Below are 57,318 nucleotides of genomic sequence, written 5' to 3' on the forward strand. Positions count from 1 at the left end.
ACTTGATGTCATATGTACAAAAGAAAGCTATAATGAGTAGATGAATATAAAGTTTACGACTATAAAATTAAAAACTCTAGTATGGTTCATTCTAATTTATATTACAAAAAACTAATTGTTCTAAAGTTGGTAATGTTTGAACCCAAAAGTAATTTTGGCGAAATCCTTTAGTGGGTCTGAGCCAGTGGGCCGATACCTGCGGCCCAAAAATGAGACTACATGGATTTGGGTTGTGATGTTGCTCATCCCGTGTTTCATAAGGAGATATCATCCTTAATTGCATGAAGATATGAGCGCTCGTGAGGGCGTGAAGATATATTTGCAATTAATACGTGCGTATCCTACTGCTCGCATCCAGCGATCACATCTAGGATTCTAAGAGGCAATTAATCTCTGCCTATATTCTAGCAGCGACATAGGCGGGTAATTATTAATTATCGCCTACGATAATATCAAAACTATTAAGAGTTTTGATTTGATTCAAGGCCAATAACTGTGGCCTAAAATATAGTATTTCATTCCTATTAGGAAAGTGAATCTACAGTAGCCTATATATAGAGGCTAAATACGATACAGAAAGGAACCTTTTGGACCTTTAACCTCTCTCGAATTAATCAATCCCAGCGATTACAAAGCCTCCCCGGAGCAAACCCTCAACCTTGTTGAAACCCGGTGACCGCCCGCCAGTCCTAGTCTCCTCGCGAGCCGACTATCAGCCTCACCAGATCAACCCGGCTACCGTACTTCCAGTCCCAGTCTCCCCAGGAGCCGACTGTGAGCACAACCGCCACTGTTACTTCCAGCGAAGCAAGGGTAACGCCCTCGCAACCCAGCGAAGCTAAAGTCACGCTTTAGCAAACCCGTGCTCCTCTCAACTTCCCAGTGATTGCTCTGCTTAGTCTACAACACTAAGTATCGATTCGGTGAACGCAAAGAGACCACAACCAAAGCCCTTACCCGTGTAAGGCAAAGAAGTCCTTTTCCGAAAGGCAAGAAAAGAACCCTGTGACGAGGTTGGTGCTCTCCTCGTCCACAGCGCTTGAAGAAGAAGTCAGGTCACGGGACTCCCCCAACGACTGCACCCCGCGGTGCTGGCACGCCTGCGCAATAACTCGCTCAAAAGAGACTGTTTGCACACCAGCTGGTTTTGGAGCCAAACAGGTAATATCAAACACTGATATTCTGAATTTAGTAGATATAATTAAAAATGGAAAATTTTGGTTGGTAATTGGTAACTGATCAATTTTGAAACCAAAAGCTTTAGTTTTGAAGTTGGTAATACCTAGAGCTGATTCGAACCGACTGAATGACAGCCCTAGTTTCATATTAATGAACCGCAGAGTGAGATATCTGTTTAGAATATATACATCCCACATGAGAAATATGAGACCTTACCTATGGGTTTATAAGGGTTTGGGTCACTCCATCCATTGTTAATTGCTTTTGGATATGAACCCCAAATTACTTTATCATGGTATCAGAGCGGGTTATCCACATGTGCATGCCAAATAGCCACACGGGCTCCACGTCACCCAAAAGTTGTCCACGTGTATGGCTTGAAATTTCGCCACACGTGCGGGGTCATGTTAAGAATATATACATCCCACATGAGAAATATGAGACTTTGCCTATGAGTTTATAAGGATTTGGGCCACTCAATCAATTGCCAATTGATTTTAGATGTGAACCTTAAATTACTTTATCTATATCTAATTCAAATCATGGTGTTAAGTGTACGGTTTAGGGTAACTACGTACTACTTACGGCTAGCCGTTGATACAAGAAAGAAATTGAGCTTAAGCAAATATAGTTGCCGAATTCCATTGCAATAGTTGATAACGTACTTCTCTTCACTAACTAATAGACTCTTCAAGTAGTCATGCATGAATGCAGATATTGTAACCTAATTACAACTGTAACTGTTGTCATGAACGTACATTGAGATAGAGTTAGGTACGAATAACTTAGTGGTGTTGATTTGTTGCGGGTACGTGGTTTCTCTTTTTTTAACTATATTTATAGGATTGGAGATGCGTGTGTTCATGCCTGCATACGTAGCTAGCTTAGCCAATAGTGGTAGAAGAGCTATCACCTTTGTCAATGGTGGTAACCATCCTTCATCCTTGGGCGTTCGTAGAGTAGTTGTATACAGACTACACGACCTACTAAAGCCAAAATGTATAACCCTTTGATATGTCTATTATCCTGACTGTTTGACTCGTTTCCCTGAACCCTAGAATTCTAGTTTATGTGAAATGATATGATCCTGAACAACTTTGATAAATTTTGTTAACTACCTCATGTAGGATGGAGTAAAAATGTGTTATAGCTTTTTTTTAACGGTCATGTAGGTTTTTTAAGACGATCTTTGGACCAAAGCCTTGCAATTTTCCCTACATCTCATGCTTGTTTCCAGAGCCGGCCCTGAGATTTCCGGGGCTCTAGGCGAAAAAAAAATTGGGGCTCCCTACTAATATAAACCCATTTTCAATTGAAATATTGCCATACAAATGATACAATACCATTATCATAATATTAAACTCAATTTCAATTAACAGTCAGCAAATCAAAACAATTTTATTTTATCTCAACTATAAAATTGGAGTCAGTCAACTAGTCCAGTTGGTTGTTTTCTTAATTCATCGTTTTGCAGTCTCAGACTACTAAGACTAGCACAAACAAATAACTCGAGATTAAAAGGAGAATGAGAGACTTAATTACCTCTCCCACCCAAACACAAACTTAACATAAAATTATCATCACCCAAATACAAAATTGAAGAACGTCTCGTCCCCTTCTACTCAATTGAAAAAGAACTCGTCTCCTGCTACTGATAATCAGATAAAACAAGACTTTAATAATGTATCAAGAACTACTGATAATCAGATAAAACAAGACTTCAATAATGTATCAAGAACTCACAACAGGCTTCCGTTTCAACCCAACTGAAGAAGAACTCATCTCCTTCTACCTCCTTCATAGGAGAAAGAGCCGAAGAGGCATGGTATTGGAGCAAGATAGACTTAATTATCTGGACAAGTTTCATTTGAGAAGTGAAAACGAGAGAGATTCAGCAGTAGAGAAGAACAAAAGTCACATACAGAGCTATAGGCGTGCAAAGATGAAACAATAAAATACATTTCAGATATATATATATATATATATATATATATAGGATTTTTCTCAGGTAAAGATGTCCTTACCTAAGCTTATGGAACGGATTTACTGTTTTCACCCACTTTCCGATCACATTTTCACATCTTAACCGTTCAGTTTTTAGGTACTAATGTATGGATCACCTCTGCAAAATTTCAGCCAATTTGGTGATCGTTAAGGCGTCCAAAACTGCAATTTACACGAACGAACCGAATCTGTCGAACCGGAACCGTTCGTTTACATTGTTGTAATTTGCAGTTTTGGATGCCTTAATGATCACCAATTTAGCTGAAATTTTGCAGAGGTGATCTATACATTAGGACCTAAAAACTGAACGGTTAAGATGTGAAAATTTGACCGGAAAGTGGGTGAAAACCGGAAATCCGTACCTAAGAAAAACTAAGGACGTCCTTAGTGTAGCCGGACTGTATATATATATATATATATATATATATATATATATATATATATTAATAGAAGTTATATTTTTTTGGGGCCCTTAAAACTGGGGCTCCTAGGCCTGTGGCTGTTGGGCCTATGCCCAGGGCCGGCTCTGCTTGTTTCTGTTAATCGTGGTTTTGTGGGAGCAAAGGTAGTTGAGTTCCTCAATCACCAACATATAAATGAGTTGCAACCACCGTTTCCACCACCCCTATATAGAACTAACGCACAAATTCACTAACATTAGTGTGTTGTGTTCTCATTAAGTAGTGTGTTATATCTTCTATTCTCACACGCACAGAAGATAGAAGAAACAGAATCAGGCAGATCAAGCTGTATTAAAAATGCTTGATTGGGATCGTTGGTTGGTGAAATGGCGAGTGGAGTTTTGGGGGAGGGAATGGAACTTTGTGGACATAGCCACTTTCAGTAGCCTCGTCTTTTTACACTTCCTTTCTCTTCTTGCGCCGTTTCACTCTACTTTGTCTCAAGTGTCGGCTTAACCCTTTCATTCCATAGGAATCTCTCCCACAGAAGCTTCACGCTTCCCAGATGGCTCGAGCACTTCTTTGCCTATTGTGGGGTTCTATCACTTCAGGTATGTGTATGAAATTAATCAAATCACTCTAAGAAAGATTAATGAGATGATGAGTTTCATAACTTCTATGTTTTGTTCTTCGGTAACATGTGTTCGGTTTGCAGAGAAGTCCACTTGATTGGGTGAGCATACACAGATCCCACCATCAATTTACAGATACAGTGAAAGACCCTCATAGCCCAGTTAGAGGATTTTGGTTTAGTCATGTTGGTTGGACACTCAATTACCATGGTCGAAATAGATGTGTAAAATTTTGTCTCCCTCTCTCTAGACCTGTAAATGGACCGGATTTAGATCGGATCGACCTAAATCTAAATCCGTTTAGTTAAAAAAAAATTTGATCCAAACCCGCTCCGTTAATCCGGCGGATCATTGATAGTTCGATCCAAATCGGTATCCGCCGGATTAACGGATACCCGATCAGCTAATCAGACCAGTTTATGATTTCAAATATTAAAAAATTTAAATAGTAATATTAAATTTATATCATGATACCTCATAAGATATTAATAAAATATTAAAACAACATGAAGCGTATCACCAAAAGTAGAGTTATATTTCAAAATTCTTAATGCTTCTTGGAATCATGGGTGATGGACTGTCCCTTAGATTTTTGCAAAAAAAGATTTCTGTAAAAAATTTGTATTAGAAATTCTTAATATTATATATATATATATGTATTTAAAATAATAATATATTAATAAAAAATAATATTTTATTATTACTAACACATGCCGGATCATTAACGGATAGGATCAACCTAAATCTGTTAAATAAACGGGTTAACGGATTCAGATCATTAACGGATCAAAATTTTCGATCCAAACTCGTCTAATAGCCACGGATCTGGAGCGGGTTTGGATCCAAATCCGGTCCATTTATAGGTCTACCTCTCTCCCTCTAGTGGAGTCTGGATCCAAGCCCTCTTCTCTACTAATCCATTCGGTGTTAGATAATTTACATACAATTTAGATATTCTAGAGATAATTAAGCTAGCACAGAATAAAAACCAAAACGATTGATTAGTAGAAAATCTGGAACACTTGAATCAAAATATATAGGCCAGTAGTAGACACTAAAGGATATATATATATATATATATGTTGAGCTTACAAATTTTAATTTCTTTTTGCAGTATGACGTACGACTAAAGAATGTTGGAGATTTGAAAAGGGGGTTGTCTATAGTACTTGGATGTTTATCATACACTCATTTACATCTAATTGAACCAAAATTATAATTTAGTTGAACCAAATTTACAACATTGACAACAAAGTTATCACATTTGTTTGACATGTTACATATAATTGAACCAAGTTACTATATCGACAACAATTTATTCATAAACTTGTAAAAATATCGCAGGTGGAGTAATTACCTCTAATAGAACTAAAATTACCTAAAAAATAACTCTATTTACCACAATGACAACAAAATTGTTGTCAGATCTATAAATGAGTGTATCACACACATGCAGGTAGTGTAGAATTTCCCATTTGAAAAATGAAAAGACAACCATACTATATATTTCTCCATTACACATACCATCTTCATTATGCTGCTCTTGGAGGAATGCCCTTTATGGTTTGGGGAATGGTAAAACGTACAATTGCTCTTATATATTGTCCTTCTTGTTAGTACCGAATTTGCTACTGTCACCAAATGATATTTTTTTTTTTATTAATTGGAAACGATATTGAACCTCCAATTTATTTTAATTCATTTTCCCACCCTAGCTAGTAGCTCCCTGGCACTTGCTACCAGCAAAAAACAAAAATTCTCAGTGCTAACTTTCATCATTCGTGATCGGTTAAAGTAAATCACTATGTGTTTTTCTGTTTACTATCAAATTTTCCTTTTACTTATTAATTAACTTGCTGTAGTTTCTTTGTTTTGTAGGGAGTGAGGATGGTACTTTATCTCCATGTTACATTTGGATTAAATTCAATTTGCCATACATGGGACAACAAGTATGGGAAACTGGTGATTTATCAAGAAACAACTGGTAAGATTTTGTTGGAGAATATATAGAATATATCATTGGAAATCTACGCATTGCAAAACATATTAGCTGTAGCTCGGACTTCCATATCTATTGCAAATTAGTGTTCCGATAGATGTATAGTATTTTTAATGGCAGCTTGGCAAACCTTGCAAATTAAGATCGATCTTGTTTCTGTTTGTATTAAATTTAGCTGCTATATATATGCACTCTAGTATGTTTATGTGAATGATACATATACGTGGAAATTAAATGAGGAAAATGTTATTTATCTACAGGTTCCTTGGATTGCTGGCACATGGAGAAGGTTGGCATAACAATCACCATGCTTTTCAGCACTCTGCTCGACACGGCTTGGAATGGTGGCAAATTGATGTTACTTGGTATGTCATAAGATTTCTTGAACTTGTGGCTTTGGTAACAGAAGTGAAGCTTCCAACTGAGACTCAGAAGAAACAAAGAGCCTTAAGAAACATGATGATCCACGAGGAAAAGCACCAGCAGCTTGAAGCAAAAGTCCAAAATGGCAACCTTTGAAAAACTAAGATAATGACGGGATGGATCTATATGTATAAGTACTATATACGTACTGTCCCAAAAAATAAATTTATGTTTGGATTGTTAAGATATATGCCATGGTGATCAGCTGAGATTGGGTCTTTGACCGTTTGTTTGCTTTGTTCTTTGCGGTGCACAAATTATTGTTTGTCTGGTGAGTGAGAGCATTGTCATACTTGTGCATGAGTAAATTATTATGTGGGTCATATAAAACGTGAAGCTACTATAAGAATTATTTTCCATTCAATACATGTCGTATGTGAATAAACCTCGTCTCATATTTTGTGTACATTTTGTATGTGGAGCTAGCTAGCATAGATGTTCATGGAACATGTTACGAAAACACATATGTAGAATATGTAGTAGTATAATCACTACGGTGTAAGTTGGATAAAAAGAAAAAGTAATGCTATTTTGGTACCGTAAACATGGGTGTTTGAGCCCAAAAGTAATTTTGGCAAAACCTCTTTAGGGGATTTAGCATAGCGGGCCGATACCTGCGGCCCAAAATTAAATCTACTTGAGTTTGAGTTATAGCTTCACCCATTCCGAGATCCATAAGGAAAACGAGCCATTATTGGAATTAAGTAGCGGAGATTGAATAAGAAATTTCAATCAATAATCCTTCTATGGCAAGGAACAGTCAAAACCCTAGGGTATAAATATCAGGTTTCAAGGACGAAAAACACACAACTCTTCAATCAATCAATCTCTCAGATTATCAAAGCCTCTCTGGAGCAAACCTACCTGCAACCTAGTTGCAAACCAGCGAAGCAAGGGTAACGCCCTCGCAAACCAGCGAAGCTAAAGATACGCTTTAGCAAACCCGTGCTTTCTCCAAACTTCCCGATGATGGCTCTGCTCAACCTACAACATTGAGTATCGATTCAGTGACGTGAAAAGATCACACCACAAGCCCTTACCCGTAAGGCAAGAAGTCATTTTCCGAAATGAAGAGAAAAGAACCTTATGATGAGGTTGGTGCTCTCCTCGTCCACAATGTTTGAGAAGAAGTCAAGTCAAGGGACTCCCCCGACGACTACACCCCACGGTGCTGGCTCGCCTGCGTAGGCTCAAAAGAGACTGTTTGCAACCAGACTGGTTTTGGAGCCAAACATTTTGGCACGCCCAGTGGGACATGCATAGTGTTTCTTCGCTATCGCCACCATTGGGAAGTCAAGCGCAAACCCTTACCAAAAGGTTTACGTTAACTGCCCGAAACACAAGACCTCCAGTTACAGGCCGCACTCTCGTGCAGATTGTCGGGGTCTTTCTGAAGAACAAGTGATTCAGAGATTTTCTCTCAACCCACAGTCACCTGACATGTCAACTGAACAGGGAGGAAGTCACCAGCCAGCTACTGAGGGAGAGAATGTCACTACCAGTTAGGCAAGTGAGCCTGTCAACACTTCTGTAGCCTTCGACGCTGCAGGAGAAGAGACAAGACAGCCCTTCATTCCGAAACCTATCCCAGAAGGAGCGACTGTCGAAGAACAGCTCGCGATCATCATGAAGAATCACGATAGGCATCGTGAAAAGGTAGCCGCTAACATGGCTAGGGAATTGCGAAGACGGATCAGCACATACTCAAACTGGACCATTGCATTGCCCAGAATGCTAAGGATACTAGGCGAAAAATTACACAATCAGAGAATGCAGTAATGGATCATGCCAGAGATATCCCCAATGAACAGAGTCTGCGACAAAAGCAAGTTATGGAGGCCATCACGAACCAAGCCAAGCATACTGCATCAGAATTGGCAGCTCTTCGCAACGAGGGGTCTAACCTTGCGCCCCAGATTGCCATGCACAAGACTGAATTGGACCAGGCTAAAGAAGTTCTGAATAAAGCGTTGGGAGATCCCAATGCTATCTTTGGTTCGCTTGGCCAACCCTTTGGATCTGGAAAATATATACCACTGAATGCTAGAGAGAAGGCTAGCAGCAGCACCGCAACTCTGCAGCTGCTACTGCCGCGTCAGCGAAGAGTAAAGAAAAAGCCTTGGTAATTGGCGGGAACAAGACCACTCCACCAGTTGCGCAGAAAAGTAGAACTCTGAAATTCAGTGATGGTATTCCCGCTGATCCTGTTGTGTTTACTCAATACAATAGCGATGGGGTAGAAAATATTTACGAAGAGCTCCCAGGAAATTACTATGGTATGCGAAAGATTACATTTGCAAATTATAAAGCCAAAAGTGGCTGAAAATCACAGCATTTCAGATCTTCAAAGAGCTTCTGGATCTTCTGGGTTTCTATCAGGAGGGGGTCAGTGAGATGATTGTTCTTGCTCTTCCTCTCTTCACCCTTCTCGAACCGTGGCTGCAGCTGCTATCATTTGTACTGCAAGAGGGAAGGTAATAATTATCCCAACCTCTCCTGTCGTCCATCCTCCTGGCCAATAGTGGTTATCAGAGGAGAGCGCAGCCCAGTTACTCCATCTCCCTTTGGGACAAAATGGAAGTTTGATCTGCTAACGTAGGGCGCCGAAGAAGAGAGTACTGCCTTGGGTAGCCTCCCACCCTTCTTCGGTTTTCTCCGCATGAGGGAACCTAAGGAGAGGGACTCCTCAGAATGTGGTATACCGAGTTAGGAGCACTGTGTGTTCTTTAGCCTAACTGAAACCGGTGAATTCCATCCAGGATGTCAAAAGACCAAAGAAACACGGCATAATTGAGGTTAAGCCATAAGGCTTACCGAGGAACTGAGATTTCGCCATAAGGCTTAAGATTTGGAGGCTAGAGGTGAAGTCGTGGGGGGAAGATTTCAGGAAGAGAAGTAGGGCTTGCAAGGTTATTTCTGGGTAAGCCATGGTTGCGTGTATCTTCGCTTCCCCAAGTACAGGTATTTATAGGGCCAACCTCAGTGGCCTCAACCCTTTGATGGATAGTTGATTCAACGCCATCAATAAAATTGAATGCTAAAATCTCGGAAATGAAGGAAAATTAAAGACACATGGTTAACGGAACGGTCTTCAAGGAGGTAACCGCTCCATTTCAAGATTATCTTTTTAAAACTGTTTAATGTGTAGTTAAGGCAAAGTTGAACACTTTGTTGCCTATGAAAGTAAAGGGAAATTTGGGCCAGTAAAGTGGGCTAAATAGATAAATAACTAATATTAATATTAATTTTGTTCATATTACAAAAATAATGGGCCTAACACCAGAGGCCTAAAGCCCTCAGCCCGCATAAGTTAAGCTGAGGAAATGTTCATCCAGACAAAAAGCCAGCATCAGCAGCGGCTTGTTGGCTTGTTGGCTTGTTGGACTGCTCCACAAGCCTGGGCTAAGTTTTGAGACAGCGTCTCAGAAGTGGCTAGGTATTGCTCCATCTAGGGTTCCTCATGGGCAAGCTTGACCCTCATATTGGTTAATTGGGCCTAAAGATCCTGGATCTGGGATTGAAGGTGATTCTCCGCGAGCTTCAAGTCCCTAATAAGAATGGCCCGCTCACAGAGGAAATCTTGCACGGCATCCATCTGTTGGGCAAGGGCCTGATATTGTGTTTGGGCCTGCCTGGCCTGCGCTGTCGCGCCAGTTTTCTCATTGACCACCTGGGGAGCTCCTCTAACAACTTATCTATATTGCGGAACTGGGTTTCAGTGATGGCACCCTCGCGGAGAAGTACTCGGAGGTATTCTAAAGCTCTCGTGGGTGCACCGAACTTCAGAATGTCAATGCCCAGGAGACAGCGGAAGCCTTCTCTGGCATCATCTACAACTCCAGGAGGAGTCACTTCGAGCACGCGAGCCAGCTGCTCTAGTCTGGAAGAAGTCACTTGCTGCAGAATGGGAACAACAACAGGAGCCTCAAGAGGTTCCGCAACAGGAACTACCTCTGGGACTGGCTCAAGGTTTACTCATTCCCCTGCTTCAAGTACTTGGGGGGCAGGTTCCTGGTCAACCACATCCTCAACATCTGACTCAGCGGGGTTTTCGCCATCGGGCTCAGCTGGATGTTCGCCAACTATCTCCTCGAAAGTGATGGCCCTCTCCTCGTTCGGAGCAACGTTCTGACCCTAAAAAAAAATGTCAGAATATCAAAAGGATAAAGGCGGGAATCAGAATAAAGGTCGGTATTAGAGAATGTACCTCTTCAATGTTTGGCTTGTGGAGAGTGCCTGAAGCGCTATGAGTTAGAACTAGGGGAACAAGAGTTTTTGTTGCCGTTTTTCCTTGAGCAACCTCAATATGTCTGGAATCGAATCAGGTGCTACTTGTTCCAGGGTGTGTGTTGCAGTTGGTTGCTCGTGAGGGGTGTCAGGAGGTGACATTCTGTCTTCAGCCTCAGGCTGTCGTCTAGAATCTGCACTAGCACTAGGGCCAAGTTTAAGTCACTCGCAGCATTGACCGGGGTGGAGAGCCAGTAGAGGCCAGTAGCATTTGGGCTTGCTAGGAGGAGGCTTCACCACCAGTAGAGGATGGTCCTTCCCCACTCTGCCTTGGAGGACCTATATACCTATGACGAACCTGCAAAAGAGGAACGTTATAGGATGGGAGCCGAAAAGGGAACAATAAATTTGGTGCTTTACATAATCATAATCACATAATACCAGTCGATCAACGATTGGTTCATCTTCTGCCCAGGGGTCGGTCAGGGGGTCGGAACTACTGCAGTTGCGGGCCAAAGCAGTGGCTATTAGGGGTGTAAATGTGCCGAGTCAGAGCGAATACCAAAGTGATCATGTTCGGCTCATTTATTTTTTATCAAGCTCGAGCCGGGCTAAAGCTTGAATATTTTTTTCCATGCTCAAGCTCGGCTTGGCTTGAATATTTTTCTTAAGCTTGAGCTGGGCTCGGCTCTGCTCGATTCATTGGACGAGCTCGAGCTTGAATAGGCTCGGCTTGGCTCATTTGACTTTAAATTTAAAAAATAAAAAAGAAAGAAAGAAAATTTAAAAATAATAATCCAAATTTAATTGTTGCACAAGTATTGTTCTTTATTGTTATATGTTTTACTTAATTTCTTTGATTCTCCTGCAATTAAAAAGAAGGTAATAAAAAGAGTTAAAGATTTGAGATTAGAAAAATTATATTTTTATCTATACTCTATATTTTCATGTGTCAAGTTTTAACAAACGAGCTAAGCTTTAGCAGGTTCAAGCTACTCACGAACTAGACGAGCCAAATATATACTTTTTCAAGCTTGGCTCGTTTTTTTGTTGAGCTTAATATGAAGCTTAATCTCGGCTCATTTATCTTACGAACATGAGCCGAACGAGCTAAAATCGAGCTAAATACGAGTTGAACACAAGCTGTATCGAGCCTATTTACAGCCCTAGCGGCGATCTATTAAGGTGGTGGGAGTCAGATTAAATTTTGAAAGAGAACATTAAGATAATAAGATCTGTAAAAGATTCCTTACCGTCTGTGGGTCTTCATCATCAGAAGAGTCTTCAACTTCAGGCTCCGTCGCTATATCTTTTTGTTACACGGCCTGACTGGTGGCCCGAGGGCATCAACTGCTTGACTGCCGGAAGGCGGCAAACTTCTTCGCTGAAATAAGATATGAGTTAAGGGGGTAAAAACAAAAGAAATGAAGTGGAAAACATGAGAAGGACAGTACCTCTTGAGATAGCTCGAGGATTATGATTCCGGCTTGAGCAAGACGCGGGGCTCACGAGGGTGGCGGAGCTTGCGCAAGTCGTGAAGGTTGTGCTTCATCCTCAGGGAAGCGAGCAAGCAGTTCAACATTAGTCTCATAAGGATACCTCAAGTCTTGGAAGAGGGTAGCAAAAAGCTCATCATCCCGTTGCTTCCAGCAAATAACCGAAACTTCTGACCACAAGTGCTAGTAATCCTCAGCGGCCTCATCGACGGGGATGATTTCGCTGGCCTAATTGGGGAGGTCGACCAGTGCGAGCATGCTTTGGACTGGTGGAGGTCCAGTTATGGGGCCAATATTGCGCTAGGAGGTGTTGTAGTTCCAAGCGTCATAGAGAGGGAATGACACTAACTGGGTCAGCCCGAGTTAGCGAGAGAAGTGATTAGGGGCATAAAGCTCGTAGTTGAGGTCATCAGCGGCGAGCCTAATATCTGAGCAGGAGATCGCGCTGTGAAAGGCCAAGCATGTGCGATCGCTGTAGTTAGGGTCCCCAAGAAGGAACCCATGTTCAAGCGGGGGCGGAAATCTTCTACTAAGTACCAAATCTAAATATGGCATCTCGTCTAGGAGGTACAAGTATGAGAAACATTCAGAATAAGATGGGGATGTGTACCTTGCCTCGCAGCAGAGCCATTGACGCAAAAGCTCGTTAGCTGGAGGAAGCGGTGGAATGTCCTGTCAGCAAAAGTGTGGGAAATAAATTTGAATCCAGAAGTCGAGGATCTAGAATGGACCATAAATGCCAGTCTCGAAGGTTGTCCGAGAAGAGTGCGGTAGAGCGCGCCTAGTACAGGTTGTCCGAGGCCTATGTGGTGGCCGTTGTAGAGGGCCGTGGCTAGGAAAGTCCAGGGACTAGTGGGCTTGTTGGAAGAAGTGTAGAAGATGAATTTGCAGAGCCAGTATTCCAAGAAAGTAATACCACATGTCACATTGTTCTCCTTGCGATAATGGGCCAGCCACCATGGGTAGGAGCCGCGGCCAGTTTGAGCCATCGTCGAAGGGAATTTGACGGAGTCAAATTGGCCATACACGTAGGGCTCACCGTCGATGGGTAAACCAGTGATGGTGAGAATGTCTAGCAATGTGATGCTCATCTTGCCGAATCGGAAGTCAAAAGTATTGTTAGCGGTGTTCCGGAAGCAAAGAATGGCGGCCAGCGGTGAGCGATTACCACCGCCTAGAAGTTGGAAACACATATTTATGGTGTTAGTCATACCCGCTGTGTTCCAACGAGCCAGATCTCTTGCTCGCACTTCGCGATACGTGGAGAGCTCTGCCACACTGATGGTGGGCCAAAACCTTATTTTGGTTCTTTGCAGATACGCACCCCAACTACTGAAATCTCCAGGGGTCCTTCGGAGGACTGGAATGGGTCGACGGATGGGTAGATCATAGAGAGTGAGGGCGTCCTTTGGAATGGAGCCTCGCGGGGAAGGACCTAGTCCGGCATGGAAATTGGGGAGTCGGAGTAGCAGAGGTCTCTGAACGGTGGTGTGGATAAAGCAGCGGGCACTGATGCCGTTTCCCCAGGTGTAAGCAGCCTCCTCGTTGATTTCCTCCTCTTGATCGAAGATGATCTTCTTGGGTGGAGCCATTTATGGGTTTTTTCGAAGAAGATGATATAGAACTAAATTTCTGGGGTTAAGAGACTGAAGGAGTTTTGATGTGACGGGTTTGAACTAGCGGCGACAGAGTTTAAATAAGAGATTTTGTGAGGGAAACGATGTGACAAAAGACGTTTAGCAAGTGAATGGACGCGAACCTTCATTAATGGCCTCGTTTCTGTCATAAGGCGTGTCGTTTAAGTCCCCTTCGATCAGTTACATTTTCGCGGGCCTGATCTCAGGGCTTGGGGGGTAATGTTTGAGCCCAAAAGTAATTTTGGCAAGATCTGTTTAGGGGATTTAGCATAGTGGGCCGATACCTGCGGCCCAAAATTAAGTTTACTTGGGTTTGGGTTACAGCTTCACCCATTCCGAGATCCATAAGGAAAACAAGCCCTTATTGGAATCAAATAGCGGAGATTGAATAGGAAACTTCAATCAATAATCCTTCTATGGCAAGGAATAGTCGAAACCATAGGGTATAAATACCAGGTTTCAAGGACGAAAAACACACAACTCTTCAATCAATCAATCTCTCAGATTATCAAAACCTCTCCGGAGCAAACCTACATGCAACCTTCTCAAACCAGCGAAGCTAAAGATACACTTTAGCAAACCCGTGCTTTCTCCAAACTTCCTGATGATTGCTCTGCTCAACCTACAACGTTGAGTATCGATTCGATGACGCGAAGATATCACACCACAAGCCCTTACCCATAAGGCAAGAAGTCATTTTCCGAAATGCAGAGAAAAGAACCTTATGATGAGGTTGATGCTCTCCTCGTCCACAGTGTTTGAGAAGAAGTCAAGTTAAGGGACTCCTCGACGACTGCACCCCACGGTGCTGGCACGCCTACATATGCTCAAAAGTGACTGTTTGAAACCAGACTGGTTTTGGAGCCAAACAACGGGAATCTGAAGACAAACAGAATACAGATACGTGTACAAAAAATAATAATTTTATTAAGAATTTGAGTGCGGGTTACAATATTTGGTAATCCTCTGATTCTATCTCCGACGATGTATTTCACTCAAGGGCTTGACACTTGATCTTGAGTCGTACGATGGTCACAAGAGTTGACATGTGATGAACGTTTTGGCTTGAGGTTGGTGAGGAACCTGCTATTTCGCAGCTTGATGGTTCTTTACGAGCTTGGGAGGCTTCTGAAATTTTGAGAGTGTTTTCTTCTCTCTTTTTTTTTGGCCGAAGTCCTTCTCTTGATTTGAGAGGGGGTATTTATAGTGTCGGCGTCTCTCTCAATTTGGAATGCCTTGATGACACGTAATTAATTGCATTTTCCTTAATAGCATAATTGAATCAATCAGCCTCAATTAATTGATTTAATCACGACTATTAAGGAATTTAGCCAATTAATTTGGGAAAATTCTACAGTACTGGGGGTATCCCATGCTGTGAGTTTTGTGAATATTTGTGACTGTTGGATCGGTAATATATCCAAGGGTCATGGATATTCGAAACAAGCTGACCTATTCAGAAGGTATCCCGTTTCGCCGTCACTCTCACTTCGTCACCGTGCCTCCGTGCGCGGCGCTCCTCCGCTTCGCTGTGCCACCACGATTCTCTCTCTCTCTCTGAGCGACTCTGCCTTGGTCTCCCTCTCTCTCTCTCCGGCACGGACCCTTTCCATCTCAGCCTCTCTTCTTGACCGTCGAGGCGTCGACGGTCCTTTCTATACTCGACGGTGACGGACTAACGGTGGTAAGTCAAATAGTTTATCGAAATTTCTGGGTTTTTACTTTTCAATCGATCTGTATCTCATGAACATCTCCACTACTTTCTGGGTTTTCAGTCGAATAGCCTTGAAGTCTCGAACTTGGTTGCTCTCTTCCTCAAGCAGCAAAGCAGAAAGCCAGAACTGTTGGTTACACTCTGGGTTCGATTTCTGGGTTTTCACTTACATTCTGGGTTTCACTTTTCGAGCTTGGTTAGTTACTGAAATCAAGCTTGGTAAGTTGCTGGGTATTATATATTTGTATGAATGTATAATCATTGTATGATTAAAATCATTAAATTGATTGAGCTTCAAGTTGCTGCATTTCTGAATATCTCCATTAGTTGATCGAGCTGTTGCCTGTTGCCTTGTTGATAAGTTGTTTTATTGGCTGTTTTGATTGAGCTATTTTGCCGTTATTTGTATATCTGTATTGGTCCTGTATCTGTTTTGAAATTTGGCATCTGTTTTGCCAGTTTTGGATGGTAACTGAATTGCAAACAGTTTGGTAATTTGGATGGGAATTGCAATCAGAGTGTTCGAATGATTGTGGAAACTATTTGTAGAATTGTTTTTACTTCCATTACTGAGAATTATTTGTACTTCAAGTTTTCTGATCCTATTTTCAAATGGTTTTAGATAGATTACAAGTTGCATTTCTTTTCATTTGTACATGAACTGTGTTCAGGTTTCATGCACTCTGTGCATTATCAGTAATCTAATTTATAGTATGTCCAACTGAAAGAAATTGATCAAACATCTTTCATCTTTGCGAACTTGTCCAGCATGCCATTATGTTTGGGTGTTGATCTTCAAATCTTTGAGTTACTTTGTGGATGGAATCATGAGGGTGTGCAAAATTTGTTTCAATGGATATTTATATTGAAGAGGAATAGTTTTTAGTGACCCAGAACTTGACTTAAGATTTTCTGAAGCTGAAAATCTTGTAATGCTGTGTAATGATGAATTTGATTGTGATGAATTGAAAAGAATGAGAAGATATGTGCAGAGTTCTTACCTTTGCTTTATAATAGTTTGTTTGATAACCATGAAAGCTTTCCTTAGTATGGTTCTTGGCTCCCAATTAGTTTTGTATCTATTATAGGTTGATTGTGGAAACTATTTGTAAAATACTGGATTTAAAATGATTGTCACAGTGTTGTAATGGTAGATGAAGCTCATGAAAGGTCTATCTCCACGGACATTTTATTGGGTCTCCTGAAAAAGGTATCAGCTTTATATCATACCTTTGATGGTTTACAAAACAAAGAGTTCATCTGTTTCTCTTTTCAGTTAGGCCGTATTATATACTTTTTGAATCTGAAAATTTCTAGATCCAAAAACGCCGGCCTGAGCTGCGCCTGATTATCTCATCTGCTACAATTCAAGCAAAGTCAATGGCTGCTTTCTTTCAGTCCAGGTATAATTCTATTACTTGATCACAGTTTGATTTTTTTCTTGTCTTTGTCTAATTATTTGGGTTACTAGTTTACTTTTCGCAAGTGAGTATCAGAGTATGTTAATCACTGCCCTGCAATATTTGCACTGTTCTTTTTGGTAGTATATGACTGATTGATTTATTGTAGCCATAAAACAGCTATTGGTGTATACATGTATTTAGAGCACACTACAAGATCTTTTATTTGACTTTGGTCCACATCCTTGGCATTTTGACATCAATTAAATTATGTGTCTCTTGAGGAATCCGCTTTCATATATGTCTGAAAATAAGATAAACAACTTCTACCGCTTCCACCAATACATTTACGTGTGTATGTCAATGAGCATTTGTGTGCATTTTTGGCTACAGATACCTTTAAGGTTCTAATGATATGAACCTGCAGTAGTGGGTGTTAGGAGAGTCACATAGAAAATTTAAAGTTCACCTTTCACTTTGCAGATGCCATGGCTGTTATTGTTAAATATTTGACTTGTCAGATATCTGCCACTATTCTTGATAATTTGTTGCTCATATAGAAAAAAAAATAATAAGTTTTTGTCAAAGTGTCAAGTTCGGTTGACTACGATTTTACTTTTATCTATGACTGTATGATGTTGAGTGTCAATGTTAATATCCTGTTTTAATTGTCAGCAGCAAAAGGAATCCGCTTTCATATATGTTTGCATGCAGGGTGACCATGTGAGTTTCCTAAATGTCTACAAAGCATTTCTTCAGTCTAGTAAATCTTCACAGTGGAGTCATAAGAACTTTGTAAACTACCAAGCCATGGTGAGTGTCAGAAATTAGCTTCTCACCAGTTTAACAGATGGTCTCCTTCACATTCTTTGTAACTGTGCTGTAATTATTTTGCAGAAAAAGGTTCTTGAAATAAGGGAACAACTCAGAAGAACAGCTCGAAGATTAGGCATTGACTTGAAATCTTGTGAAAGAGATACAGTGGTAAGTTTATGTCATGCCATATGAAGCTTCTCATCTCTGAGATAATAATCCATCTTGCACTTTTCTCCTTCTCTTCCCAAAAATTAGGAATTTAAAAAAGGAAGTAAAAAATTAGAAGGATAAGGGTGGGAGGAGTTGCATAGAGAGCAAGAGTTGATCCAATAGACAATAGGTCTTGTGGGGATCAATTCTCGAAGTCTTAATTTCTTAACCAAAGCTTCTTACATGTATAATAAAACCAATAATTTTGTTTCTTTATTTATTGATTTTTACATAAAATTCAATAGGCACATTTTGTTTTGGGTGAATGAAGCCATCTTATCTTTTAGCAATATTCTAAATGCTGCTCTTTACATCTTTCAGGTAGTGAGAAAGGCCATTACTTATGGATTTTTCGCTAATGCGTGTGTTTCAGAAGTGAGGAAACTCCCTGCTTAATGTATCAGTGCTTTGTTTCTTTTAGTTCTTTCCCTGTTGAAGCTTTTTGACAGGTTTCCTTCTGGTTTTTAGAAAATTTAGTAATATATTTCTTTTGATTAGTATTTCTCTGTCTGAACTCTGTAGGCATCAAGTCACGATGGAAAGTACAAAACTATCAGAGGTTCTCAAGAAGTTTATATTCACCCCTCATCTGTGTTATTCAGGTTAGTAAAGAGAGAGAATCTGACATAAATTAAGATTCAATTTTGCACCACTTTTTTATATTCTGCTGTCTGGACTAAGCAGCAACATTTTCATTTTGCCCACTCTCTTGGATTTGAATGGTTAACCGAGTTCCATCCTAATTTGTTCACTTTTGTGTTGCAGAGTTAATCCCAAGTGGGTGGTTTACCATTCTCTTGTCTCAACTGAAAAGCAATACATGCGGAATGTCATTTCGATAGATCCTTCTTGGCTCACAGAGGCAGCTCCACATTTTTACCAAAAGCAGCGACCCAATCCTATGCTTCACTAGCTCGCTCTGCCTCCACCGTCCCTCATAATAAATTCATATAAGAACAATGAGGAAACTACCATCGTCATTCAGTATGGCCTTGATCACTTGGATTTTTCTTGTAAATATACCAACTATTATCTTGAATAGCATCCATTAACCATTAACCACTGACTAAAATACTGAATCATTAACCATGCTTTTTTTCATTGGCTATTAATTTTATTTGTTCGTGCTACTGGAACAATTGAATAAAACCCACTGACTAATGGATTAAGTTGAATTGGAGTGGGTCAGATTTTGTTACCCTACTTGCATGGTTAGGCTCTTTTGTTTGCTTAAGGTGATAGAGAAAGTTATAAACATCAATTTATTTATTAGTATTGTTGAGGAAGAAATACTAGTATCTTGGACTGCAAATCAATCTCGAATACAACAAGAATTGCAACAGTTTTTCAAATTGGAGCTGCTTGATTCGCTTTCCTGTTTATCGAACTGACCTTGTTGATTAGCGATTTCATTCACTAAATAATGACACCGAGGTTCTCCGTCCTAATCCTACCCATTCAATCATTACACGAACGTATAATTATTTCGTATTATTCAAGTTCAAAGGCCTTCAAGTTGCAAACCCTAATATGAAAGATGGCGTATATGAGCATTTTTCCTTCATTCATTTTAGTTACATCACAATGTAGAAAGCTGAATTTCTTTGAACTATTGTCTTAATATTTGGTTTAGAATTGGAATATTGTACGTAGAGAATCGTTGTTAGTTAAAAAGTATTGTAATAAATGTCAAAAGTACAAGGACGATTATCAAAAGTATTGTAATAAATGTCCTCTTTGTGGTAATTATAAGGTCTAGGACAACATCTACCAAGTTAAGAACCATTTTACAAAATTGACGACAAATGTGTTGTACGATTGGTAAATCTTCATATTTTAGTCTAAATAAATCATATGTCCTCATTCACGTAATATAATTCTCGATTGTGTAATTGGGTAGTACCTTGTGTAATTTTCGTCATTGAGAAAATAATTACATCTCTGACAACGCTTATTACGAATATAAGGACAAATTATCAAAAGTATTGTAATAAATGTCGTCTTTGTGGTAATTACAAGGTCTAGGACAACATTTACCAAGTTATGAACCATTTTACAAAATTAACGACAAATGTGTTGTACGATTGGTAAGTCTTCATATTTTAGACTAAATAAATCATATGTCCTCATTCACGTAATATAGTTCTCGATTGTGTAATTGGTCGGTACCTTGTGTAATTTTCGTCATTGATAAAATAAATACATCTCTGACAACGCTTATTACGAATATAAGGACAAATTATCAAAAGTATTGTAATAAATGTCCTCTTTGTGGTAATTACAAGGTCTAGGACAACATCTACCAAGTTATGAACCATTTTACAAAATTAACGACAAATGTGTTGTACGATTGGTAAGTCTTCATATTTTAGACTAAATAAATCATATGTCCTCATTCACGTAATATAGTTCTCGATTGTGTAATTGGGTGGTACCTTGTGTAATTTTCGTCATTGATAAAATAATTACATCTCTGACAACGCTTATTACTAATATAAGGACAAATTATCAAAAGTATTGTAATAAATGTCCTCTTTGTGGTAATTACAAGGTCTAGGACAACATCTACCAAGTTATGAACCATTTTACAAAATTGACGACAAATGTGTTGTACGATTGGTGAATCTTCATATTTTAGTCTAAATAAATCATATGTCCTCATTCACGTAATATAATTCTCGATTGTGTAATTGGGTGGTACCTTGTGTAATTTTCGTCATTGAGAAAATAATTACATCTCTGACAACGCTTATTACGAATATAAGGACAAATTATCAAAAGTATTGTAATAAATGTCCTCTTTGTGGTAATTACAAGGTCTAGGACAACATTTACCAAGTTATGAACCATTTTACAAAATTAACGACAAATGTGTTGTACGATTGGTAAGTCTTCATATTTTAGACTAAATAAATCATATGTCCTCATTCACGTAATATAGTTCTCGATTGTGTAATTGGTCGGTACCTTGTGTAATTTTCGTCATTGATAAAATAATTACATCTCTGACAACGCTTATTACTAATATAAGGACAAATTATCAAAAGTATTGTAATAAATGTCCTCTTTGTGGTAATTACAAGGTCTAGGACAACATCTACCAAGTTAAGAACCATTTTACAAAATTGACGACAAATGTGTTGTACGATTGGTAAATCTTCATATTTTAGTCTAAATAAATCATATGTCCTCATTCACGTAATATAGTTCTCGATTGTGTAATTGGGTGGTACTTTCTGTAATTTTTGTCATTGAGAAAATAATTACATTTCTGACAACGCTTATTACGAATGTAAAGACAAATTATCAAAAGTATTGTAATAAATGTCCTCTTTGTGGTAATTACAAGGTCTAGGACAATATTTACATGTACATAGACAATATTACAAATTGATGACAAATGTGTTATTAAATTGGTATAATTTTTTTATTTTATTTTCCATGTGTCAAAATTTTATTGAGTAACCTGATGACCTATTCATCAGGTTACTATCATATTTAATTGCTATATATTAAAAAAATAAAAAATAGAGGTATCCCATACTGGGGGGTACTCTAGCTTGTCTCATTAATTTGATGACTGATTTTAATTGTATTTCACTAGTATAATCAAATCAATCAGCTTTAATTAATCGATTTAATCACGACTATTAAGAAATTTAGTCAATTAATTTGATGACTGATTTTCATCTTGATTATCAATTTAAATAAATTGACATCCAATCAGCAGACGAAATTTAATACTTGATTTGACTCGGAATCAATTGATTTAATTTGATTGATCCGCTTTAATATCAACTGATGTAGTCGGAACAAATTTATTTATTGTCGTTCGGTTTTTTGTATGCCACCTTGTGTCATTCTCGGAGTCCACATGGTTTTACTGACTCATGAGCCACACGTACATTTTGGTGGACCCGCATGTCAACTAAATTTGGTTTGTCACAATTTCATGTGTTGACTGAATTATTTAATGAATTTTATTTTCATTAAATTATTGTGTCTACAGGTACCAATCGTTAGAATTATTTATTTTCATGTCCTTATTTTTCGGTCTAATTCAACTCTAGTTTAAGTTTCATTAGATCAATTTATCACCTGCATGTACCAAAATTAATTTGATAGGACTTTTCTAATTAGTTAGCTATAGAAAGACGTAATTGTTGGTCCAAAATTATTAACTTCTCTCACCGTTTTTGGTTATTGATGTCTTTGTTTTATTTTTTATTTTTTGAAGATAATGTCTTAAGTTTAAGTTCCTTCCTCTAAAATAAAAGAATAATAAAAAATGAATATAAATTTGCTTATTTGAACCAAAAGGAGCTGTATAAATAGCTCGAGACCTCTTGTAACAAAGAGAATAAAAATAATAGTGCACCAGAAGAAAGCTGGTAAAACAACAAAAATAGCAGCGACAAGGGGAGTTTTCAAAATATGACTTTTTTTTTTTTTTACTTTGTCAGGGGAAACCCAAAGGCTTCCTACGCTGAAGATAAATCCCTTTGGGGCATGTGAAATCCTCCAACTGTGCAACTAGGTAAGAATCAATAGGCCACTTGCAGTGGTTTTCAAATTATGACTTAAAAAGGCTTAATTAGTTGAGACTTGAGAGTACGAAAACTCTTGGTTTCGTATAAGTGAACCGCAGAGACGAGAGCTCTACTTATTATCAAATGGTGTTAATAATTAACTACTACTTATAGCTAGCAGTTGATACACGAAATAAACTGAGCTTAAGCAAAGATGTAGTTGCCGAAGTCCATTGCAATACGTATTTCTCATCACTATTAACAACCTAACCAACTAACTAACAGACTCTTCAATTACTCATGCATGCATGCAGCCATGCAGGTATTTCAAACCCTAATTACTACTGTAACCGTTGTGAACATTGCTATAGAGTTAGGTACGTATAACGTAGTGGTGTTGATTACTTGATTTATTGCGGCTACGTGGTTTCTCTCTTTTCTAACATATGTATAGTAAACATGATGCGTGTGCTGCCTTCATTCGTAGCTAGCTTAGCCAGTAGACGCAGCACCAGTAGAGCTAGCACCTTTCTCAATGGTGGTAACCATCGATCCTTCATTGATCCCTGGGCGTACACAGGGTAGTAGTATACACGGGCTGTAATTTTTATTTGCCTTTTGGAGATAGCTCTAGTTAGGGCTTGGACGTGGCTACTGGGTCAGGAAGGACCATGCATATATATATGGTTCAATTCAATTCATTAGTTTTGCTTCTTACTGAAGGGAGCTAGACAGTTGAAGTTGACTCGATCTACTAGACTGGAACAAGAAAAGCTAGCTGTAGTAGTTTGATGCAGATACGTAGTTACTTACACACGAAGAAGGACCATTCACATAAATAGAAACGTACAGATCGAGATGATCGAGGGACTTGTGCCAAATTGTCAATGCTCTATATACCTTAGTACCTAGGTTGGGACCAAAGGTTGGTGGTTCAAACCCTAAAGTTTTCAAGAGGTTGCCACAGTATTAAGTAAGCATTCACGAGATCAATGAATTTCCTCGTCTCTGCGTCTTGGATCGATATTCATATATGATCGAAATATATGCATCTTTTTATATGAACCTATGCTGCATGTACAAGGAATATTGTTTTTTTTTTTACACTTATAAAAATTGTTATAATGCGGATCTACCTGTGTACATAAATATGTTGTTATGTACAGTATGTTCTAAGATTATATGTAAATATGCAAGTTTGACATATTCGCTCCACTCTTTCTTTATTTCCTCTTCGTTCTTGAATCTTGATCTCTCTCCGATCAACTTGGGGGTGGACAATGAAAAAGAGTCGTGTAAGATCAAATATGGACATAACACATATCATCATAAAGTAATTGATGATTAGCTTAATATCAATCCTAGTTTAACATGGATACAAACTGTAAATCAATACTTGTAACTTAATGAAGCAGTGTATCTATTCATTAAGGTAAGTAATCCTATTCTTAGTCTGCAAGAAAGATTACAATGAAGTGTTACATTAGGAATCTAACTAGGAAACCTAAACCGATATGGATAGCTTTAATGGGAAGCTTCTTGAGGTTTAAGTCACCTATATATACAGATGAATTGGTCCCTGATTACTACCGACGTTTTGCATATTGTTTTGTCCATTGAGAAGCAAGTTGGTAAGTAACAGAAGACCATATTCAGTGATCGTATTAGCAACTGCATAAGATGGAATCCATGCCAGTGATTGCTGAAGGTAAGCCTTAATCCCTTTTACGATTGTGTGCATATGTTGTGAGCATGTATATGGTTATTTTACAATTGGTATCAGAGCATAGGCTCACAAGTATCAAAATTGTTTTAGGGTTTTGCAAAACAAACACAAAAAAAAAAAAAAAAAAAAAAAAAAAAAAAAAAAAGGGTTTTTGCTTTACGGATCAAGTAACTGGTCAGGTAACTGACCAAGTCACTGATCAGGTAACTGACCATGTAACTGGTCATGTAACTGATCAAGGTAAGTTACTTAAGTTGATTGCTGCATCTGGTTAAATATCAAATTCATGCTTCCGCTGTGATTTTTAGCAGCAAATTGGGGAAAAAGCAAAAACAGGTTTTTTCTGCGAAACTGATTTCGATTCATAGCATGATAATTGAGTTTTTGATTGTGCTCAAGAACCCTAGTTGCATTCCCGGCGTGCGTTAGGTTAGAGTAGATGGTGACCGGATGAAATTTACAATTTCTTGATTGTTATGTGGTTTCTTGGAATCGAAACAATTTTGATTGTGCTTGAATATGCATGATGAATTGATTGATGATATGGTATTGTATCTGTGATTGTGTAAAATTGCATGAAGAATAAAAATCTCCCAGATTTTGTTTACACATTATTATTAAAATTGACAGATACGAGAGCTTAATTTTCTTACAAGGATGAATCTGGGTAGAATATAAAGTTAAAAGCTCATGGGTTTTGTGGTTTTCTGTTGGCATAAGTGATTATGATGCACAAAGCATTCTTCATTGATGTTGGCAGAAAACAATGATCAGGTAACTGACCATGTAACTGGTCAGGTAACTGACCATGTAACTGGTCAGGTAACTGACCATGTAACTGGTCAGGTAACTGACCATGTAACTGGTCAGGTAACTGACCATGTAACTGGCCAGGTCACTGACCATGTAACTGGTCAGGTAACTAATCAAGTACCTGATCGAGTGACAAAACTGAAATTGTGTTTTGTGTTTTAAAACTATGCTTCAGTTTTATCTTCCAAAGAAGTGGTCAAGTATGGTTTTAGAATACAAAACAGCAATATGCATGCTTGATGAAAATAAATACGGATACTTAGAAATTTTTCTTCTGTCTAAAGATGTGGATAAATTTCTTTGGATAACTTGTTTTCATTGAACATGGTATATTGATAAAGAACTCCAGAATGTTATGCTTCTGCTCAAAAGTGTTGCTTAACATTGTTTTTAGTTATGGACTGATATGAATGCAAGTATGGATTGTTTAGGTTTTCTGTATGTTCTTGTTTTGGTTGCTTAAAGCTAAATAAAACGCAGAAAACTTAATGTTATTTTCTTTACAAATTAAGAACTCACATGAATTTTTGTTTTGCTCCTTAGGTAACTCCTACATGAACTTGAATAGTGTCTTGATGTTAACTGGAACCAACTATAGAGCTTGGCTTGATTCTGTAGAGAACTATATGGGAATGCATGAGAATATAGACTATTGCTTTACTGAAGATAAGCCTATAGAGTTGAATGAAAAGAGCACCAAGAAAGAAACTGACCTTTACAAGAAGTGGCATAGATCCAATAGAATGGCTAAGAATCTCATTCGTACCTCTATGTCCAAGACTGTCAGGGGAAGTATAGAAGAACCTGAGCTAGCATCAGATTTTCTGGAACTCATAGGTGCTAAGTTTAAAGAAAGTGAAAAGGCAGAAGCGGCTAGACTAACCAAGGAGTTTCATTATTTGAAGAACATGGGTTCAGGGGGAGTTAGAGAACATATTATGAAGATGATCAATATTAATGGCAGACTCAGGGAGCTCTTGATGGGGGTTAGGGATGAGCAGGTAGTGCATTATGCACTACATTCCTTACCTAACAGTTTTAGTCATCTAAGAACCAGTTACAATTCACAAAAAGGAAACTGGACTTTAGATGAACTTATATCCATCTGTGTTGATGAGGAAGCTAGGATCAAGGATGAAAAAGAACCTGCTACAGCCATAAATCTCATAGAGAAGCCTAAGAAGAAAAAGCCCCAGAACAAGCTCAAGCCTACCAAAGCCATAACTAAGAGTTCAACAGCTGCAGTGGCCAAGGAAAACAGGCCATTTAGGTTCAAGTGCTACTTTTGCAAAAGAGTAGGACACATGAAAAAGGACTGCACTGGCTATAAGAACTGGTTAGCCAAAAAGGGTAAGATTTTTTCTAATACAGTTTTTTCTTTAGAAATTAATCTTATAAATGTTGAACCACAGTCTTGGTGGATAGATTCAGGCTCACCTATTCATATTACTAATTCTTTGCAGGGATTCATAAGGAGCAGAATCCCAAAAAGTGATGAAGTGAACCTGTGTGTAGGCAATGGCATGAGAGTGGCAGTCAAGGCTATTGGAACCTTAAAGCTCGATTTAGGATTAGGAAAATTGTTAGTTTTGGACAATGTTTTTTATGTACCTTCCATGAGAAGGAATTTGGTTTCAGTTTCTCTTTTAGTAAAATCTGGTTGTAGACTTATTATTGATAGTAATGGAATTCTTATTTCTAAAAATTCTGTTCAAATTGGTTCTGGTGTTATCTCGAATGATTATTTACAGTTAAGTTGTTCAATGGCTCAACAAGAAATTTTACTTGTTGAAGATAACACAAACAGTACTAGCACTTTAACAGGTGTTAAAAGAACCAAACTAAATGAAAAGTCTGCATTTTTATGGCATAGAAGACTCGGCCATGTTTCAAAAAAGAGACTGAAAATATTGGTGAAAAACAAAATCCTAAATGAACTTGATTTTTCTGATCTAACAGATTGTGTGGAATGTTTTAAGGGAAAAATAACCAACACAAGAAAGAAAACTGCATATAGAAGCCAAAATTTATTAGAACTCATACACACTGATATATGTGGACCATTTAGGTATCAAACTATCTGTGGGAATGTGTATTTTATCACATTCATTGATGACTTTTCTAGATACAGTTATATTTATCTACTTTCAGAAAAGGCACAAGCATTGAAAGCCTTTCAAATCTTTAAGTCTGAGGTAGAAAATCAACTAGAAAAGAAAATCAAAACAGTAAGGTCAGATAGAGGGGGAGAGTTCTATGGAAAGTACACTGAATCCGGCCAACAAAAGGGTCCATTTGCCTTGTTTTTGCAAGACAATGGAATTAAAGCTCAATACACAACACCCTATAATCCACAACAGAATGGTGTTGCAGAGAGAAAGAATAGGACTCTTTTGAACATGGTTAGATGCATGATGTGTACAACTGGCTTGCCTAAATTTCTGTGGGGTGAGGCTTTAAAAACTGCAAATTATATTTGCAACAGAACACCTAGCAAAGCCACAGAAAATACTGCTTTTGAGCTTTGGTGTGGCAGGAAACCTAGTCTTAATCACTGTCATGTTTGGGGATGTCATGCAGAAGCTAGGATTTATAATCCAAGCTTGAATAAACTTGACCCCAAAACTGTTAGTTGCTATTTTATAGGTTATCCAGATAAATCTAAAGGCTATAAATTATATTCTGCTCATCATTCACCTAGAATTTTTGAAACACATCAAGTAAAGTTTCTAAGTGAAAGAGTTCACAATACAAACCTTGAGGATTTAACCTTAGATTTTGAGGAAATTGTGTAGGATGAGAATTTAAGTGTAGCATTGCCTTTAGAACAATATGTACCTGATCAAGTCACTGCCCATGTCACTGACCATGTAACTGCCCAAGTAACTGTACCTGGTCAAGTCTCTGACCATGTCACTGACCGAGTAACTGCCCAAGTAACTGTACATGGTCAAGTCTCTGACCATGTCACTGACCGAGTCACTGACCATGTAACTGTACCTGATCAAGTCACTGCCCATGTCACTGACCACGTAACTGGTCAAGTAACTGAACCTCAAAATCCTCCAGTAGCTCAACCTAGAAGATCACAGAGAGCAAGAAAACCAACTTATGGGGGGGAAGAGAGTGACTACATTGTTTATCTACAAGAAGCAGAAATTGAAATGGACTGTGCAGAGGACAATGATCCAACTACATTTAATTAGGCCATTGAAAGTAGTGAATCTCATCAATGGCAGCTAGCAATGGAAGCAGAAATTGATTCCATGAGCCAAAATGCAGTTTGGGAATTAGTTTAACCTGACCCAAAACAGAAGCCTATAGGTTGTAAATGGGTTTTCAAAACCAAAAGAGATTCAAATGGCAATGTAGAGAGACATAAAGCAAGGTTAGTTGCCAAGGGTTTTACACAGAAGGAAGGCATTGACTTTACTGAGACTTTTTCTCCAGTTTCTACAAAAGACTCGTTTAGGATAATCATGGCTTTAGTGGCTCATTTTGATATGGAGCTGCACCAGATGGATGTTAAAACAGCTTTCTTGAATGGTGAACTAGATGAAGTGATTTATATGAGGCAGCCAGAAGGGTTTGTACAAGCTGGAAGTGAAAACTTAGTGTGTAAATTAAGAAAATCAATTTATGGCCTTAAACAAGCTTCTAGACAGTGGTACAAGAAATTTGATTCTGTGATTTCTACTTTTGGATTTACAGAAAATCTTGTTGATGAGTGTGTTTATTTGAAGACAGTTGGGAACAATTTTATTTTTCTGGTACTCTATGTGGATGATATACTTTTGGCTAGCAGTAACATTAAATTGCTTAAAGATACCAAGAGTTTTCTGTCAAGGAATTTTGACATGAAAGACTTAGGAGAAGCATCCTATGTACTAGGTATTGAGATTAAAAGAGATAGGGCACAGAGACTACTTGGTTTGTCTCAACACAATTATATTACCAAAGTTTTAAAGAGGTTTGGTATGGAGAAGTGTGCAGCTGGAGAAGTTCCCATGTCCAAAGGAGATAAGTTAACCAAGAAGCAAAGTCCCAATAGTGATGTTGAAAAGGAAAATATGGAGTCAAAGCCTTATGCCAGACTTGTAGGAAGTCTCATGTATGCACAAGTCTGCACTAGGCCAGACTTGTCTTTTGCAGTAGGGATTTTGTCAAGGTTCCAATCTAATCCAGGCCATGAACATTGGGTAGCTGGGAAGAAAGTGTTGAGATACCTGCAGAGAACTAAAAGCCATATGCTAGTTTATAGGCAAGTGGAGGATCTGAAACTCATTGGATTTTCAGACTCGGATTTTGCAGGGAATTATCCGGACTCCAAGAAATCGACTTGTGGATATGTGTTCATGCTTGCAGGAGGTGCTATTGCTTGGAAAACCATGAAACAAACACTTGTTTCAACTTCTACTATGCAAGCTGAATTTATTGCAGTATATGAAACTGTGTGTGAAGGACTTTGGATTAGGAATTTTCTCATGCAGACCAAAGTATTGAGTCACATTGTGGCTGGAACACTTGTGATTTATTGTGACAATGAGGCTGCAGTTTTCTTTAGCAAGAACAGTAAAGGTCAAATAATTCTAAACACATTGATCTAAAGTATTACAGTGTTAGAGAAAGAGTAAAGCATGGTGAAATAGCTGTTTTGAGTATTGACACAAATTCACAGCTAGCAGATCCCTTCACCAAGGCCTTGTTAGTAGCAGCATTCCAGAAGCATACAATAAGCATTGGAGTTTTAGCTAATCTAGATGCTTAGGTTCAGTGGAGAGTTAGTCCAATTGGAGCAATTAAAAATTTTAAGGTTCTTGAGTTCTTGTATTTTAGTTGTGATTTTTTATTGTTTGTTTATCACAACTTATTTGTAATGACAGTTTTGATTATCAATAAAATTTTGAGGTATTTCTAGTTATGATTTTGCTGCAGCTTTATTATTTTGTTTTGGAAATTATCATCTTGTTTTAAATATCATACTTGCTATCAGATGGCTTAAATCATGTATAGCATGATGTTGAGGTTCAAGCAATAATTTTAAGCCATCAGTGTTCAGAAAAATTGCTTGAGTTTCTGGTTTTAGAAACATAAAGTAGGACCTAATATATGTTTACTTGTTGATACACATTAACATATATTGTATCACTTCTGGTTTGACATATGTGGATTGCAGGAACTTATGTTTGTGGTTTTGAAACTCTGCATTTTTGTTAAAATGTATACTGTTTCTTGCTCTGCATGAGTGACTGTGATCTGACCATGTTGGAATGGATTTTCGATTTGAGTTTGTTATCTGGCGCGCACTTCAGTAAGTTAAATAGGTTTTGATGTTCTCTGGTGCAAATCATCGAGCATGATATGTGTGAGTCCAAAGGGGAGATTGTAAGATCAAATATGGACATAACACATATCATCATAAAGTAATTGATGATTAGCTTAATATCAATCCTAGTTTAACATGGATACAAACTGTAAATCAATACTTGTAACTTAATGAAGCAGTGTATCTATTCATTAAGGTAAGTAATCTTATTCTTAGTCTGCAAGAAAGATTACAATGAAGTGTTACATTAGGAATCTAACTAGGAAACCTAAACCGATATGGATAGCTTTAATGGGAAGCTTTTTGAGGTTTAAGTCACCTATATATACAGATGAATTGGTCCCTGATTACTACCGACGTTTTGCATATTGTTCTGTCCATTGAGAAGCAAGTTGGTAAGTAACAGAAGACCATATTCAGTGATCGTATTAGCAACTGCATAAGATGGAATCCATGCTAGTGATTGCTGAAGGTAAGCCTTAATCCCTTTTACGATTGTGTGCATATGTTGTGAGCATGTATATGGTTATTTTACAAGTCGAACAGGCCTAACCAAGCCCTCCTAATTAAACTAGTTAGGTTAATTGAACCAGATAGCCTTATTTTCGATTCATTTTTATTTTATTTCACACGATCGTGATCAGGAGATTGGCTTCTTGCTGCAAACTTGAGTCTTGTTTTTCATTAGGAAGTGGCTTTAATGGTGACAGAATTAAGGTATCTGGTAATGCAGATGATCATGGACCACCAATTCTCACCTTGGGCATTATAGGACTGCCCTTGTACGATGCTAAAGCAGAAAAGATAACGAAATGGGCCGAAAACCGAAACGAACAAACTACGCCTCGCCTAACCGTTAACACATGGTTTGGGCTTGATGTTGTTTAGGAGTTTGAATGACTCGGTTCGGTAATGCGTTTCCGCTCTAAAACCGCACCGAACCCACTTACCGTTACTCACCGCTTCTAATCCCCCATATGCTCGGTGATTATTCATATCCGATCAAACCTTGTCCTTTAGGGCTCCATTCACGAGAGCAAGGAAGGACGAAAGTCAAAATTGTATGAGTGTTTGGTTCAAATTCTTTATGTGGTCGAAACTCACCTTGAAAATACAGAGGTAGGGTTCCTCCCTTGGTTACAATACAAGACTGGTTCAGAGACATGAATCTTTCTAGACATGTACGTAAATTATTGAAGCACAAGTGAAATAAAATTGCAGACATGTTACACATGTATCCAACTCGATTTCTTGGACGCACTTGAGTGGGTGGTCCTTTGGGCACATGGGTACTGTGAAACCACAACTTTAGAGTTTAGAAGAAAGAGAGAAAATTATCTCACACTTTTTGGGTAGTGTGAAAGACCATCGTCGTTTTATTTGGGGGCCTCTCAAAATATAGAAAATCATGGGCACACCTTTCCCCTTCCAATAAGATGCTTCGTAAACATCTTCGCTTTACATAGTGTCTTATTTTATGTTATGTACCCCAACACCAAAGCCACACTGCTTCAAGCACATTGCTCCCACTAAAATGAGTACGTACTAAATTAGAGAACCTCCTACATATCCTGCACTAAACCAAGCTATAAAGCAGAGAATTTCTAGGTCATCGCGGTATCACATATATTCCCAGATTTTGTGGGTTGCTAAGCCTCCTTTGTTCAGCCAGGGTTCTTCTGATCCGAGTTCATTAGTGCGACTTCATCAAAATAAATAACTAAGAAAAACACACACCAAAAAATTTAGGCAAAATTGATGCTTGGGGAAATGAAGGCGCTGATGCTTCACTGATGTAACTTGGTGTTTATGATCATTTCCAGTACTCTCATCTCTTCACTTTTCTAAGTCTAATCATTTTTAATGAAGACAACCGGAGTTCATTATTGCGCGACTTCATCAAAATGAATAACAGATAACTAAGAAAAAACACACACCAAAAGATTTAGGCACAATCGATGCTTGGAAATGAAAGCTATGATGCTTCGCTGATGTAATAGTGTTTTAAGATCATTTCCAGTACTCTCATCTCTCCACTTTTCTAGGGCTAATCATTTTCCTTCATTACAACCCCTCATTACAATCCAACTTCATAAATTTCAATGACTATTTGGCCCCTCAACACAACACAGGCAACGCTCGGATAGACATTATTGTGCACATAATTTTCAAGCATGGAAAGATCAGTTTGGACCATTGCATATAACATCGCAACTTAGATTCGTGGGTGCCAAAGTGAATGAGAAAGTGTGATATTAGATGAAGAAAGTCAGAAACATAACACTACTAGGAAACTGAAATGTATTTATATAAATATGAACATCATAGTTAAAGTTAAGAAAGGTCTACAACAACATAAAAGTACCAAACCCTAATAACAAGAGGGCCCTCAAAGAAAAAAAAAATTGAAACAATAACCCCACTACTACAATTAGCAAATTTAGCATAGCTAATTAACCCACAAAACTCCCCTTAATTGCCTCATTCTTCTTCTTCCTTCAGCTCATGGGCAGCTCACATTTCCCATACTCTGCAAAACACAATACCACATTAGTTTCCGGATTAAAACTTTAACTAAGGGTCAAACTACTTTAATTACACTTTGGGTTCACCCAATGTAAATAGTGAAAGGACTTGGGTCACATGACTGGCTCGTGGTCTCCATTTAACCTAGCGTGCACTACTTTTCAACATTTGGTGGACCTCAGTCAAGCTTTTCCCACGGGGAGGTAAGGACCGGTCCAATCCAGCTCATTTTAGTAAATTAATGCTTCATTTGTCTAAAATGCGCCGAAATTATTTACTAGAGGAGTAATGATAGAGTACTTACTAGGTGGCTGCGAGACTACGTAGGCCGCCCCGCCAAAATAGCACGTGCCGGCTCCGCGCGCCTTTTTCTGGTAATAGCTATTGAACGCGAACGAGGCGTGGGCCTCGAGAGTGTTAGGATCGTAACACGTGGAACCGGGCTGGATCTGATGGCAATCAGCACCTCCCTCACCGCAAGCGAAATCTAGAGCCGCCTGCAGCTTCTCTTTACCCGCCTCACCATTCGCCACGCACCACGTGTTCCCGGTCATAGTCTTGGAGACGTCACCTGTCCCGGTATCCGGCGAAGTCACCGGAGATGTCTCGTGTTGGTTGCCGGAAACAGGGGACTGGTGGTCGTGGTAGTTTTTAAGGCCTTCCACGGTGAACGGGATGTCGTACACTTTCTTCTCATTGGGGAAGAACAGGCCGTAGTTTCTCTCCGATGTGGGGCCGTTCTTCCTGTCCTCGTTGAAGAGAGCGAAGAGATAGACGGTCAGATCTGCTTTCGGGCGCAGTGGGGTCCCACCGCCGGTTAGGATCCGACGGACGAGGTTTCCGTTGTAGGCAGCTGCGTTTTCGAGGCTGGCTCCGACCTCATTCTCGTCTCCCTTGGAAGGCCAACCGGTTTCGGAAACGACCATCTCAATGTCGTCGTATTTGAGGGCGCTCATGGCGGCGAAAACGGCGTCGATTTGGGCGTCGAAGAGGCTGAAGTAACGGAGGTTGCTGCCGGCGTCGACCACACCGGGGTTCTGGCGGAACAGAGCGTAGTCCAAGGAGATGACGTCAGCGTTAGACTCGTAGGCGAAGTACGGGTAAGCGTTCACCATGAGGTAGGACCCTGTTTGACGGAGGAAGTCGAGCATGGGCTTGAAGACGGGTTCGACGAGCTCGGGTCGGAATGACCCGGCGGAGGACGGGTACGAGTTCTGGAGGGCGCTGAGGGCAATGGGGGAGGAGACCTTGATGTCGGAGGCGAGGTTGAACTTGACGAGGGCGGTGTGGATGTTCTTCATGGCGGCGATGAGGTACTTGGTGGTGTTGTGGGTGTCGACGAAGACCTCGTTCCCGACGGCAATGGCTTCGATTTGGGTGTTGGGATGGTAAGCGACGACGTTGCGCTGGACCCAGTTGGTGGCAAACATCTGGGTCTTGGCCGCCGAAGAGAGAAGCTCGTTGGGCAGATCTACAGTGACCTTGATTCCGGATCCGGACAAGGCCCGGAGCACGGCCGGGTCGGAGTCAAAGACCTTGACCCGCTCCAAGCCCTGAGACTTGATAAGGGCAGCAACCTTGTAGGCCGACGGAAGGTTGTCGGCGATTCTGCCGTAGTTCACTCCGACTGAACCCGCATCTGCAAATGTATCAGACGTAAACGTAAGTAAAATGTCAAAAAACACCCTCAACATCACACTGAGAACTCATGGAGATTTGGTGGAGTAGTACTCATGTACCTGAATGTGAAGCCAAGACGGAGAGGAGGAGCAGAAGCGAGCAGCAGAGGAGAGTGACGTGGCGGCGAGCCATGGCCATTGCTCTGGTTCAGCAGAGCAGGAGGAGGAGATAAAATATCTACTGGTTTTGCTAAGCTGGTGGGTTTAGTGGGGAGTTAGAGAGTGAGGAAGAGAGTGAAGTGATGAAGGGTTATATCATGGGATCGGGAAGAGAGTGGGCTCCACCACGGCAGAGAAACAGAAGGCACCAACGGCAGGATGAGACGACCACGATCCACTGGGAGGCATGTGGGTCCCAATTGCTCACGGTAACCGTACAAAACTCGACCGTTTCAGGTCACCGTGTTAGGTGCATTAGCTGTGCATTATAATACTGGGGCTTTGGCGCTCCTAGGGTTCATCAATTTTTTTTTTTTTTGCTGATTCTGTTTTTGTTTTTGTGTTAAGGGGCATTGATTTTCTCATCTGCTCGTCTTTATTCGCTTTGATTGCTTCCACCTGTCCGGTCAATTTTACCTGGAGAACTGGAAAGGAACAGATCAGAAGGCTATGTGCATAGGATGCTTATGGTGAAAATTTTTGGTCATGATGATCATGCTCTTTTTTGGTTTTTTTACCGGCTTTTGGACCGTTGGGGTGCTATGTGAAATACTCCATTACCCAATAATGCAATGGGTAAATGGTATGAAATGTTTGTTACACTTACACTGTAGAAGAAGTGAACAGTTCCCCAACATTGGATGGTGAAGAAATTGAAATTGAAATTGAAATTGAAATTGAAATTGAAATTTGAAGAACTATCTACATTTCTGTACCCCACATTCTCATCTATCTCTAGTTCTCTACCACTAAATTCAATCCTATAGTTGCTCAAGTATGGCATTTCTATTCATTTACTGTCTTAAATGATTTGATGGCCGTTATCGATACATATAGATTATCTATGATATTTTATTTTAGAGATGAAATCGACATTATTGTTTTGCAAATTACACCACATCTTTAATATTATGCACATGTTTTTTTGTATGAAACACTCATGAAAAACAGAAAAGAGATTGAAAATCAAAGAAAAAAAAGTGTCAATTTCACTCCCCATTTATATAAATTGGCTATAAAGATGCATTTGGACCCTTATAATGTTTCTCTTAGGTTAGATATTATGATATTGGAAAGATCTTTCCCTTTTTGCCTTTATTCATTCATTGTATATACAATTGGTATATACCCTACCCTTTTCTTAATAATCCATTGAATAATAACACCACCACACTCAAGAGCCGATTATGCATATGAAAAGAGAATAAAGAGCAACAATGAATCCCATTCAAGTGTTTCCCCTCCCTCTGAAAGCCTATTCTGATAGAGACAACACATTTTTAACTGTCTTTATAACTTCCTGAACAATACAATGAACAAAACACTATTTAATTGGTCTTTTTGGGCCTTTCCCTTGGGCTTGTCCTTATTTAAGAAAAGATAAGGACATTTTGTTGGTTTCTCTAATTTGATGACAAAATTAAAAGACCTGAAATTAAATGTTCACCAACCTGACCTTGACCCAAACTTGAGAAAAAAACAAACAAACAAAAAAAGAATTGGACATTGACCCAAAAACTTTACAGGCCTTGATGGAACCTAAAGGCCCATACTTATGAGCCGAAAACCATTTGAGCCCAAATGAAGACGTACGGAACTTTGACTATCCTACACTTAGCCCATATGAATTTCACACGTGTCATAGGTCTATTGGTTGGGTACTTCAAAAGGCGTGGGGAGTCGTGCCGTAATAACACTACAATGAAAAATAAAAAGCGTAGAGCGGAGGGGTAGAGAGAGAAGCAGAGAACCCTAATTTTTATTTTTTAGAGAGAGAGAGTGACAGGAAGAAGAAGAAGAGAGACGATGTCAGGAGTTGCGAGCCAGCCCCAGGAGGAGGACAAGAAGCCCAACGATCAGGGTGCTCACATCAACCTCAAAGTGAAAGGCCAGGTCTTTTTCTCTTTCCCCAATTCCCCAATTTTTAACGCCCTTTGTTTCTTAGGGTTTCTGTGGTTTGCTGTTAGATTTTGATTTTCGATTTTCGATTTTGATGGGTCCTTGAAATTATGGGTTTTGGTTGAAATCTAGGGTAGTCGATTAGGATTTGGTAGACTTGGTAAAAGGCTCGTTCTTTTTCGGTATTGGGGATGAAGTTGTTACCGGGCTTCGATTGAAAGTTTGATTGAGCTGTAATGTTGTATATCATTTCTGATTTCCTGTTTTAGTGTGTTGTTGTTGTTATCCACTATCTGTTCTGTATTTATGATTTATCATATCATGTTGTGATTCCTCGCCGTTGTGATTGTTATTTGAAAGTTCTGTTCTTATACTTGGTAGTGTATATACTTTGTTTTTTGGTTTGATTAGGTGGTGATCTGTTGGGTTTGGCATGGCCTTGGCTACATGTGATTAACAGTTGAGGGGACCAAGTTGTATTCTTTTTTCTTTTCTTTTTTTCCTTAGGAATTCCCATTTTCGTAACAGAGTTTGAGACTCTGTTCTTGGTTCTAGGAAGCATAGAATCATCGTGTGCCAAGTGTAGCTTACATGACCTTTTTTTGGTGTTGGAAAGTTATGCTCAAGTAATGATATATGTGGTCGTCAAACTTAGCATCTATTCATGTTTCATTGCAGGATGGGAACGAAGTCTTCTTTAGGATCAAAAGAAGCACTCAACTCAAGAAGCTGATGAATGCCTACTGTGATCGCCAATCTGTTGAGCTCAACTCCATTGCCTTCCTGTTTGACGGCCGTCGTCTGCGAGCAGAGCAGACCCCTGATGAGGTTCATCTCATTTCCGTTCTCTGTGTCTCCCTCGTCATATCCACACACAAGCAGTTGGTTGCACCTATTTTCTTTTAGAATGCCTACTAAATTACTCTTTTGTTTCCTTGTTCAGCTTGAAATGGAAGATGGGGATGAGATAGATGCTATGTTGCACCAGACTGGAGGAGCTGCACAGCTTTGAATATATTATGTTATGAAAGACCGACTTTGTTCTATCAATCTAGGTTTATGAGGCGTTAGGATTTTAGTCTGTATAAGACTTTTGTTCTCTATTTCAAGTTTGCTGGTCGTTCTATGTCAGTAACTTATTAAAATTGATGTGATGTGGATTTGGAATCATTAGATTCAAGTGGTCTTGGAATTCAGTTTACTGAGCTACAAATTACTGTTGTTCCATGCATTTGTAATCTATGTATTAGCTTTTAGCAGTCTTGGAATTCAATTTCTGAGCCATAAATGTCTGTTATCCCCAGCGTTTTGATCAAATTTTTTGGTTTCTGGATAGTCCAAATAGAATCTCAATTACAAAAAGTAAATGGATGGTGAGTTCTCAGTTTACATTAACCATGAACGATTGAAGACCTTTTGGATGTGTATATATCAGACTCCAGTCATTTGACAATAACAGTTCAAGAACTGGGCGGTTAAAAGCAAACCCGCTTTGTTAAAAGATCAAAATAAGCAAGATCTACAATACCAAAATTCCTTATCATATATGTACAATGAAAATATACAGGCTGCCCCTGCATAGAATTAAACAATGGCAGCTAACACTACAAAGAATGTGAAAAATGAAGCTCTTCGTATGGTGAGTAATGCATTTCTCGTTTGCTACAACTCTTGCTTTTCCCTTTAGGGCCAAAACACATATCATACATCGTTAAAGCTGTGTATATACAGTATATCCAGATTGATTCCGCATTGATTGTGCAAACCCTAATTATGGGCAATTTTCCTCCTCATTTTTAACTGCTGAGCCAGAAGAAAAACAATCAGTTTAGGAATATTCATAGGTACACACGAAAGTACCAATTATCATCTCCAGAGTCTAAAGATAATCGGGAATGTAATCCGTCATCTAAAATCCACACAAATACAACTAACCAGCTGCTGAGCCTCAATGGTCTGCCTGCTACGTCTGGAATCTTCACGCCGTGATCTTTTGGTTCGATTTAGTAATCTTTGGTTAAACTCTTGTATATGATTATAGATGCTGTTATCATCACATTAAACAACCATCAGCAGGGAAGGTAACCCAAAACTATCTTACAAAGACTAACAAATTTAAAGGCAACTTATTTGCAGATCAGCGGTAATGGATTATATGCTTCATCATGCTATAAGTAGGAAGTCAGCAATAGAAGTTTAAGGAAGTTCAAAAGCATTTAATTGAAGTGCAGAAACGTATAAGATATGCAGAAGGGCAGCAATACGCTAGAATGGGAATGCTATGTTTTATTGCTGCTTTTAACTTGTTAGAGAAAGAAAGTCAATAAAAATATCTCACAACTTCAATTTTTTTTCTTCAAAACTAGTCCTAAAATGTACAGGGGGAGATGGGCTTCTTCTATAAAGCAAATATTAAGTAATAGCAAAAGCTACAAGAGTACAAGACTACCATAACTACCAGTAAACTAAATTTTTGCTAGTCAAGAATTCCAATGCCAAGCATCTCAGACTCGTATTCCCAAATCCCCAAATACCAGCTACTAAAAGGATCCTCTATAGGTCTCTAAGATCAATCCAACTGACAGCCTTATGGTACCAGGGGAAGACTACTTGCAATATTGAAGGATGGACGGCAGAATGCAAGTGAAACAGAAGACACAAACAGATCAGAAAGTCTCCCTGTTATTCTTGTAACTACAAGTTGAAAAAGTTTGAAAGTTGCATCTGAAACCCAAGGTAGTAACTTGGAAAGTAAAATTTTCTCGAGTCACATATATTGGCCAAGGAGCCTAAGCAGAAACACACCTTCTCTTGCTTGTTAGGTTGTTGCCGCTGTTCTAAGTTAAGTAATACTCAAATTCAAACCAATAAACCCAGTTATGTATTTTTTTTTGTCCAAGTCTGTTTATCTTATAAACAACTTCTAACTTAAGTTGAGGAAGGGCCAAAACAACAAGAGTAATAATGCCACCACATGAACTTAAAAATTTAAGTACCATGACAAACTTTAACAATTTGCACAAACATATCATATTCAGTCCTAGCCAGCAAGTAATGTATGCTAAGCAACCAATAGAAAATGAGTATGGAACAAATATAGAGAGCAGAAAATTGCAGATCAATAACATCTAAGTAGTGTGGAAAGCAAAGGAACTATAAGCACACCTCAGCCGATGCCTGTTACAAGCTGTGAAGAATGCAACAAAACCGTTTAATATACTCCTAAGAGCACGGAAAATCTGGAAATCAAGAATGAAAGAATAGTGATTAATAAAACCATCTACCTGACAGCGACATAAATCACAAACTACAATTATAAACGTATCTTACAACCTGTGAAAAGAGGTCATTCCAAAGTGAACGCCATATGGAAACTTCAACAGTCCTCACTGTTGCCTGAGAGGCTGAAGCAAACTGGAATATGCTGCCAATAAACTTCCATGTATCTCGAAGAGTGTCATATATACAAGTAAAAAGAAAGGCAATGAAATTGGCTAGTGCAAGAAACATGTGAATTGGAGCATAGAGTATTGCCCACAGCATCCCAAATATAGGATATATGACAGAAGTGGCTGCAATACAACAGAAACAGAATTATATCACTGGTTTAATAACTCTTGAGAAAATTAGAAATCAAAAACATCAGAAGACCTACCAATGCTCCAGATGGACGACAGGAAAAACCATATTGGAAACAGTAAAACCTCCACCAGGTTCTCCACTATATTGCAAGAAGACTCAATCAGAAACAAAATCATTGTACAGATGCTCCCCAATACCTCAAAAAACACATTCCAAACTGGGAGAAGGAAACTAAAGCACTCTACGAAAGGTTCGAACATCGGCCGGGCAAAAACTGAAAAAAAGGATCGAGTGGTACTCCTGATAGTCAAGAACCACTGAACAACCTTCTGAGAGTGATGCAGAAATAGCATTGTTCCCAAGTATTTGATCCTTGTTACCATCGACCAGGTCTCTATCCAATCAAATAGAGGCCCACAAATACGAGATGCAGTTACCTTGAGAACTGGAACATTTTTGTACAGGTCATAAAATCCAATTAGGACGGTGGCAACTGAGATCACCACATATAAAGCTCTTGCAAGAGGACACATCCACGGGCGATAAATTTTGCAAAACCCTGGGTAAGACTGAAGGAAGATAGCCCAAGAAGGAAGCCCAGCCTCTAGCAAGGTCAATAACCGGAGATCAGACATTATTATATCCCTGAGTTTAAACGGGAGATCATGGTCATTGAACCTGAACAAAATCAAGACATCCCTGTACTGAGTAGCTTCAACAGCATCTTCACAGTCACTGTTACATGTCTCAACATGCACAGGTATACCATCTTCCCTGTACTGAGTAGCATCAAAAGCCTCTTGACTGTCCATATAGGTCTTTACATTCACTGGTATATCATCTTTCATGTCCTGGGTATCTTCAACAGCATCTTCGTAGTCACTAGCATAGGTCTCGCCATCTTGAAACTCATCAGAATTTACATCAACTCCATCTCCAATATTAATGGAGTTTGCTATTTTCCTTCTCTTGTAAGGTCCAGTAGGTGGAGGAGGTGAATGAGGAACACTAGTGCTACCGTCGTTGGTTGGAGAGCATACACTATAGTTGCTACTGAGGCTGTGAAGAGAATTTTCCTCGATAGAAAGACGATTAAACGAAAATTCGTCTTCAACATCAACTGGCATAGTTACTTGGGCATCATAAAACACCTCTCCTATAAAAGTCCACAAAATAACAAACCAAACATTCAATTCTCAATTCAATTGGTATTAGAAAAGTACAGTAGTTCCCCAACGCATCAGGAGCACTTAACAAAATCTAACCCAATGGAGATATATGAATAAATTATTTTCAAATATATATTTATCCAAACGTTCAAATTAATTAGCAAAGGAAAGATGATCCACAGCAAACTGTCATTTTGTGCTTTATGAGATCCAAGAATGAAAGTCAGGTTACATGTCACATACAGCAGGGACATGGAGGCAGCTGCTGATATCAAAAAGATAATAACCCTTTGCCTAACTTTTTGCTGATTATGACACACTGATGGGACGCCTTGAGTCATATGCAATAGCTCCATTTTTGCATATATCAAGCATCATATTAATGAACCTACAGCTGTTTACACAACCTACTCACAATTACTTCCATGTACTCTATTTAAAACAGTATACTATTTTGTGGCAGCCACTGCTGAGTGGAACTACAACATAATAGTATACCAGGAGAAAGATTTGATACTATATATAAGGAGGAATCACTTTATATCCCATTCAGACATTCAGCTTATGCAGTAAGACAAGCATCCACACAAATGTTAAAAATGTCTCAGATAATCTCGCATTCTAAGTAACTGCAATTCCTGCTTGAGCTAGATTATTCCGAACTTTACATCATCATACATATCACAGAATTTTGACATATTAAATAATGATGGAAGTCCAAAAAAAAGCTGTTAACTTTAATATGAATAGGTTAAGCTATAGACGCACACATAACACATCTACCTAATCAATCTGTTTGCTTGATTAGAGTAGGCAGTAGAAGCAAAAAACAGAATATGGCTTCAAGTAAAGATGTATACTTCAGACATTGAGGCTCAACGCTTGGTAAAAATGAAAACCCCGTACCATCAAAATAAAAATGTCAAACTATTACATTAAATACCATAATCTCCCTTCCCCTGGGAAGCACAGCCAAAAATCATCAGAAATGTTCTTTACTTATCCAGATCAGAAATCATGAGGATAAAGAATAGTACCTAGGGAATCCAGGTACTCTCCCAATTGTCGCTTCTCAGAGACTGTTCCTGAGAACCATGAAGATATACAGTTTGCAGCTTGAGCAATACTGTCGAATTCCCATCTTTGCATGAATTTAGCCTCTGTAGCCAGTGATGTATCAGTCTGAAAGTGACAAAGAAAATAACAATACTGAAACACAACAACACTTACAATGAACTAGAAACAAGAGTTAAAGGATAAGGGGTGATACCTGAAGCTCATTCAAGTAATTAATACCTCGAACATTGCTCCACGCAACTTCAAACACAATGAAACCATACAAGGTCCTATGCATCTCACTGCTTAAAAGAAAAGAATTGCGCAGTTTCTTTACAGGTAGCAAAACCCTCTTCCGAGACAATGCTTCTTCCTTGATGAATGAGACCCACCTAGTATACTTTTTGGGTTTAACACTCTTGGAGCTCGCATCCTTTCCTTGTTTTCTGTCCTTTCGCGCTTTAGTGTTTGCAAAAGGAGATTCCCTTGACTGAAAAATTTAACCACCATCAAACTTTAATCCGCCAAAATCAATCGAACCAAAAGAAAAAGGGAAATTAGTAAACCGTATGGAGATGAAATAAGCGACCTTGGTAACCATCAATTGCCAGAAGTGCGCTGGCCGAGAACCTCTCAGCCATGGCCGATTGTCCACCAAAATATAGAACTTCCTACTTTCCGAAGCCAGCACTAAGCTAAGATCCGAAAGATACGATTGCAAGTCTCTGCAATCACCATACCACAAAACACATCACTTCATTGCTCATAGTCTCATACAAACAGCAAACAACCAAAAACAACACTACAATATTATTTCTGCATCTAGCATTACCATCACAACACACGCGCACACACCTCTAATAGCACGAAATTTAATAACACGAAATCGACTATGCTTAGGAATTGAGCTGATTTTCAGTATCAATCACAACATGAAGTGCATCAAGAATCACAACTGAATTAAAGAAAACTAATTAGAACACTGTGAATATGAATTGGAAGATTGCTTACCCGATTTGCAATCCAGTGAGGGGGAAAATGCACCGGCCGGCGTCACTTTTCCCCGTCAAAACCATGCTGTATGCTCCAATTACTACCAACCACTGCTTCCAAATACAAAAACAAAATCCACAATCACAATTAAAATTTCCCAAATTCCAACCTCTTTGTTCACACATTGCATGGATTTATAGACTAGATAAACACCTTGTTGTTGTTGATGATGATGATGAACGGAATTCCATAAACATAAATGAAACCAATCTCCGGCGAACTTCATAACATAAACATAAAGACACGCAGCCCGCCGAAAGAGAGAAAGAGAGAGCGAACGGAAGTCCTCGCTGCACAAATCAACGGCGAGGATTCCACCGCAATCCGGTTCAAATTACCAGAGCAAAACCTTTCCTATTCACTTTTAAATTCTCTGCTCACATTCCAAGGCGAGAGCAATGGAGAGGGAGAGGGAGAGAGAGAGAGAGAGAGGGGGTTGGACTCGCTAGAGACGCGTCTCTTCCTCCGGAATCAATTTATGAGGACTGGGAGAAGGAAGGGGGAGGGCAATTTGGTAAATCCGGCCTGTTGGGTCTCTCTCACGCTTCCCGCCATTGTTGTCCCGAACCGGATAAAGGAGTCAGAGAAATATCTAGAATTCTAGAGAGACTTTGCCGGATTGGATTTGGAGACGAAATGAATCCTGGGAAATAAAACCGCCACATATTCTCGTTCACGTACCGGCTTCTTTTTTTTTTTTTTTTTTTTAACTAAAAGAGGGATTAAAATAATAAAACCAAAATCTACGGCGATCTCGTATTAATTATGACATGTAAATAATTTTTAAAGAGTGATCTAGCCGTAGCGTAGCCGACTATGGAAGTAAAAGCGCGTGGTTGTTTTAGACTTTAAGTCGGTAAATGGAATTATGACCATAAATAATGATTTGGTTCTTGCCTGCTTCGACTTTTTATTTAATGGCGGTCCACTTATCGACGAACATTTACGGAGGGTCCAATCACAACAAAATGAAAGCTTTTAATGCATAGAGGGACAAAGTCCTCCTATTTATATGAAATGTCGATTTCTTTGATCTTTTCGGGAAAGGAAACAAATTTAGTATGTGTCGATTTAAAGAGAACAGTATGACTGATAAATTGAGTTATGTGAAGTTTAATTTTAATTTTAATTTTTTATTTTATTGAAAATAGGTATCAAGTCATTACGATCATATTAGCGGGTTATCCAAGTTAAATTTTAGACAAAAGTCGATAATAGTATCTGAATCAAATCAGACTAGTCCCCAGGTATATGTGCACGAATCCGAATTACATTGCACCGTGTCGTGACGTGAATGAAAACCGAGTAGTCCACAATGTGACAATGGCAAGTGATTGTTATGGGTTGGGAACAGGATAAGAAGAATAAGGTAACGTGGCCTGCAACCTCACCCACATTCGCGTTGAGCTGAATGGTGCATGATCCCACCACGATGAGGGAATTACAATGATTAGCGGTGGAGCCCTGGCAAACTCGTTCCTTGGCCTCATCTGAGCCGCAGATCTCGTGGTAGGGCCCAGAAGGCCGTTGGAGCGGAACCTTCATTTTGTGTCGTAATGGACAGAGAATCACGGAAGGCCGCAGGGTACATGTGAATAGTTCATAGTTCATAACCTACGTTTTTAGGAGATGTGGGAGGGCAGGTGGCTGTGTCTCTGAAAAGGAAAGACAAGCTCTGAAGCTCATGCATAATTTGCATAATGCATTTGCTGGAGCTGGCAATCTGGCATGCGGGCCTCAATAAGAATAGGGCTCCGAAGTGGTTATCTATGGTCTAGTCGAATCACTAAATTTGCCCGATGAATCATCACGGCCGTGTATTATCCTGAAAATAATGAGACTGTGTTCACTCTCTTTTTCTTGTCTCTACGGCTAGTAAATGTTCTACTACAATCGTCCATCGTTGATGCAGATGATTGATAACAGTTGATCAATTGAAATCCATCGTTGTGTGTGCATTAGTGTTTGTTAATAGTAAGGTATTGAGTTTGGCTTTGGTACTTAAATCGAATCAGACTCTCTCATCTGAAGGATTTGGTCATTTTCAATCTAATTAAACTAAGTAAGAGATATAAATTTAAGAATTTCTTCTATTGTAGGTATACCATAAATAAGAGATACGTACCTAAGCAAGAGATATACGTTTATGGATTAATGTTCTTTGATTACTATAATCGAAACATATATGTACCTAAGTATCGAGACATGTACCTAAGTAAGAGATATAAATTTACAGATTAGATTCTCTATTATAGGTATAAATAATTGAGATATATACAAAGTACGTAAGAGATATACATATTAACTTTCTTCTATTGTAGGTATGCCATAAGTAAGAGATACGTACCTAAATAAAAGATATATATGTTTACGGATTAATGTTCTTCAATTACTACAATTGAGATATGTACCTAAGTAAATTTACGGATTAGTTTTCTTCTTTTATAGGTATAAATAATAGAGATACATATGGTGATAAAAACAACGTATATATGAGACATACTAAAATGCTGAATTTTTTAGCTCTTAATATATCTACCACAAAAATTGCGTAATGTCTACCTTAGAATAAGGTTATAATAGTGGTTTGTCAACCTACAATATATATTAATGTGTGTGTGTGTGTGTGTGTGTGTGTGTGTTCATTTCTAGGTTAAAGGTAAGTTAAGAAGGAAATGTAAAAAAAAAAAAAAAAAAGGAAGAAGAAGAAGAATAGCTACCAAGTACCATCCATGCATGGATGGAAGGAAAAGAAAATCTAACACCAAAAGGATCACAATTGTATAGGGCCGACAAGAAAATACCTTGACCATAGAAAGCTTCATGGTAAAGAAGGAGAACCACGTTCATAAAAAACTTGACATTACATACAAGAACCATAACCATAGAAGCTTTGGTGTTGGAAGAAGAAAAACCTTATAAAAAAAAATTGCTTTAGAAAGATTCCTAACTTATGGAAGACATTTTTTAAATTAGAGTTATTTTAGGAATGATTTACATCAAATATGATATTAAGTTACTAATCAGATTGCTAATTTTAATCCTATTAATTCTTGCCTTTTGTGTGCAAAAACATTCAATAAAGATATATTAGTCATGTAAAAAAGAAAAATTAATGAGGGTTGAGTAAGCAAAATGGAAAAAGAAATAAATTTGACGTGGCAACTGAGTTATTGGACCTCAATTAACAAGAAAAATTGATGCGGACTACAATCAATATAGGGTCTAACTTTTAGACTTTAATCAAATTAACTCATATATTTATTTCTCATCCTAACCAGAGCTTATTGTCAATTACTCTGGCATTTCATACCTCAATTTCTGCAGGGTATAATAACTTATCTATATGGGGTACTTATCTGCTCACATTTTCCGTTCTTCAAGTGATTTAGTGTTCCCCGTAAGTTGTGTATGATGATATATATGACTTTTGACCAAAAAAAGATGATGTATATCACATTGACCCATTATCGATGCGATGAAGTTACAAGTGCAGCTATGGTCAAAGTGTGGGCGCACATGAAATTACCTGTTGAAAAATAAAATTTTGCATAAGAAATAATATAAGCACCACAAAAATAATAAAAAAATAGAGTAATTTGCCTTGATATGAGCATGAGGTCGAGGTCGTTTTGGTAGTATATGATTATGACAAACTTGGTTGTCATTTGTCACCCTAGGAAATTTGCTAGTTCATTGCTTAGTTAAGAAGGAACGCACCGTTGGCATTTATACAGAGAATTATAGATAGAAAACGCTCTGAATTGGAGGTTTTAAATTTGCCTTGACATGAGCATGAGATCGAGGTCGTTTTGATAGTATATGATTCTGACAAACTTGGTTGTCATTTGTCACCCTAGGAAATTTGCTAGTTCATTGCTTAGTTAAGAAGGAACGCACCGTTGGCATTTATAAATTATAGATAGAAAACGCTCTGAATTGGAGGTTTTAAATTGTTAAATCGGTCTTTAAGGATCTTTATTGTGAAAACAATAAATAAAAGAAAAACACCATGAACCTCTTGATCAACATCAAATTCCAAATACAACCCATAATTCTAAGCAAGCTTAATTGTAACTTTGCATGGAGTAGCCAGCTCTGCAGTCCTTACTAATTGGTGCATGTTTAGAATATATAACTTTAGTGGAGACTCCGGATATAATTTCATGGCATTCTCTTGATGTTTATTGTAAGTTGGAGTTCAGGCTCTATGTCACTCTCCTTGTATTATATGGTTTAACCGTTTAATTAATCAAACCTTGAGGACAACCGTACAGGTCTCCTTTCAAAAAAAAGAAACTATAAGCAAGTTTGATTGCAACTTTGTATGGTATTATTCGGAATTTGCCTTTGTATGTGCATGAAGATTATAGTCTACAGGTGTTTATGATAAACTTATTCTTAATTCAAGGAAATTTGTTAGTTCATTTCTTAGCTAATAAGGGAAGATTAATTGACGTGGTTGATGAAAGTTGACATGTAGATAGAGAATGCTCTGAATCTAGATCTAGTTTTATTTTGATGGGCTCTTCAATTTCAGAAACTTGCTCTCATATATTGATTTGGCAAATGTAAATGGCCTAGCTCCTCACCGGAACTTGTAAGCTCTTCAATTTTCATCTTGCAGAACTTGCAATGCACCTTTAAAGGCCTGCATACATACATACATATAGATGTGACAGCTCAATCTGCAAATCGAAAACGTTAGTCTCATGACTCATGACCAATATTTATTTAATATAAAACTAATTTGTGTTTAATTTTTTTTTTAAATAATCTTCAAATTGCAATACAAAAAAACATAAATGTTCCAATCACAAAGTCACCGTACAAAGTGATTAGGAGGTTTTTTTCTTTTTGAATCCATCAATTTCAAGCCTGAATTACTTAATACATATCCTTTCTCTACATTCTTGGGATAGATAAAAAGTTTGTGATACGATACATAGATTAGGTCACAGTTTCATGCTCACTAAATAAAAGTAAGTCTATAAACGATATATAAACAACGACATAATAAATAGAGAAAATATATAAGCTCAATGACGCTCACTAAAAAGTAAAAACTAACAACATAGCTCTCTAACAATGTAGGGAACTATTATAATCAAAATGACTCGATTAAAAAACAGGGCGCAGCCCAAAACTATGGCGCATGTGATTAGGAGGTTGAAGAAATTAGATGGAAATATAGTTAATATACTTCGAGAAGTTCGGAGGCCAGCACACTGACCATATATAGTGAGACTATACTGGCTTTTATAGCATTCCATGCCATGTCAATGTCTAGGACCATGCTTTAAGAGCAAGTCCACCCGTTGAGGTTGCCAGGTCAATACTATTCACTACTTTTTGCCTTTCATTTCCACCATTTAGGTTGCCATGTCAGATACTGTTCACAAAAGGTCATCGAATGTCAGTTGGCAGGTTAAGAAATTGGCCCAGAGTGACCTTTAGTGAACAGTATCTGACATGCCAACCTAAATGGTGGAAATGAAATGCAAAAAGAAGTTAATAGTATTGACCTGCCAACCTCAACGGGTGAACTTGCTCTAAGCCTCTAAGCCTCAAGCCTTGACATTGACATTTTGCTATATAATTTACCAACACCTACCCAATTTATTAGCTTTATTATACTAATGATTATTCATATGGTCTTTTCAAAAAAAAAAAAAAAAGATTATTCATATGGTTAAACGTCATGTGCAGTTTTCGAGTCTTAATTTTTACAGGGAAATTTTGCTCATGGGAGGCAAGCTATAATGCTTAAAAAGAGAAAGGTATGTATATACCAATGAGTCACTGGCTTCTCTGATGAGAATAATTGACTACCAACAAGCAGAGAAACTGCAGGTGTCTTCATGAAGTTAAGTTTGGCAAGGTGAGAGCATAATTTGTTAGATCAAATATGGACTTAACACATATCATCATAAAGTAATTGATGATTAGCTAAATGTCAAACCTAGTTTAACATTGATACAAACTGTAAATCAATACTAGTAACTTAATGAAGCAGTGTATCAATTCATTAAGGATAGTAATCCATTGCTTACTCTACAAGAAAGGCTACAAGATTCTGATACATTAGGAATCTAACAATGAAACCTAAACTAACAAGGAATGCTTTAATGGGATGCTTCTTGAGGTTTAAGTCTCATATATATATATATATATAGATGAATCGGTCCCTGATTACTACCATGTTTTGCATATTGTTCTGTCCATTGAGAAGCAAGTTGGTAAGTAACAGAAGACCATATTCAGTGATCGTGTTTGCAGCGTCAGAGATGGAATACATGCCTATGCTGAAGGTAAGATTTAGTTCTTTTGTGATTATTGTCAAAGCTTGATGTGCATATGTTATGAGCATGTATATGGTTTTTACAATTGGTATCAGAGTATAGGCTCACAAATATCAAAATCGTTTTAGGGTTTTGCAAAACAAACACAAAAAAAAAAGGAGGGTTTTTGCTTTACGGGTCAAGTAACTGATCAGGTAACTGACCAAGTAACTGGTCAGGTACCTGATCAAGGTAAGTTACTTAAGTCGATTGCTGCATCTGGTTAATTATCAAATTCACGCTTCCGCTGAGATTTTTAGCAGCAAATTGGTGAAAAAGCAAAAACAGATTTTTTTCTGTGAAAATTGTTTTCGATTCATAGCATGATAATGAAGTTTTTGATTGTGCTCAAGAACCCTAGTTGCATTCCCGGCATGTGTTAGGCTAGAGTAGATGGTGACCGGATGAAATTTACAATTTCTTGATTGTTCTATGGTTTCTTGGAATCGAAACAATTTTGATTGTGCTTGAATATGCATGATGAATTGATTGATGATATGGTATTGTATATGTGATTGTGTAAAATTGCATGAAGAACAAAAATCTCCCAGAAATTGTTTACACATTATTAAAGTTGATAGATACAAGAACTTAATTTTCTTACAAGGATGAATCTGGGTAGAATATAAAGTTAAAAGCTCATGAGTTTTGTGGTTTTCTATTGGCATAAGTGATTATGATGCACAAAGCATTCTTCATTGATGTTGGCAGAAAACATTGATCAGGTAACTAACCAAGTAACTGGTTAGATAAGTAACTGGTCAGGTAACTGACCAAGTAACTGGTCAGGTAACTAATCAAGTACCTGATCGAGTAACAAAACTGAAATTGTGTTTTGTGTTTTAAAACTATGCTTCAGTTTTATCTTCCAAAGAAGTGGTCAAGTATGGTTTTAGAATACAAAATAGCAGTATGCATGCTTGATGAAAATAAATATGGATACTTAGAAATTTTTCTTCTTTCTAAAGATGTGGATAAATTTCTTTGGATAACTTGTTTTCATTGAACATGATATATTGATAAAGAACTCTAGGATGTTATGCTTCTGCTCAAAAGTGTTGCTTAACATTGTTTTTGTTATGGACTGACATGAATGCAAGTATGGATTGTTTAGGTTTTCTGTATGTTTTTGTTTTGGTTGCTTAAAGCTTAATAAAACACAGAAAACTTAAAGTTATTTTCTTTACAAATTGAGAACTCACATGAATTTTGTTTTGCTCCTTAGGTAACTCTTACATGAACTTGAATAGTGTCTTGATGCTAACTGGAACCAACTATAGAGCTTGGCTAGATTCTGTAGAGAACTATATGGGAATGCATGAGAATATAGACTATTGCTTTACTGAGGAAAAGCCTGAAGAGTTGAATGAAAAGAGCACCAAGAAAGAAACTTACCTTTACAAGAAGTGGCATAGATCCAATAGAATGGCTAAGAACCTCATTCGTACCTCTATGTCCAAGACTGTCAGGGGAAGTATAGAAGAGCCTGAGCTAGCATCAGATTTTCTGGAACTCATAGGTGCTAAGTTTAAAGAAAGTGAAAAAGCAGAAGCAGCTAGGCTAACCAAGGAGTTTCATGATTTGAAGTACATGGGTTCAGGGGGAGTTAGAGAGCATATCATGAAGTTGTTCAATATAAACGGCAGATTCAGAGAACTCTTGATGGGGGTTAGGGATGAGCAGGTAGTGCATTATGCACTACATTCCTTGCCTAACAGTTTTAGTCATCTTAGGACCAGTTACAACTCTCAACAGGGAAACTGGACTCTAGATGAACTTATATCCATCTGTGTGGATGAAGAATCTAGGATCAAGGAAGAAAAGGAACATGCTACAACCATTAACCTCATTGAGAAGCCTAAAAGGAAAAAGCCCCAGAATAAACTCAAGCCTATCAAAGCCATAACTAAGAGTTCAACAGCTGCAGTGGCCAAGGAAAACATGCCATTTAGGTTCAAGTGCTACTTTTGCAAAAGAGTAGGACACATGAAAAAAAACTGCACTGGCTATAAAAATTGGTTAGCCAAAAAGGGTAAGATTTTTTCTAATACAGTTTTTTCCTTGGAAATTAATCTTATAAATGTTGAACCACAGTCTTGGTGGATAGATTCAGGCTCACCTATTCATATTACTAATTTCTTGCAGGGATTCATAAGGAGGAGAATCCCAAAAAGTGATGAAGTGAACCTGTGTGTAGGCAATGGCATGAGAGTGGCAGTCAAGGCTATTGGAACCTTAAAGCTCGATTTAGGATTAGGAAAATTGTTAGTTTTGGACAATGTTTTTTATGTACCTTCCATGAGAAGAAATTTGGTTTCAGTTTCTCTTTTAGTAAAATCTGGTTGTAGACTTGTTATGGATAGTAATGGAATTCTTATTTCTAAAAATTTTGTCCAAATTGATTCTGGTGTTATTATGAATGATTATTTACAGTTAAATTGTTCAATGGCTTAGCAAGAAATTTTACTTGTTGAAAATAACACAAACAGTACTAGCACTTTAACAGGTGTTAAAAGAACCAAACTAAATGAAAAGTCTGCATTTTTATGGTATAGAAGGCTCGGCAATGTTTCAAAAGAGAGACTGAAAATTTTGGTGAAAAACAAAATCCTAAATGAACTAGATTTTTCTGATCTAACAGACTGTGTGGAATGCTTTAAGAGAAAAATAACCAATACTAGAAAGAAGACTGCATATAGAAGCCAAAACTTACTAGAACTCATACACACTGATATCTGTGGTCCATTTAGGCATCAAACTATCTGTGGGAATGTGTATTTTATCACATTCATTGATGATTTTTATAGATACAGTTATATTTATCTACTTTCAGAAAAGGCACAAACATTGAAAGCCTTTCAAATCTTTAAGTCTGAGGTAGAAAATCAACTAGAAAAAAAAAATCAAAACAGTGAGGTCAGATAGAGGGGGAGAGTTCTATGGAAAGTATATTGAATCCGGCCAACAAAAGGGTCCATTTGCCTTGTTCTTGCAAGACAATGGAATTAAAGCTCAATACATAACACCCTATAATCCACAACAAAATGGTGTTGCAGAGAGAAAGAATAAGACTCTTTTGAACATGGTTAGATGTATGATGTGTACAACTGGTTTACCTAAATTTCTGTAGGGTGAGGCTTTAAAAACTGCAAATTATATTTGCAACAGGACACCTAGCAAAGCCATAGAAAATACTGCTTTTGAGCTTTGGTGTGGCAGGAAACCTATTCTTCATCACTGCCATGTTTGGGGATGTCATGCATAAGCTAGGATTTATAATCCAAGCTTGAATAAACTTGACCCTAAAACTGTTAGTTGTTATTTTATAGGTTATCCAGATAAATCTAAAGGCTATAAATTATATTCTGCTCATCATTCACCTAGAATTTTTGAAACACATCAAGTAAAGTTTCTAAGTGAAAAAGTTCATAATACAAACCTTGAGGATTTAACCTCAGATTTTGAGGAAATTGTGTCAGATGAGAATATAAGTGTAGCATTGCCTTTAGAACAAGATGTAACTGATCAAGTCACTGGTCGAGTAACTGACCAAGTAACTGATCAAGTACCTGTATCTGGTCAAGTAACTGATCAAGTACCTGTAACTGGTCAAGTAACTGACCAAGTTACTGACCAAGTAACTGTACCTGGTTAAGTAACTGGCCACGTAACTGGTCAAGTAACTGAACCTCAAAATCCTCTAGTTGCTCAGCCTAGAAGATCACAGAGAGCAAGAAAACCAACTTATGGGGGGGGGGGGGGAGAGAGTGACTGCATTGTTTATCTGCAAGAAGCAGAAATTGAAATGGACTGTGCAGAGGACAATGATCCAACTACATTTAATCAGGCCATTGAAAGTAGTGAATCTCATCAATGGCAGCTAGCCATGGAAGCATAAATTAATTCCATGAGTCAAAATGCAGTTTGGGAATTAGTTGAACCTGACCCTAATTAGAAAGCTATAGGTTGTAAATGGGTTTTCAAAACCAAAAGAGATGCAAATGGAAATGTAGAGAGACATAAAGCAAGATTAGTTGCCGAGGGTTTTACACAGAAGGAGGGCATTGACTTTACTGAGACTTTTTTTTTCTTCAGTTTCTAGAAAAGACTCGTTTAGGATAATCATGGATTTAGTGGCTCATTTTGATATGGAGCTGCACCAGATGGATGTTAAAACAGCTTTTTTGAATGGCGAACTAGATGAAGTGATTTATATGAGGCAGCCAGAAGGATTTGTACAAGCTGGAAGTGAAAAATTAGTGTGTAAGTTAAGAAAATTAATTTATGGCCTTAAACAAGCTTCTAGACAGTGGTACAAGAAATTTGATTATGTGATTTCTACTTTTGGATTTACAGAAAATATTGTGGATGAGTGTGTTTATTTGAAGACAGTTGGGAACAATTTTATTTTCCTAGTTCTCTATGTGGATGATATACTCTTGGCTAGCAGTAACCTTAAACTGCTTAAAGACACTTAGAATTTTATGTCAAAGAATTTTGACATAAAAGACTTAGGAGAAACATCCTATGTACTAGGTATTGAGATAAAAAAGATAGGGCACATAGACTACTTGGTTTGTCTCAACAGAATTATGTTGCCAAAATTTTAAAGAGATTTGGTATGGAGAAGTGTGCAGCTGGAGAAGTTCCCATGTCCAAAGGATATAAGTTAACCAAGAAGCAAAGTCCCAATAATATGGAGTCAAGGCCTTATGCTAGACTTGTAGGAAGTCTCATGTATGCACAAGTCTGCACTAGGCCAGACTTGTCTTTTGCAGTAGGGATTTTATCAAGGTTTCAATCTAATCCAGGCCATGAGCATTGGGTAGCTGGGAAGAAAGTGTTGAGATACCTGTAGAGAACTAAAAGTCACATGCTAGTGTATAAGCAAGTGGAGGATCTGAAACTTGTTGGATTCTCAGACTCGGATTTTGCAGGGAATTATCCAGACTCCAAGAAGTTGACTTGTGGATATATGTTCATGCTTGCAGGAGGTGCTATTGCTTGGAAAACCATGAAGCAAACTCTTGTTTCAACTTCTACTATGCAAGCCGAATTTATTGCTGTATATGAAACTGTGTGTGAATGACTTTGGATTAGGAATTTTATCATGCAGACCAAAGTATTAAGTCACATTGTGGCTGGCACACTTGTGATTTATTGTGACAATGAGGCTGCAGGTTTCTTTAGCACGAATAGTAAAAGGTCAAATAATTCCAAGCATATTGATTTAAAGTATTACAGTGTTAGAGAAAGAGTAAAGTATGGTGAAATAGCTGTTTTGAGTATTACGTAAATTCACAGCTAGCAGATCCTTTCACCAATGCATTGTCAATGGCTGCATTCTAGAATCATACAGTAAGCATTGGAATTTTAGCTAATTTAGATGCTTAGGTTCAGTAGAGAGTTAGTCCAGTTGGAGCAATTTAAATTTCTAAGGTTTTGAGTTCTTGTATTTTCAGTTGTGATCTTTTGACTTTATTTATCACAACTTATTTGTAATGGCAGTTTATTATTATCAATAAAAAAATTTGAGGTGTTTTCAGACTTTGGTTATTGCTGCAGCTTTTATTAAATGTTCTGAAAAATTGTCATTTTGTACTTAAAGTTATACTTGCTATTAGATGGCATAAATCATGTATAACATGATGTTAAGGTTCAAGCAATAATTTTAAGCCATTAGTGTTCAGTAAATTTGCTTGAGTTTCTGGTTTTAGAAACATAAAGAATGACCTAATATATGTTTACTTGTTGATACACATTAACATATATTGTATCACTTCTGGTTTGACATATGTGGATTGTAGGAGCTTATGTTGTGGTTTTGAAACTCTACATTTTTGTAAAAATGTATACTGTTTCTTGCTTTGCATAAGTAACTGTGATCTGACTATGTTGGAATGGATTTTCGATTTGAGTTTGTCATCTGGCGCGCACTTCAGTAAGTTAAGTAGGTTTTGATGTTTTCTGGTGCAAATCATCGAGTATGATATGTGTGAGTCCAAGGGGGAGATTGTTAGATCAAATATGGACTTAACACATATCATCATAAAGTAATTGATGATTAGCTAAATGTCAAACCTAGTTTAACATGGATACAAACTGTAAATCAATACTAGTAACTTAATGAAGCAGTGTATCAATTCATTAAGGATAGTAATCCATTGCTTAGTCTACAAGAAAGGCTACAAGATTGTGATACATTAGGAATCTAACAATGAAACCTAAACTAATAAGGAATGCTTTAATGGGAAGCTTCTTGAGGTTTAAGTCTCATATATATACAGATGAATTGGTCCCTGATTACTACCATGTTTTGCATATTGTTCTGTCCATTGAGAAGCAAGTTGGTAAGTAACAGAAGACCATATTCAGTGATCGTGTTTGCAGCTGCAAAGATGGAATACATGCCTATGATTGCTGAAGGTAAGCTTTAGTTCTTTTGTGATTGTTGTCAAAGCTTGATGTGCATATGTTATGAGCATGTATATGGTTTTTACATAATTAACCTAATCTTCTTAACACTTTTACATGTAAAACAAAGCTATCACACCACTTGATTTACTTTGCATCGATCATCTCAAAAACATTTCAATATAATTGAATCAAATATATCACTGCATTAGCTACTGCGTGATATTTGCTACCTCCTTGAGTTTTCTGATAGCTAAGTCATCAGAGAGTGGTTCGGTTTTCCAGGGCGGTGGCCAGAGTTACACAATCGAAAACCCCAACCCTGGTGCTCTTCTGTAATCCTTGGTTGCAGTCATAGGCGAAGGCGTCATAGGCGTCCAGAATACGACATATTCGATCTGAGGTGTTCAAACGATTCCCTCATGGCAGACATTGCTTCTGAAAAACCGTGTTGGTGCATGATGCTAACGCAACTGGAATTGGAATTCATTCCCAAAAGTTATTCCCAGTAATTGAACCTGTTTCCATGAACATTATTTAGGCGTAGTCTTGTTAACTTAATGAGCAAACCAAGATCGTTTCACAAAATGCATAAACACAACCAAATGATCAATACAATATGAACTAGAATACAACAAGAGGAGATGCATCACCTGCTTCATGCACAACAGCCATTCCTTCAAAAGCAGTAGCAGCAACACAGCTATTCAACACAAATAATCCGAGCTCCAAAATTTCAAGCAGCCACATGTAAGAAATCTTCTACTCAACTATGTGTTTAACTCCTCTCTATGGGGCAGGACTGAATATTTTGTCACATAGTGAATAGGGACTTTATGCACCTATATATACAAGCTAGATAGGTATTCCCATAAAAGAATCCTTGATTCTAGCCAATGAGTTATTTA

At 38.1% G+C, this 57,318-nt stretch overlaps 4 protein-coding genes across 10 annotated transcripts; 2 read left to right on the plus strand and 2 right to left on the minus strand.

Annotated features, from left to right (window-relative positions):
• The first annotated feature begins 15,364 nt into the window (after positions 1–15,364).
• Positions 15,365–19,313, plus strand: LOC112188844 (probable pre-mRNA-splicing factor ATP-dependent RNA helicase DEAH9). 5 transcript variants are annotated; one of them, XM_040513244.1, is made up of 9 exons: positions 15,365–15,682; positions 15,774–15,931; positions 16,853–16,922; positions 16,989–17,115; positions 17,791–17,925; positions 18,010–18,096; positions 18,460–18,513; positions 18,661–18,740; positions 18,904–19,313. In XM_040513244.1, exons 5-9 carry the CDS (start codon positions 17,821–17,823, stop codon positions 19,049–19,051), a joined length of 474 nt encoding a protein of 157 aa, XP_040369178.1. In that variant the 5' UTR covers positions 15,365–15,682; positions 15,774–15,931; positions 16,853–16,922; positions 16,989–17,115; positions 17,791–17,820; the 3' UTR covers positions 19,052–19,313. The 5 variants fall into 5 exon arrangements, with proteins under 5 accessions (XP_040369178.1, XP_040369177.1, XP_024183836.1 ...); XM_040513243.1 differs by having other exon boundaries at positions 17,030–17,115; XM_040513245.1 differs by having other exon boundaries at positions 15,370–15,682; positions 17,030–17,115; positions 17,827–17,925.
• Positions 19,314–32,816: 13,503 nt separating this feature from the next.
• On the minus strand, positions 32,817–34,974 carry LOC112190684 (glucan endo-1,3-beta-glucosidase 14). Its single transcript, XM_024330153.2, has 3 exons — positions 34,798–34,974; positions 33,363–34,697; positions 32,817–33,062 (listed from the first exon to the last, which is right to left on the minus strand). Exons 1-3 carry the CDS (start codon positions 34,874–34,876, stop codon positions 33,031–33,033), a joined length of 1,446 nt encoding a protein of 481 aa, XP_024185921.1. The 5' UTR covers positions 34,877–34,974; the 3' UTR covers positions 32,817–33,030.
• A 1,649-nt stretch (positions 34,975–36,623) lies between these two features.
• Positions 36,624–38,083, plus strand: LOC112185689 (small ubiquitin-related modifier 1). The gene is made up of 3 exons (XM_024323966.2): positions 36,624–36,789; positions 37,474–37,623; positions 37,739–38,083. The coding sequence occupies exons 1-3, from the start codon at positions 36,703–36,705 to the stop codon at positions 37,805–37,807; spliced, it is 306 nt and encodes a 101-aa protein (XP_024179734.1). The 5' UTR covers positions 36,624–36,702; the 3' UTR covers positions 37,808–38,083.
• Positions 38,084–38,254: 171 nt separating this feature from the next.
• On the minus strand, positions 38,255–44,282 carry LOC112185687. 3 transcript variants are annotated; one of them, XM_024323964.2, is made up of 10 exons: positions 43,809–44,281; positions 43,614–43,705; positions 43,192–43,327; positions 42,817–43,092; positions 42,584–42,728; positions 40,451–41,533; positions 40,129–40,367; positions 39,961–40,034; positions 38,731–38,839; positions 38,255–38,598 (listed from the first exon to the last, which is right to left on the minus strand). In XM_024323964.2, the coding sequence occupies exons 2-10, from the start codon at positions 43,676–43,678 to the stop codon at positions 38,563–38,565; spliced, it is 2,163 nt and encodes a 720-aa protein (XP_024179732.1). In that variant the 5' UTR covers positions 43,679–43,705; positions 43,809–44,281; the 3' UTR covers positions 38,255–38,562. The 3 variants fall into 3 exon arrangements, with proteins under 3 accessions (XP_024179732.1, XP_040371132.1, XP_040371131.1); XM_040515198.1 differs by having other exon boundaries at positions 38,255–38,595; positions 43,614–44,282; XM_040515197.1 differs by having other exon boundaries at positions 43,614–44,282.
• Positions 44,283–57,318: the final 13,036 nt, after the last annotated feature.

This window comes from Rosa chinensis, chromosome 2 (genome assembly GCF_002994745.2).
Source record: "Rosa chinensis cultivar Old Blush chromosome 2, RchiOBHm-V2, whole genome shotgun sequence".
NCBI lineage: Eukaryota > Viridiplantae > Streptophyta > Magnoliopsida > Rosales > Rosaceae > Rosa > Rosa chinensis.

Coding starts and splice junctions, on each gene's coding strand:
- LOC112188844 (XM_024328068.2), top strand. CDS start 17,821: ATGCAGGGTGACCATGTGAGTTTCCTAAATGTCTACAAAGCATTTCTT. Junction 17,926..18,009: donor TTGTAAACTACCAAGCCATG/GTGAGTGTCAGA, acceptor ATTATTTTGCAG/AAAAAGGTTCTTGAAATAAG. Junction 18,741..18,903: donor CCCTCATCTGTGTTATTCAG/GTTAGTAAAGAG, acceptor TTTGTGTTGCAG/AGTTAATCCCAAGTGGGTGG.
- LOC112190684 (XM_024330153.2), bottom strand. CDS start 34,876: ATGGCCATGGCTCGCCGCCACGTCACTCTCCTCTGCTGCTCGCTTCTG. Junction 34,698..34,797: donor CGTCTTGGCTTCACATTCAG/GTACATGAGTAC, acceptor ATACATTTGCAG/ATGCGGGTTCAGTCGGAGTG. Junction 33,063..33,362: donor CGTAGTCTCGCAGCCACCTA/GTAAGTACTCTA, acceptor TGTGTTTTGCAG/AGTATGGGAAATGTGAGCTG.
- LOC112185689 (XM_024323966.2), top strand. CDS start 36,703: ATGTCAGGAGTTGCGAGCCAGCCCCAGGAGGAGGACAAGAAGCCCAAC. Junction 36,790..37,473: donor ACCTCAAAGTGAAAGGCCAG/GTCTTTTTCTCT, acceptor GTTTCATTGCAG/GATGGGAACGAAGTCTTCTT. Junction 37,624..37,738: donor CAGAGCAGACCCCTGATGAG/GTTCATCTCATT, acceptor TTCCTTGTTCAG/CTTGAAATGGAAGATGGGGA.
- LOC112185687 (XM_040515197.1), bottom strand. CDS start 43,780: ATGTGTGAACAAAGAGGTTGGAATTTGGGAAATTTTAATTGTGATTGT. Junction 40,368..40,450: donor GTCGTCCATCTGGAGCATTG/GTAGGTCTTCTG, acceptor GTTGTATTGCAG/CCACTTCTGTCATATATCCT. Junction 38,599..38,730: donor CCATTGAGGCTCAGCAGCTG/GTTAGTTGTATT, acceptor CTTCTGGCTCAG/CAGTTAAAAATGAGGAGGAA.